Genomic DNA, 72,089 nt, shown 5'->3' on the forward strand with positions numbered 1-72,089 from the left:
TCTGAGGCAATTAGATAGGTTATATGGAGCTTCTGGTAAGTCTTGATAAAGATTCATGGCACAGACCCAATAGCCATGCTTACTTCTGCAGATAATCTCTTTTTGAGAAAGAGCCACTGGCTTGGCTCCTGATAGAAACCGATCATCTTATAAGACATGTATTGTTGAAACTGCCAAGTTGTGAAGTTGAAGATATATAACAACACCTAATTATCAAGTGGAAGCAGGCCATACAAGATTGGGCTCAGGTAAGTCCTGAAAGCAAAAGTCAAGTTACAAGAGCAGGAGCTTCATACTTTTGAGGCATCTACTCCAACAGTATTTCATCTCCTCCTGAACCTCAACAAAGACCTACTTTGGGAATTCCCTACAACTGGTTATTGAGAGAAAAAAAAAACAAAAACTATTAAAAGATTAATGAATGCTTCTCCGAGGAGATAAAACAATGATCTCATTTAAAAATTGAGGCTTTGACCTGGGTGTTTTCAGCTTCCTTTACTACTACTAGAGTAATTTATCTTAATTAAGAAGCAACTGGATTGTGTCTATACATACAATAGGGACAGGAGGAGTTTATCTGGAACATATAGTATGTATTATATAACATAATATGTGACAGAATATGTAATATAAAACTGAAAGATATGTCACATATAAATATATATTCACAGCTCCATCATTGACTCTAGCATTAGGATAAATGTGTTACATATTATCTTTATTAATCTTCTCAACAGCAAAGATAAGTATTCCCATTTTTTTTTTCTGTTTTGCAGAGGAGGACACTGTAGAAAGGTTGAGTAATTTACTGAAAGTCACAAAGCTAGTACGTGGAAGAGCTAGGATTTTAACACAGAGTTCTCATCCTAATGCCCAAATTTAATTGACAAATTAAAATAGACAAAATGCCACTATGCAAGATACATGAACACAGTGCAAAATTGCAAAATCTATTTTCGACATTTACACTGAAATTGGAGATGTAAAGAAAGGCAAACACATGAAACAAATGTTTAACTAAAAAAATTATAAAAAGAAAAAACAAAGAATACAGAAGATTTAAATTTAATAAGCAAATAGAAGAAATTAATGAATAAGGACACAAAAATGGTACATAACTCTAAGAGCTGCTCATATAAATGAGTAAAATTTGATAGGTTTATATCTAGTTTCAATAGGCATCGAGAAAATATATGAGACCTGCCAACTGATTTACAGCAAAGGGTTGATAAACAGAGCCAGAGGTGCAAGTGTGGTATGTACATTATTCCTATTAATTAATCAAGAGTCGGGGATCCCTGGGTGGCGCAGCGGTTTAGCGCCTGCCTTTGGCCCAGGGTGCGATCCTGGAGACCCAGAATCGAATCTCACGTCAGGCTCCTGGTGCATGGAGCCTGCTTCTCCCTCTGCCTGTGTCTCTGCCTCTCTCTCTCTCTGTGACTATCATAAATAAATAAAAATTTAAAAAAAATAATCAAGAGTCTTGCCCCACTGAATTGACTTCCAACCTTGCCTATTCCTTTGTTTCTGATCTTTTCCTTTCTAAAATATATTTTGATTTATTTATTCAAAATTTATTTTTCTCTATCTTCCATTTATACACGTTCAACAACAAGAATATTCTAAACTTAAAGGGAACATCAACAATTAGTGACATCTCTGAATCATAAACATCTAATTTAATTTTGTAAAATATCTTGGGCCAATAAGAAAAAGCCAGAATAGAAGAAGATAAGCAGAGGTGAGTTCACAGACTTATTCCTACACACATGCATGCAACTGTAGAAACAGGGTCTTCTGTGCTGTTTTTGAATATCACCTTTGCATGGACTTTTAATATATTACAAAATTGTCCAAGTTTGCACTCTTGGAGGAGCATACTAAGAAAAGTTATAAAATACTCTTTGCTGAAAGAGATACGGAATAAGAATTACTGAAAGAAGTTATAGTAGCTGATTCAAGAAACAATCTGTTCTTCAGGACAAAAACATAGCACCATTACTATCATTACCAGAATCTAAAAGTAGCTGAATTCTCTTATATTCATTCCACTGCCCTTGGACAAGACTCTTTTTAAAAATATTTTATTTATTTATTCATGAGAGACACACAGAGAGAGAAGCAGAGACACAGACAGAGGGAGAAGCAGGCTCCTTGCAGGCCGCCGATGTGGGACTCGATTCCAGGACTCCAGGATCAAGCCCTGGGCTGAAGGCAGGTGCTAAACCGCTGAGTCACCCAGGCATCTCCGAAAAGACTATTAAACAAATTTCATCCCTTTCCACTAAAAAACGTAAAAACTGAAATAAATGCAACCATTATCTGAAGTAACACTTAACTAAAAAGCCATACAATTAATTATATAAGATTTACACCACATCCACACACACAGAGCACACAATAACCCTAACTTTCCATCCATGGAAATTATATATAAGAATTCTTTTACTTTATTCTATAAATGCCCACATATAATAGAGATTAAATGATGGAATCTCTCTATTTTAAGATCTGGACGGTAGAGAGTAATTATCACATTGTATTTGGTTAATAATGAAAGTTTTTGCGGTGGCAGTAAATGTGGGAAAGAGTTTTGAATGATGGTAGGTGGGAGGATTGGAAGAAATGACTTTTCTATTTAAAAGATGCTTCCAAAACACAGTGTGTGTGTGTGTGTGTGTGTGTGTGTGTGTGTGCGTGTGTGTGTGTGTGTGTAATATAAAACGTAGGTTTGTCTGAACAGAGTGGGGCGGTGGGCTTGGGAGCAGGTGTGCAGTCCTGGAATTCTATATTTCTCTGACTCTTGTTCACATGTTTTGATGCTATTAATTGTATCAACTGCTGCAAGATAGGTTACTCAGTGTGCTTAGTCCATTTCCAATTGTAAAGCTGTCTTACAAGTTGGAGTTGTCTTCCAGTAGTGGTAGACAAACTAAATATTATGGTTTTAGGGAAACTGGTTTTCTGGTTGTGTGAGAATAGGAAATTCTTATCTTTCTCTTCCCATTCTCTTTCCTAAAAGAGCAGACTATATTCAACATTTCAGGGACTGTCAAGATTTTTGCCATAGATAGTGATAAAAAATATATTTTATCCTGCCACTTCACCATAAGTGTATATATAATATAAATGTGCATTTCTATATCCTAAATATCTGTATATTGTGTAATATATTATAAATATTTGTTCTATATTTTCCATATATAGCATAATCATTATATATGGGGGAGTATCGGTTTTCTGAAATAGCCCATACTTTTCCCATTTGTAATATCTGTGCATTTTTGTACTATTCCAGTTCAGTTTATGCCAGGAATTTCCTTTGAATCTTGATTACAATCAAATTAACGTGATGACTCACTAGTGGGTCACACTCACAGTTTGGAAAATGCAGCCCCTCCTCACACACAGTCACGGATGTTGTTGAAAGCAGTTTCTAGTCCCTCCTCTATCCCTGTACTTCTTTTCTCCATCTTCTGTGTAGCACTCCCTGGTTTTCATACTCTTCCCTCTATGTATATTCCTATCCCTTCCATTTTAGAAATGGACAGACATATCTAATTTCCAACTGGTTTGCTGAACAGGTGAGGCAATTACCCATTCCTGTTTCTTGTTTCCTGTGCATGATCTCACCACTCTGCTGATTCTACTAGTTCTCTCTGAACTTCTGGAGAGCAGAAGCAGCAACCACCCTGTGATCCTCCTTGCATGCCCACCAACTCTATTCACACTACAAGTGGTAAAAAAAAAAAAAAAAAACAAAAACCAAAAAAACTTTTTTTTAAGGATTCCTATATTCCCCCCTTTTAAAATCTAGCCTTATATTGACATGGATATGGGAAATATGGCTGAGATTTTGTTAGGATCACTATGGCAAGAGAGTTGTGATAGAAATAGGGCAAAATCTAACTCCAAAAAAATAAAAGCAATACCCAAAGTGACAAAAGCTCTTTATTCAACAGTAGTTTGAATCCTATTCAAAAGCTATGAAAGTCTGTGTGTGTGTTTTTATGTGTTTGCACAAAAGTCTAACCATAAAATCAAACAGAAATAAATATTCTCATCCATAACCAAATGTCTAAAGTTAAAAAATACAATAAATGGAAGCATGTCTATTGGTATTTCCTATATTAGAAATGTAGCTTATCCTAGGATTTTTGGATAATTCATATGTAATATTCAAAAAAAAAGAAATTGTTATATTTTAAAAATTTACTTAGCCTAGTCTATCAATGTCTCCTAATTAACCTTAGAGCTATTAGTACTATTTCTGTTTTCATGCTGACACTGTTTAAAATCTCTATTTGCCAAAATAAAAGAAAATTATTAAAATCTCTTTTAATAGTTCAATAACTGACATGTCTGATAATAGTAATTTTTGTAGTATAATTCAGTCATCCCCAAATCGTCTTAAAGTAAGCATAATTTAATTATGTATAACTAAATTAGTTATATTAATTATTAAATATATTTAATGTAATAGTGTTGAGGAATTTTTGTCCTTCAGGTCTTTATTTAAATTGCAGTTAGTATACAGTATAATATTAGTTTTAGGAGTAGAATTTAGTGATACATCACTTATATAAAACACCCAGGGCTCATCACAACAAGTGCCCTCCTTAATAACCATCACACATTTAAACCATCCCTCCACCCATCTCCCCTCTAGTAATTATCAGCTTGTTCTCTATAGTTAAGAATCTCTTTTGTGGTCTGCCTTGCTCTGTTTCTTTTTTTTCCCTCCCTATGTTTGTCTATTTTTTTCTTAAATTCCACATATGAATGAAATCATATATATATATGATTATATATCATATATGTGTGTGTATATATATACATATTCTTTATCCATTCATCAATCAATGGACATTTGGGTTCTTGCCATAGTTTGACTATTGTTGATAATGCTGCTTTGAGCATTAGGGTGCACGCATCCTTTCAAACCAGTATTTTTGTATCTTTTTGGTAAATACCTAATAGTGCAATTGCTGGGTCATAGGGTCATTCTATTTTTAACTTTTTGAGGAACCTCTATAGTGTTTTCCACAGTGGCTGCACTACTTTGTATTACCACCAACAGTATAAAAGAGTTTCCCTTTCTCTGCATCCTCACCAAAATCTGTTGTTGCCTATATTATTAACTTTAGCCATTCTGCTGGTGTGAGGTGATATTTCATTGCAGTTGTGATTTGTATTTCCCTGATGATGAGTGATGCTGAGCATCTTTTCATATGTCTGTTGCCCATCTGGATGTCTTCTTTGGAAAAATGTCTATTCGTGTCTTCTGCCCATTTTTTAACTGGATTATTTGGGTTTTGGGTGTTGAGTTTGATCAGTTATTTCTTTTTTTAAGATTTTACTTGTTTATTTGATGGAGAGAGAGAGAGAGAGAGAAAGAGAAAATGAGCAAGGGGGAGGGGCAGAAGGAGAGGAGAAGCAGATTCCCGGCTGAACAGGGAGCCCAATGAGAGGCTCAATCCACGACCCTGAGATTATGACCTGCGCAGAAGGCAGAGGCTTAACCAACTGAGCCACCCAGGTGACCCTAGTTTGATAAGTTATTTACAGATTTTGGTACTAACCGTTTATCAGGTATGTCATTTGCAAGTAGCTTCTCCCCTTCCAAAGGCTGCCTTTTAGTTTTGTTGGTTGTTTCCTTCTCTGTGCTGAAGCCTCTTATCTTGATGAAACCCTAATAGTTTATTTTTGCTTCTGTTTTCCATGCCTCAGGAGACAGCAGGAAAGACTATCTAATGGAAAGAGGATAGTCTCTTCAACAAATGGTGTTGGGAAAACTGGAAAGCCACATGCAGAAGAATGAAACTGGACCACTCTCTAATACCATAAACAAAAATAAGTTCAAAATCGATGAAAGATCCAAACGTGAGACAGAAAACCATCAAACTCCTAGAGGAAAATGCAGGTAGCAACCTCTTTGACATCAGCCATAGCAACTTCCTACTAGATAACGTGGAGGAATTTTTAGAAAGGAGAAACAATTCCCAATAAATCACAGCAGAGAGAAATGACAAACGATAGATTATAGTAAATCTGTAGTATATTAATTTCTATTGAGGCTTCATTCCAATAAACATTTCTTGGACATTTATGATTTTCTATGGCATGTTTTAGGTTTCAATCATATTACATGACTACTGAACCCATTAACAGACTATCATATAAAGAAAAATTATGACTGCAATTGGCAATTGTTACCGAAGGAGGAGAGAACCAAATGAAGGGAGTGTTGATGTTACTATTGCTGCCTTAAGAAGGAGAAAGAAGATTATGTTTCAGAAGTAGATTCCATTTCTCCAGACTATTGCCAAAGGGGAGATAGCAAAATCAACTTGCATTAACTCTGGTTAGAAAGACATTCATGTATGTGGATAAATTAAATGTTCTAGTAACACTTTCAGTAAATATCCTTGCCACATGCCTGGCTTTGTTAAATTTAAAGATAACACAAAAGTGAAAAATTGTATGCTAGATGACAAAATAAGAACTCGAGTTTTCTATACATTGAAAGATTGAAAAGAGATGCCCCAAACCGGACAATGGTATTTAACACATTAAAATACACATCCTACACGGGACACCTGAGTGGCTCAATGGGTGAGCCTCTGCCTTTGGCTCAGGGTGTGATCCTAGGATCTGGGATCGAGTCCCACATCAGGCTCCTTGGGGGGAAACTGCTTCTCCCTCTGCCTCTCTCTCTCTGTATCTTTCATGAAGAAATAAAGTTTTTTTAAAAATAAAATACACATCCTACAATTAGATTCAAAGACTTTTGAATTATATGGCACCTAGAAAATCACAGCATTTGACTGAGTACAAGTCCACAACATGAACCAACAGTGGAACCCATCTCCTAGAAAGATGTTAACATAAGGGTGAGCAGTGTTCAGACCATAAAAAGGAATCATTTCTTTGCACAGATTAAACCACATTTAGGTTATTTTACTTATCTTTAGACTCAAATCTTGAAGAACAAAATCAAATTATACTGTCCAGAAAAGAATACTCAGGATGATAATGGGTTTTTGAAACTATGGAAGATAGCAATAAAGGAAAATGGTGAATAGGGAGAGGGATTATGCTAAATCTTTCCAAAATGAAAGTTTTGTCATATAAAAGAAGGATTAGATTTGTCATATAAAATGAAAATATTGTCATATAAAAGAAGAATTAGATTTATTCTTCAAAATTCTGCAGAATAGAACTAGAATCAATGTATATAAAGTGGGGTAGCACATTTTGATTAAGCATAAAGAATAAAATTGTGATAATTAAAACTGTCCAACAATGGAAAACATACATCGGATATTCCATCTATATCACTGGGAGCATTCCAACATTAATTACATAATATTTCCAACATAATATTTCCCTTAATATTGTCAAAGGCATTCATATACCAAGAATTATGTTATTATTTCTATGGCATTCTTAGATTTTAATTGTATTCTTTCAGGGTAGCACGGTTTCATTTAGACAGTAGAGTCCTCTAAGTGAGACATAATGTTCTTGAATTGCTTTGTCTAACAGAAAAGAATCTAAAACATACTCGAATATAAACTTTAAAACTGATATTTGTAAACCAGATGCCAAATTATGTCTCATTACTTCATTGTCTCACTCCATCAAAACAGTGAGATTTCCTTTTTAAAAAGGTGAGTCCAAACTTCCAAAAGACTTAGGTTTTGCAATATTAGCCCTCTCAAAAGAAGAAAGAAGAGAAAAAAAGAAGAAAAAAAATACAATGTCTGTGCTATCTGTAACTTTCAGATATCACTAATTTTGACCAACTCCTGATGCACACTTCCAAATGTAAAATAAAACAAAAGTAATAAAAACAGGGAAAAAAAAACAGATTCTCTGGCAGCTAATAGGGAAAATCTGTCTTATCTAACAGATATAATATTGACTGTTTTATTTTATTTTTTTTTATATTGGCTGTTTTAAAGTGAAAAATTTGCAGGCTTTAAGTATAGAAAGAAAAGAGATATTGTAATAGATTAATAAAAAGAAAGAAATGTCCATTGGATTTTTATAGAGTACATACTTTATTCTTTCTCCATAATAGAAAAAGTCAGTTGGCTATAGGCTGTATGGACATGCTGTTTATTTATTTTTCAAAATATTTTCTTTATTTATTCATGAGAGACACAGAGAGAGAGACGCAGAGACACAGGCAGAGAGAGAAGCAGGCTCCATGCAGGGAGCCTGATGCGGGACTCAATCCCCGGACTCCAGGATCACGCCCTGGGCCAAAGGCAGGCGCTAAACCGCTGAGCCACCCCGGCTGTTTAAACACCCATGCTGTTTAAAACAAAAAGTTGACATCTGGATCCATGCCAAAGAATAAAAGCATCACCTTACATATTTACTCAAGAATCACAAAAGTTCATTTTAAGGTTAAGAAACTTGCATAATAGAAGGTTTTTATGAAAGTTTATTCTAGGTTTGGCTATAGTATATGTATATAAAATGCCGAAAATTGAATCCTTGATTGGGCAAATATAGTGCCTTTGAAGTTACATAAACTATTCAATAATGCCTTAACATTCATCATTGCCTGTTTCAAGCATGAAGAGCTTTAATTTATGTTATTTTTAGTTCCTGCGACCTAATGGATCTCCTTAAGAGCACTATATTAAATAATGCCTTCCTAATGCTAGGAATAATACTTATAGAATTCAGGAAATTTGGAATGTTTTATTTTTACCCACAGAAGAATACTTTCCTGTTATATTTTTAAATAATTACTTAACTCATGTTTCCTTTTAAAAACTGAAGAAAATATTTTGTATTCATTTTTTATTTGGTATGTAGTTTTTCTTATTTTGTGTCAATATATGATTTTTTTTTAAGAGACAATTAACCCTGAAGTTACCCAGAATTAAAGGAGAAGAAAAGTTTAGCAAAAAAGTTGCAATTTAGTAGTGATCCAAGGGGCACCTGCACTCCAATGTTTATAGCAGCAATGTCCACAATAGCCAAACTATGGAAAGAGCCCAGATGTCCAGCAATAGATGAACGGATAAAGAAGATGTGGCGTGTATATATATACATATCTTCTACATATATGTATATATGTGTGTGTATATACATATACACACACATAGTAGTACATATATATAATGGAGTACTACTCAGTCATCAAAAAAAAGAAATCTTGCCCTTTGCAAAGACATGGATGGAACTAGAGAGTATTATGCCAAGTGAAATAAGTCAGTCATAGAAAGACAATTATCATATGATCTCACTCATATCTGGAGTTTAAGAAACAAAACAGAGGATCATAGGGGAAGAGAAGAAAAATAAAACAAGTTGAAATCAGAGAGGGAGACAAACCGTAACAAACTCTTCATAGGAAACAAACTGAGGGCTTGCTGGAGGGGAGGCCAGTGGGAGGATGGGGTAACTGGGTGATGGATATTAAGGAGGGCACATGATGTACTGAGCACTGGGTATTATATGGGACTGATGAATCACTGACCTCTACCTCTGAAACCAATGATACATGTTAATAATTGAATTTAAGTAACATTAAAAAATAAATTTAAAAAATTGCATTTTATAAGGGAGCAAAAAAGGTATCTAACTCATGAATAAATTTAGATGAAAACTATTCTTATGTTCTTATATTCACGTGCATATGTTGTAAAAACTTTCCTGGAAGTCATTTTGGCAAAAAATATAAAGCCAGTTAATGTATATATACTTTGAACCAGTGATTCCACCTCTAGGATTGTATTCAAATTAAATAAGTATGCTACAACATTTATTCACGGCTGTTCATAAAAATTGGAAACAGTCTAAAGAACCATCAATAACAACTTTAGAATACATTACATAACCATAAAGGAATGCGCAATTCATATTTTAATTGGCATGAAAAGATATTCAACTGAAAAGACCAGGTGATAGAAGAATACGTGTAAGCTGGACATTTTTATGTGAATAGAAAAAGTAATATAGAAAAGAATGCCAACTATTAACAATGACTTTGGCTGAGTTCAGGAGAGTAGAGAATACTTTGGGATATGAGCAGTTACATGAGTCTTTTTAAAAAATATGTATTAAAAAATATTTTCTTGTCATTAAATTCCTAACATTCTAATATAAGGAAAAAGTCGATCATTTACTATTAATGTTTTTGCACAAAAATTTTATGAGTTTTTGTGTAATTATGATGCAGCATTGAGCTTTATGAAATTATTCTAAAAATAGTTTATTTTTCAATATAATTTGTAACCACTCTAAGCATAGTAAAATATCCCCAAAATATTAATGATTATGTTCCTGTTATACTCCCAGGTGCTAAATCCTTTGCTGCCATCTTTTGGAAGTAGGTTACAAATGCATGCCACGGATTTCTATTCCCTTCTGGAAAAGCCTTCTAAAGTAGAAAAACAAGGAAAAATTCCATTCTCACAGAAGTGCAATGCTAAAGCAAAATCAGATTTGCCGCATAGTGTTGAAGAATTTGTTTTATTCATATTACCTACAGCTGGACTCTGGCCTCAGTTTCTTTGAAAATCCTGCAATGGCTGGGCTTTCCTTAATGCTGCATCATAATTCCACGAAAACTCATAAAATTTTTGTGCAAAAACATTAATAGTTTGTCTCTTCTAACCCCAAACCAGATTTGTCTTAAGGGGAAGGTTCACAAAGCAGGAATGTTCCGAGCAATTCCAAAAAAGTAGCTGAAAGAGGGAGCTACACTTGGAAGAAATGAAATGTAAAATTATCTCACACAGCGTGGGCTAAGAGATCACAAAAGAAAGAATACACTAGCCCAACTTCCTAAGTAAGAATAAGGTCACTGTGTATATGAAAACATTATTAAAATTGAAGATAGCACATCATAAAGTCGGTATAATAAACCAGTCTTGTCTGACTTTTCACCGGCCAAAATAGCCACCTGGTTACCACATTGAATAATATTTTTTTTCAAACTTCCCTGAGTCTCAAGATGTTACAGTATACATTCTGGTATAATTGACTGGAAGTGGCCAGCTTCCTTCACTTATCAGAAGCTGGTAAATACTTTTAATCAGTGTATTTGGTTGTTGCTGGCTTCCCTCCAGATTCTAAGACTTCCCTTCTATAAGCTCTCACCCCACAAGTTGGCACCGGTATTGAGAAACGCACTTGTATCTTGAGTGCTTACTCTCTCTCTCTATTCTGACATGTGCATTCAGTGTTCAGTGTGTATTTAGTTTTTATCAATTGGCACCTATGACGATTTGCTTTTTGTAGTGCACTTCTCAAGATGTTAGACAGGTGCTTTATTTATTCACCCCGGGCTGGCTGTGAGTACAAGATCCTTTGTCTCTCTCTAACTGCCAGTCCCAGGACAATAAACAATTTGTCTGATGAGGGGAGGGGGGGGGGGAATCTTTTGAAAAAGAGTCACTCCTTAGTTGCTTCTTGACTGGAAATAGATGTCCTCACTCCCCTTGTCACCCAAAAGGCAGCACACTCTCACTTTGTTGGAAGGCACAGTGAGATGGACTCCGTATGCACAGACCATTTCCTCTGCTTAAAATATACTTCTGATCCCTCCAATTTCCTAAACTCACTAATCAAGTCACATTTAGCTTTCTCTGTGAAAACCTTGTCGTGCCTCCAGGAAGACTTCTGTGCTGTCTCCTGAGACCTTCTCTCTCTGTACTTCTACAGAGAAATTAGCACAACGTATAATCATCGTGTGTTTACCCAACCTCCAGCTGTCTCTGTTCTATAAGATCCCTAGGCAGAGAACTAGTGTAGTGGATATTTGAACTCCCCAAATCTGATCCAGATGTTATTATTTTTAAAAATTTTTATTCATTTATGATAATCACACAGAGAGAGAGAGAGAGAGAGAGAGGCAGAGACACAGGCAGAGGGAGAAGCAGGCTCCATGCACCCGGAGCCCGACGTGGGATTCGATCCCGGGTCTCCAGGATCGCGCCCTGGGCCAAAGGCAGGCGCTAAACCGCTGCACCACCCAGGGATCCCTGATCCAGAATGTTATTGATATGGGTATATGAATGAATGAATGAGTGAAGGCAAGGTTGAGAAATTAAAGGGCATAAACTCAAAAAATATTTGCTAAGCAAGTAAGTCTGAGTTCAAATGTATATTTGAAAAAAGAAAAATAAATTTAAAAAAACCTAAGTTACTAAAATTTTGTGTGTTGTGGTTTTTTAAGATTTATTTTATTTATTTATTTATTTATTTATTTATTTATTTATTTATTTATTTAATTGAGAGAGAGAGAGCATGCACTAATAGGGGGCAGAGGGAGAGGGAGAAGGAAAGTGGGGCTCGATCTCAGGACATGGGATCACGGCCTGAGCAGAAGGCAGATATTTTAAAGACTGACCCACTCAGACACCCCATGTTTTTCTTTTTTAATTGAATATATGTGGATTTGTTCTGGAATATTCTAAAAATTATTTGTCAGGTTAAAATGCTATTACTTCATGATTTCTTTCATTCAACAATTATGTATTTATTACAAACTATGTGTTAGATAAAATCATAGCATTAAATCAGATATTATGTTATTATTAACATACTGACGCTATCTGAGGATCTTGATAAAGTGCATAATATTTTGCTGCTTATGGTAATAGTAGAAAAATACTGTGCTTTAGGTTTTGTGTAGAAATAGAGTTGAGTTCAGGTTGTCTCTGTTAACTGTAGCTTTGTAAGACATAGCTTGACATCGTTTATTAATTATTTTGTTCTAAATTGAAAGTAAAAATCTAGTAGGTTCTATAGAAAGGATCTTATAGGTTTTTTCATTAATGCTTTTTGTGAATTTTATTTTCTTAATATCTAGATGAATAGATGAATCTAAGTCATAGCTAGATGAAAACTACATATTAGGTGGATAAAAAATGAACAGTCTTTTGAATGAATATAAATATCCAACATGACCAAATTAGTATTTCACATATTAGGATGATGTGGATTCTATCCTCTCACTGTGGGCACAGGTACCACGATGGAATCACATTTGTTTATTAATAACTTACATGAATTAGAAAGTTAACAGTAACTGGTAGGAATGGGGAATCTTTGTCTTATGCTATGACTCACTCAAAAATATTTGAAAACATCAAAATCAAGCAAATGTTGGTAAACTGACCTTTCCAAACAAGTTGAATATGAACCAAACACAATTTTGAAAACATTGAATTGTAAATGTTGCAAATGTTGCTAAAGGCATAATCCTAACTAAATTTCATATTTATTATGCACATTTAGTTTTCAAGACGTTAATGTATTAAATCTGTATGTCAATGTGATTTGTGTATAAATAATTGCTGAATAAGTGAAAAATGAATGAACTTTCGAGATACGGGGAAAAAAAATACCAGGGACAACTTTAATCACTAGTCAGTGAATTCATTTGGACAATTTAGCTAGGATTAAATATCTTTTCGATTAAAAATAGTAGAAATCCATGTTATTTTGAAGTCTTTAGAGAAGTGTTCTTGTCTTTATTTCAGGATTCCCTTCGCTGATTCAGGACGTTGATTTGATTACTTGGGCAGCACGTGGCCCTCCAGGCTGAGACCATGTTGTTTATTGACTAGTTTGACTCCAACCACAGTGTCCTCTTCGTATGCAAAGGAGGAAACTGTGCATTCAAGAAACCCTTGGAATAGGTTTCCAGCCGTGTCGACGGGGACGACCTCTGCCCCGGTCTTTGTGACTGAGCTGCACAGACTCCGTAAAGTTGACCGGATGCGATCCCGGGCAGTCTTGCAGGTATCCGGCCTGCGTCATTTCGTACAGTTACAGCAACCCCGTAAGGTGACTTTGTTTTCCCCGCAGAAGAGGAAACTGCCGCATAATCTGCCTGCATGACGTCACACGGGCCCGGGGAAGGAGCGCCAGGATCCAGGCGGGCGGGCCCTCAGCCTGCAGATTCGCCCCCGGCCGTTCGGGCGCCTCGGTCACTTCGCCCTGCGCTCCGTACGCGGTTCCGAGCCGCAGGATCTGCCACCGTAGCGGCGGCAAGACGGGGGCCGTGCTCCGGGCTCAGGCAGCAGGTGGAGGTGAGCGCCCCCTCGCAGCGCGGGGCCGCGGGGCCCGTCTCCTGGGCAACAGCCGCCGCGCCGCGGGCCCGCCCGCAGCTCAGTCCCCCAGGCCCGGGGCTGACGTCACTTCCTCCGTCTGCGCGGTTGCCCCAGCGACGCGTCCTGCGTAAGAGCGCGCGGGGTCCGCGAGAGGCGCGGCGGTCGGAGTCACTTCCTCCCGGAGACGCTGTTGCCCGGCAACCGCCTCCCGAGTCCGCTCTTCGTCCCTCCCCTGCGCTCGGTCCCGGTCGGTCTCCGTCCTCGGGCAGCCCCGGGCCGCGGCGAGAGGCTCCTGCCCAGGCCGGCGCTCGGTCCTCAGGGGCGCGGGGCGCCCGCCCCAGGGCCGGCTGCGACTGCGGCTGCGGCTGCGGTGCGTACGGGCAGCGCGGGGCGGGGGCCGGGGAGACGCGGCGTGGACGGCGCTCGGGCCTGCGGGGCGGGGAGCCGGGCGGGCGGGACGGTCCCCGGGGCGGGGGGAGCCGGGCGGGGGCCTGGGCGCCACCGGGCGGAGGGAGGGTCCCCGGGGCGCGGGGGGCCGGGCAGGGCGGATGGGAGGGTCCCCGGGGCTGGAGGGTCCCCGGGAGCGGGGCGGCGGGGGCCCAGGCCTCGGCTCCCGGCAGGAGCAAGGTGCGGGCCGCCTGGCGCGGTGACCTGACGGCTGCCGCGGCCGCCCGCCCGGGCCCCTGCAGGTGGGCACCGCAGCTCGACGCCCTCCGCTCGGCCTCCCGCTCGGCCCGTGGGGCGGACCCCGGGGCAGGCCTCTCACGGTGCCTCCGTTCCGTGGACCAGGGTTTAGATTTTGAACGGAGGAGAGGTGAAGAATAAAGGGGTTGCATTTTAATTAGCAACATTTTATTAAGCTGTTGCGGGCATTTATTGGCTCATCTTTAAAATAATTGCAAAACTCCGAGGATGACTTAAATCTGACTTCTCTTGATGACAAACTCGTGAGAATTTTATGTTTCTTTAGGGGAACTCTGCATAGTGAGGTGAATATGTAGTGCGGTGTTCATAGATGTTTTTCTTTTTTTTTTTTTTTGTTTGCTCTTTTTTTTTCTCTTTTTTTTTTTGTGCTAAAGGGTAGTAATAGAAATTCTCCAATATGCAAAAAAAAAAAAAAAAAAAAAAAAAACAAAAAAAAAACCTCTCATTTGTTTTTTATATATTTCAGACCCGGTCAGAGTTTGAATCTCTTAGCTGTTTTATAAAGGTAAAAAGTAAAAAGCAAAACAAAACCCAAAAAGACACTATGTCTGATGAAGTTTTTAGCACAATTTTAGCTTATACAAAGAGTCCGAAAGTCACCAAAAGGACTACTTTCCAGGTAAAGTGTTTCAAGACATTTTTATTTTGAGTGATTCTACAAGATAAGCACTGTATTAGGAATGTTGGGCTTGAAATGATTCTAGGAAACGGCTCTCTATAATAGAGGAATAATAAATCTTATTTTGGAGGTTTTGCAGATGATCACGTTTGGGCTCAAGTATTACCAGCTCTTCTCTGTGGCTTTCAGACCACTAACCTAGCTTCAGTACTAGGTTTTTACTAAGTTAAAAGTTTAAATCACCTAGCAACTTTAGCAACTTTAAATTTACATATTTTTTAAGTTTTTTTTTTTTTTTCCTGTTGTAACATAATAACATTTCAGTTTTCTCAGTCCAGGTCACTACAATTTTAAACTCAGCCTCTAAGTTTGCAGTATTAATTACCTTTATTACTGCAATGTGCTAAAACAAAAAGATCTTAAAACTGGCAGTTTCTTCCAAAGTGCAGCTCGTAATAAATCTGTCTAAATGGAGTCCTGTTTATTTCTCTTCTGCCCTAAATACACCCTGTAATTAATTTCTTTGCTATTGCCTGTCTCCTTCAATTTAACTGTAAGTTCCATAAGGAGAAGGATCTTGTCTGTGATGTTACACATTGAATCTGAGGGCTTGGGTGCATGGCATAAGGTAGGCTTTCATTGAATATTTGTTATATGAATGAAACCTGAGTTTGAAAGCAATTATTAATCAAGCATTGTTTGTTTAAAGAATTCTAGATAGGAGTCTTCAGTGTTTGGGTGGAAATTGATCTTCATTATCTCCTTTCAGGATGAGCTAATAAAAGCAATTACAGCTCGCTCAGCCAGGCAAAGGAGTTCTGAATACTCAGATGACTTTGACAGTGATGAAATTGGTATGTGTGAATATGGAAAAGTAAAAACATTTTCTCTTTTTGCTTCCTTAGTTGCATTTAGCCCATCCCTTCAAAAACAATTGCTTATGTTAAAATAATACCTATAAATAAACTGGTTTTAAATTTCCAATTTTTTTTTAAATTTCCAATTTTTTAATGAGTAAAAAGCCACTCGTAATCTTCAAGAAGTTGTATAATTGTCTTTGTTTATTTCTGAACGTGTATACAGAAAATATAAATTAATTGATATCAGGTTTGCAGTAAAAGGATGCCTGTCAGTTGTAAACCATGTTGGACACAATATCAATGAGACCCTATAGTGAATTAGAAACTAGGGCCCATAGAACTAAACTTTGGTGCATGTCAGAATCACTTTTGTAGTGCTTTTTGTAAATCAATTTTTTTTTGGCTGTTGTAATACGGGCTCAGTTTTTAAAGCCTGGTATATCAGTGCTCGTATGACTTAATCTGGCCTCTCTTGATTATGTAAGAGTATTCACAAGTTTCAGATGTAAGTACACAGAATTCTAAACTTGAAATTCAATGTTTTATACTTTAATATTCAGTGAGTAACTTTTAATGTTCTCTGTAAAAATAATCAGAACAATAGTTAAAACATTGCTGTATTGTTAAGTTAGCATTCTTTATTCTTCTCGCAGTAAAATCGAATACTCTGGTATGGATGAAATTGTAGTCGTGAAATTTTTATGGAAAAAAGCATAATTAGCAAATAACTAGTAAAATTCCTCCACTTACCAGTGTTTCTTTTTATTTTATATGATGAAGTCATTTGAAAATAAAAGCTCTATAGTCCAAAACCTAATTTAAATATCCTATGTCATTGTTATTTTGAGGAACCTTTGGATGACTTCTCAGAGAAAGCAGAGGGTTTGGCACACTTTTCACACTCAATAAATACGTTTTGAAAAAACTTATGAAATTGAAATTTTTATTTCATAAATACCAATGAAAACTGCCTAAGTTAGCTGTGTTTTAGAGCAGCAGATCTATTTGTAAAACAGACTTGCATCCATTCATGGTTGTAAATTCATTTCTAGTCTCTTAAGGTAATCTTTTTGATTCATATAACTTTCACAACTTTAAAAGAGACTATTGAAAACATTTTTTCTCTTCCATTTTTCAGTTTCTTTAGGTGATTTTTCGGACACCTCAGTAGATGAAAATTCAAATAAGAAAAAAATGAATGATTTCCATATATCAGATGATGACGAAAATAATTCTCCAAAACTGTCTTTTTTGAAAACCAAGAAATCAAACAGTGACATAATGAAAGATGAGCCAGTATTCTCCACCAAAAACGATGAGGAAATGGCACCTGATGGTTGTGGAAACATGGTTGGAACTCCTTTATCTGAATCTCAAAATAATGACCAAGAAATTGAAAAAGACAAAATTAAGATGAAACCTAAGCCCAGAATTCTTCCTGTCAAAAGCATGTCTTCAGGTAATTCACGTTAGTATAATTGCATTTCTTGGAAACTTATTTATTTATTTTAAGATTTTAGTTATTTATTTGAGAGAGTGCAAGCATACGAGTGGGAGCAGGGGCAGACGCAGAGGGCAAAGCAGGCTCCCCGCTGAACAGGGAGCCTGATACAGGGCTGGATCCCAGCACCCTGAGATCATTATCTGAGCCAAAGGCAGACACCTACTCAACTGAGGCACCCAGATGCCTATTGAAAACTTATTTTAAGATAATCATAAAATATCTTTATATGATAGCTAGTAAATATTTTTAAAATAGACTTTTTAATTTTAGAGTTATAAGTCAAAATAATGGAACCATAGAGAAAACCCATAGTTCTGATGTCCAGTTGCATGTCAGTCTTGCATCTATACTGGTTCCTGATAGAAGGCCAGAGTGCCTTGTCCTCCACGGCTGTGTCTCCTGAAACTTCTGGGTTCAGTCTTGCAAGGCCTTTGGGCTTCAGTTTTGTTTTTAAGGATGGGACTGCAATGCAGTCCTTTCTAATCCATCTTACACTCCAGTAATTAGAGTAACAGCAGCATTGGAACATGTCCTTCAAACAATCATTTCCATGTCATCATTTGCCAGAAATTTTTTTTTTTTTTTTGAGTATGTGAAGGGAGAGAGTTTCATTGTTGGTGCTGTTATTTAAGCCTCCAACTTTTCTTAAGAAAAGAGAATCTCCATTTAGTTTCTCTCTTCTGTGGGAAAACCTACTAAAACCGTTTTCTCATGGAAGCTCCTGGTGTGATTGGGAGTACAGTGGTTTCTCCACAATTCTGAGCTCTAGGCACAATGGTGCAAAGATGGAGTGAAGCAGGAACCAGCCTCTCTGAGGTCCCATGGGCCACCACACAGAAACACAGCCATAGAGGTTTAAGGGTTTGGTGTCTTCTAGTCATTATTGCTGTATTATAGAAAAAAATATTATAAAAATAAAATCATAAAAATCTCTTTCCTTTATGTCATCATTAAATACTCTACTGGTAAATATTACATACTTCACATACTAGATATCACTGGTAACGTCAGATAGAACATTATTTCACACGTATATTAGGGAACCAGTCTTTCCCCAATAATCTCATTAATTTTCAAACACGAACAGAGCAGGGACCACTAGGAAAAAAGCCACCGTATGTTAATTATATGTGACCTTGGCAAACAGGGTAAGCTTTATTGTCATGAGGAGGAGGATAAAACCTGCTCTTCTTATTCTACAGAATTGTTTTCAGAATCTATTGAAGTGTATCTCAGAAACTATACAGTTCTACCAAAAATATAAGCATGAGACATAATGAAACAGAATTAAGTTGCTAAAGTGAACCTTCCCTGCATACTGAATAGGATCTGAGATGGAGAGAACGGGAACATAGTGTAACTTGCTGAATAATCCAGTAGTTCACCATTTCCCTAAGTACAGAGTTCGGGGTTCAGCAGTTGGTTCATTGGTATTATTGGAAAAATACAGAATCATAGACATTTTAAAGTAATTTCCTTATGAGAAAACTTCTTGGAGCCATTATTAAAGAAAAATGAATGAAGAGGGGCACCTGGATGGCCCAGTGGTTGACTCTTTGCCTTTGGCTCAGGTGGTGATCCCGGGATGGATCCCTGGATCGAGTCCCACATCAGGCTCCCTGCATGGAGCCTGCTTCTCCCTCTGCTTATGTCTCTGCCTCTCTCTTTGTGTCTCTCATGAATAAATATATAAGATCTTTAACAAAAAAAAAAAGGAAATATGAATGAGGAATCTTCAAGAAGGATAGAGCAGACAATGTTTCCTCATCCCCATGAATTCAGAAATCTATTTTTGTGTATTATATCTATCCTGTTTGTGTCGATTCTGAAAAGCTTTTTGTAAGAAAATCTTACATTAAGAAAATGTAAGCATACAGAAGCTAAAATTTGGTCTGATATGGGTGGAAGTATATAATCAGAATTAGAGCTTTATGGTAGATAATCATCAATAATCCACCTATTTAATACCTTTTTTAAAAAAGCTGTGACAGGGCAGCCCGGGTGGCTTAGCAGTTTAGCGCCGCCTTCAGCCCAGGGCCTGATCCTGGGGTCCCAGGATTGAGTCCCACGTCAGGCTCCCTGATTGGAGCCTGCTTCTCCCTCTGCCTGTGTCTCTGCCTCTCTCTCTCATGAATGAATAAAATCTTTAAAAATAAATAAAAATAAATAAAAATAAAAAGCTGTGACAAATTAAAATGAACAGAGAAATACTGTCCTTAAACCACAAGATGGCACCAGGATTCTAAATACTATACCCAAATGTGCAATACTATATTTCTAAAGTCATAAGCCATTTACCATTCACTATATGTTAAATAAAAATAATTACTAAACACAGGTAATCATTTACATTTAGTTATAAAAGAAAGCATTTTGAAAATGTATAGATTTTTATTCTTTTGGAAAACTTGACAATACTTCTGGAAGTGGAATTTTCACATAAAATATGTTAAAGGCATTATTCCTAGGCTCTTCAGATTGAAGAAAAAAATTGAGGCTGGTGATTAGTGCCTGGCATATACAATTTAACAGATATTTTAATGTATAAATGAATAAATGAATGATTCATTCATGAAAGAAAGAGTGTGATTCACAAGCTAAGCTTTATCCTACCCTACATTTTTAGACATTTTCTTTTTCCTACAAAGTTTGGAACTTAATGTTTTTAATGTGGTGAGACATTGCTGAGTAGCAATGAATCCTTTATGAAAATATTGGAACCTGGAAGTTTCCTTTGTTCTTGGCTGTCTTTTGTTAAAAGTGCAATAACTAGACTCTTTCACTTTTTTAAGCAACTTGTCACATGGGTAGTGATTGCAGAAAGTAATTTTTACAGGGTATGTTGCTTTTAACATTTAAATGACTAAAGTTATAAACTTTGGGTGCTCTTGCTTTAATCCTGCAAACTAAAGTTTATTACCATGGGCCCAGAACTTCTTTGTTCCTCATTTTCTTTGTTTGTAAAGTGGGCATAATAGTTGAACTTGCATTTGAGGTTTGAGGCAATTAAAGGAGTTTATACATTTGAAGATTTTGGAACAATCTGGTGTAAATCAAGCACTTTTCTAATTGCTTTTATTATTTATTTTATTATTTAGCATTTACTCACAAGCAGATCATTTTATTTTTCCACACGTATTTATTATGAATACAGTCTATTTCACTATGTTATGTTCATTGTGATGATAACTAAGAAGACGACATTAAAAAGACATAATACCAAAAAAAAAAAAAAAAGGCATAGTACCAATATTCTAAGACTGTCTTAGCCCATTTGGGCTACTGTATCAAAGTACCATAGACTGGATACGTTTTAAACCACAGAAACCTATTTCTCACAGTTCTAGAAGCTAGAAGTCTGAGATCACAGTGCCAGCATGGTCAGGTGAGAGCCCTCTTCCTGGTCTCAGACTGCTCATTGTGTCTCTACATTATGGAAGGGGCAAGAAGCTCTCTGGAGGCTCTTCTATAGGGGCACTAATCCCCTTCATGAAGGTTCCACCCTCCTGACCTGATCACCCCCCTACCTCCTAATACCATCACCTTTGTGGTTAGGATTTCAGCCTAAGAATGTGGGCGTACACAGACCATAGCAAAGATTGTACTATTTAATGGAAAGATAAATAAAAGGTAGAGTAAGAACACAGGGAAGTGAGCACCTAAGTTTACCTCAGGGCATCAGGGAAGGCTTCCCAGAGGAAATGGCAATAATAGTTTAACTGACAAATAATAGTACCGGTAGTCAAGAGTGTTGGCTGCAAATGACTCAACTCAGACTTCTGTGGAAGGAGGAATTTATCACCTTACTGAGCATAGATGTCAGAAGACCTCTCGGTAGGTGTGATTAAGTTTGGAAACAGTATTTATGTCTTCTGGATTCTCAACTTCTGTCTTCCCTCCCCGATTCCTAGACCTTCTCGCTGTCTCCTCCCACCCCTGTCACTAGCCCAGTTTCTCCATCCTTTGGTCCTATATTTTTGTCATTTGGTCTCTTTGTCTCCGACATCCCTTCCCTTGGCAGGAAGGAATGCCACCCGTTGTCCCCAAATCTTATCCTTCCAGCTTCATGACATTAAAGGCATGTCCTCCAACTCTAATTATAGAAAAAAATATACTGACCGACCACCTGCAGTGGGCCAGTGAAGTTTCTGTGATGAGCCAGGAGGGTGGTGCGCATTGTGTTCCCACTCTTCTCACTGAGCTAGGGAGGAGATATTTGTTAACCCACTAGAATTTACAAGGAAGAAGAGGAGAGACGACCCTGAAGAAAACAGGAGTGAGAAACCCAAAAAACAGAGGAGAAAGGAAAAGTTCATCACAGTTACTAATGCTCAGTGAGCACTTGCCATGAGTCAGGTACCCTACAGTGTACTTTACTCTGTCTCACTAGGCCCCACAGGTCCCTTGGGAATTCCTAACTCATCGTACCCATGGGTAAACTGAGGCATGTGGCGGTTACGATGCTGCTGAGTGTCAGAGCCCCGATCCAGATGGGAGCTCTCCGCCACAGACCCCCTAAGAGAGAGGGCCGAGTGGTGTTGGCTAGGGGTGTGCGGAGAGGAGGAGGGGGTCGCTGTCCCACAGGTGTGGTCTCCCTTCCGCGAGGCGAATGCAGTTCTAGATCCGCCGTACAGCCCTGGTCCTTCAGCTGTCCGTGCCGAGCGGTGTGCGTGAAGTTGGTTAAGAGGGTACGTGTGTGGGGAAGTGTCCTCACCACGATGAACAACAAAACCACACGCACCAAGTGACTTGACACCTTCTTTCAGGCGTCGTACAATATTCTGCTTCTACTGAGGCTCGAATGGCACGTGTTTGTCAGGAGAAGGAGCAGGGAGCGACGTTCTAGGCAGAGGGCCCAGCGTGGGCAAAGGTACGGCAGGAGGAGACGGTGGCCCCGTCGACAGCAGTGAGCCCGGCCTGTCGGGCACGCAGACGACCGAGGGTGTGTGCCGGGGACAGGGCCGCGCCAGGAGGGGGGACCAGGAGACCTCGTGTGGCTCGCAGAGGCGGAGCCCACGGTGGGGCTGTGGAATGTGGGCTGCAGGAGAGATTGAGCTAGAAGGATTCATAGGGTGTCCTGACACTTTGCATTTGGAGGGAACAGAGGGAGGAGTCGGGGTGGCTTGGGCGTTTGGCCAGAGCTTAGAACACAGCTGAAGCTGGCAAGGACACCTCTATAGCGGCGCCAGCTTGGTACGGTGGCGGAACCTTCTAGCAGCATTCATAAACCCATTTATAGATAAAGAGGAGGAAAGCGTTGATTATTTCAGCTTTGAAGTTTGGTCGGAAGCAAACGCTGGTAGAACAATGGAGAAACGAATATGTGTAGCAGGTACAACTTGGGCAAAAAGTATATGTAAAAAACTGTCTTCTGTTTTGAGGGCTGGAGTATACCAGCGGTCGATTGTTGTTTTAAACTTGGAAGTAATGGAGGTAGTAACTGGGAAATTTTAATAACTCTGGAGAAGTTTCATGGACTCAAAAGAACAGCTCATGACTGTGGTTCTTCATGCTTCTGCCCCATCAGAGTGAGCACTTGTGCCCCCTGTACCCACATCATCTTCGTACTTGTAGCAGAACTTACCTTTCTCTAGTAATTTCTTTTGTTTAGAATCCCCTCCCCTTCCAACCTGTAAAATCCTCAGACAGGGCCATTGTCGCCGTCTCGATTAGGAGGTCTAGGAGGTCCAGCGATATGAGTAATGTGTGGAGGGCCTGGTGGCAGACGCTCACCAAAGGCCCACAGATGAACCCCTTCGGGTCATTGAGGCAGAAACCAGGCCACATCTGGTGTTTTGTTTTTTATTATCTTTTTGAATGCTGAAGAGTTAATTTCTCACAAATTCAAATATACTAGGTGTTTCCAGGATGGCAGCTACTTAAAAAAAAAACAAACAAACAAACAAACAAAAAACATGATGATGAACTATTGCTTATCTGGGCCTACTGGTACACAGGCCTGTGTACTGGTGTAGAGAAGGGCTGTGGGCTTCTTCGGGACTCTGCGAGACAGGGGGCCAAGGTACACAGGCCCAAGAGGGAAGTATCAGGGCATCCTGGTAGTTGTTGAAGACGTGGGCGTTCTTTGGTATGCTCACCCTGAAACATGGTATTTTTCAACAGAAAACAACAGCAGCCCTGAAGCCAACAACCACATTAAGCCTTCACCTCGGCCACGGAGCATGTTGAAAAAACACAGCCACGGGGAGGAGAAAGATGGGCTAGGAGAAGGTGGAAGCCCTGCCCTCCGTGAGGAATTGGAAGCACGTTCCGCTCCTTCTCCCCTTCCAAAGCTAAACGACAGACACCTGGAAGCTGAGAAAAAATTGGCCTCCGAAAACCTAGATCCTAAGGTTAGCACTACTGCTGAACTGTGTTCTCGACCTGAGGTCTTTGCATCTGATTATGAGAAAGAGATTGTGTGCACGCGCATGTGTGTCTTTGTAAGTCTGTGCATTTTTACGTGTTTTCTACAGCAATTGATAGGAAATAACTTAAAGACATATTTTTTTAATGTACAGTATTCCATTGAGTCTAAAATCTCACCAACTGTGGGATACAGCAAAAATGTAGCATTATTTTATGTACTGCTGAGAAAGAAGAAAACTCTGCCACTTAATCCACAATATGCCAGTAATTATAAAATGCACCATCCGATTTCAGAGAAAGTAAAATGTGAAAAAAAAAATGTTGCCCTTTTGAATCTATGCAATGCTGTCTTTAATTCTAAGAATTTATAGTTTTATTCACTTTGAATTCTATAATTTATGGCCAAGGACAGTTCAGCCAGAGTCATTTTGTTCATTTGGTTTTATTCACTCAACACACATATATTGAATGATCACGGCACTGTCCTGTGTTTTGGGGACATCTGCCAGGATGGGAGTAAGTGTGGTTAGTGAACTTCCACTCACCTTTCAGGAGTCAGTATGGAAAGAACATTCCTTCCCTGTCCATAATCTGCTTGAGCAGATGAATGTGTACCTAGTTAAGCTTCTTTTTTTTTTTTTCTTCATCCCCTCACTCTTCCCAGGATCTGGTCCCTGGGAAGTGGCATGAAAGGGAACTGGGGGCAGCTTCTTCCTGTTATGAATAAATGAATAAACGCTTCCACTTCGAACGGGAAATATGAGCGCAGTAGGCTACAGATTCAGATCTGGTTTTGTAGTTACCTTTGCCAGTAAAGCTGAAAATTTTATATAAGTCTATCTGAGCACAATGTGCCATTTTCTGATTTGTTCTGGAAAATCAAGAGAAGGGGGTCTCATCAAACCTGGTTATCTTTTATTTAGTAAAATTATCTGGTCAGATGGATTTTGTGTTAGTTTTGCTGTAGCTGCTATAACAAACTGCCACAAACTGGATGACTTAAAACAGAAATTTATTCTCTGAGTTCTGGAGGCCAGAAGTCCAAAATCAAGTTATGGGCAGCACCATGTTCCCTCCAAAGGCTCTAGGGAAGAATCATTCCTTGCTTCTTCCAGCTGCTGGCTGTTGCCAGAAATCCTTGGCGGTCCTTGGCTTTAGCTGCGTCACTACCTTCCTTTGCCTCATCATGTGGCATTTTCTTCTTCCCTGCATCTCAATGTGTTCCTCTCTTTTCTATAAAAAAGACACCAGTCATTGCATTTAGGGCCTACCTATTCCAGTATGTTCTCATTTTAACTATTGCCATTTGCAAATACTTTATTTTCAAATAAGATCACATTCTGAGGTTCCGGATAGACATGAATTTTGAGGGAACACTATTGAATACAGTGCTGATACGAACTTTAAATGCTCTTTGCTAGCATTTCTGTATACTTTGATTTAAGGGGGAATAAAAGTATTCCTAAAGTTTTTAAAGTACCATCATATTATGACAAAATTTAATCAAATATGGTAACCCATAATCCTACCATCTAGTAATAACTATGTTTATCATTCTTTTTCCCTTTTAGGCTGTCTTTCTATACCTGATTTTATATTTATCATCTTAACATAATGTTTTTTGTTATTTGTTTTTTTGTTTTTTTTTTTTAACATAATGTTTATATCATGCTTTTTCCTCATCTCTTAGCATTAGGTCATGAAGTTTTTCCATATAGCTGGGTGATCTTGAGAGTACATTCCCCTTACTGATTATAACATAGCCCATAATATAAAACTTGGATACTTTTATTTTTAATAATCTAATAAGTGTTCCATATTTCTCATTATAAAAATCTTCCTGACTGTGCTCTGAATCTTTTTTAAACCCACCTTCTCAGGGATTTCCCATCTATTTTTTTGTTCAACTCTTCTCTCTCCTATATCTATTACCTTTGGCTCTTCACTGGAAAAGTCAAAGACTGGCAGGGTCTGTTTCCATGCAGATTCAGCTATGCTCAAGCCTCTTTAACTTTGTGTACACTCTCACTTGATACCACGCCTCTCCTACTGCCTTACCTTCCTGCAGATGTCACGGCCACATCTTGAAAGGGTGACATTTGCTTTCTCACCATCCTCAGCTCCCACTTTTCCTTTGTGTGTGTGTGTGTGTGTGAGAGAGAGAGAGAGAGAGAGAAGGAAGGAGATTATAGTAGAATATTTTATTGTTAATATTTTGTTAAGACTTCTACATCCGTATTATAGAGACTATTTGTATTTTCTTCCTTATAATGTTAGTATCAGGCTTGGGTATCATATGAGTAGGGGAGTGTCTCCTCCTTCATTACTTTCTAAAAGTTTGTTTCATATGAAACCAAAAGTTGGCTATCATTTTTTTTTCCCCCTTAATTGAGAGAATTCACTGGTGAAATCATCTGGGCCTGGAAGTTTCATCGTGGAGTGATATTTGACAGTAAACTGTATTCTTTGACAGATATGCTGGTATTCAGATTTTCTATTTTTTGCAATCTGGTAATTTATGTCTATTAAGAAATTTGTCCATTTCAGCTGAGATTTTGAATTTATAAACATGAGGTTGTGGTATTCCTTCATCCTTTTGATGATGGTGGAGTTATAACATTCCATCTTTTATTTCTAATACATAGTTTATGTTTTCTGTCTTTCTTGTTAAATCTTGATAGGCATTATGCAGTTTTATTCAACTTTTCTAAGAACCAACTTGACTTTGTTAACTTTCTCTGTCGTTTCAAATTTGACTGATTTTTATTAATTATTATTATTACTATCTTTGGGTTTAATTTGCTTACTCAAGTGCCAACTAAGGGGTAAGGGGTATTAGAATCTCCAGTAATGTTTGTGAATGTGTCTCTACTTTCCTTTAGTTCTGTCAGTAGTTTATGACTGTTTCAGACACATACACATTTATTATTACTGTGTCTCACCCCTATTTACGTTATGAAATGTATCTATTGTTGGTAATTCTCCTTATCTGGTAGTTTGCTTTGTCTGATATCTCAGCTTTCTTATCACTGATGTTTGCATAGTTTATCTTTTCCTATCATTCTCTTCCAACTATTTGTGACTTTTTCTTTTTTGTATAATTTTTTAATAACTTTTAAAACTAGTGTCACCTTTTTTTTTAAAAGATTTTATTTATTCTCGAGAGACACTGAGAGGGAGAGAGAGAGAGAGAGAGAGGCAGAGACATAGACATAGAGGAAGGAGCAGGCTCCATGCAGGGAGCCTGACATGGGACTCGATCCCCTGTCTCCAGGATCATGCATCACACCCTGGGCCGAAGGCAGGTGCTAAAACGCTGAGCTACCTGGGCTGCCCCCTTTTTTTTTTTAATCAAGTCTGAGAGTTTGCTTTTTAGCTGTAGTCTGTGAGTGTTTAGTCCGATTATTTTTAACTTAGGACCAGTTTGTTGCTGTGTTTTCTATTTATTTTTTTTTTAAGCAGATTTGTTATTTTTCCTCTATAATGCTTTCCCTGCCTTTTTTTTTCTTTTGTGAGAATTAACAACATAGGTTTTAGTTTCCAATTTTGATTTCCTCTGTTGCCTTTTTAGGTGTACTTATTTGTGTTATATTTTTAGTAGTTGCTCTGTGGATTATGAGATGAAGCTATAAATGATCAGTCTACTTAGGACCAATACTGCACTATTTCATATTTAATATAGAAACCTTGTAACAGTGTAGTTCCATGTATTCCCTCGTCCTTCCTATTGTTATCATACACACTACATTTACAAATGATATAATTCCCACAATTCAGTATTAAAATTTTTCTTTAAAGAAAATTTTTTATCTTCAACTTTTAAAGAAATAAAGAAGAAAAGATTAAATATTTACATATTTATTCTTACTTGCTCTTTACTTTAATATATATTCCATTTCTGAGGATCTTTATTCCTTCTGATAGGTCCAGATTACCTTCTGGTATTATTTCCCTTCAATGTAAGGAACTTATTTTTGCATTTTTTGTAATGCAAGTTTACCAGTGATGGGTTCTGTAGTCTTACTTATCTAAAAAATATTTATTTCATCTTCACTTTTGAAGGATGTCTTAGCTGAATGTATACTTCTGGGCTGACATGTCCTTTCTCACCCCCTCCCGGCCCTTTATGAATTGCCATTGTTCCCGACCTATATTATTTCTAGTGACAAATCAGCAAGAATTCATTTTGTTGTCTTTCTATATATGTCTTGTTTTTTTTTGTTTTTTTTTTTTTTTTCTGGCTGCTTTCAGGAATATCTTCAAGACTTTTAAAAAAAATTGTATTCTAACAATTTGACTACAGAGTAACTAGGTGTGAGGTTTTTAAAAAAAATATTCTGCTTGGGTTTCATTGAGCTTTCAGGATCTATAAACAGGCACTTTCTATGAAAATGGGAAGCCTTACAATATTTTTTCCTGCCCTAGTTTTCTTTTCTCTCCTTTTAGTGATGAAATCCTTAATATGTGTCATCCGATCTCTAAAATTCTGTTTGTGTCCCTTTAGTCTTTATTGCCTTTGTTTTTCAAACTGAATAATTTGTATTGCTCTGTCATTAAGTTCACTGTTCCCTTTTCTGCCATCTCTGATCTGCTGTTGCCCATCCAGCAAATTTCTTATTTTCAATATCGTATTTTCCAACTCCATAATGTCCATTGGTATTTTTTGTGTTTTTCGTATCTCTAAGATCCCCATCTATATCAACCTCCATGCATGCATTTTCTCTAACTTCCTGAACATATTTACAATACCTACTTTAAAATCCTTGTTTGCTAATTACAACATCTGGGTCATATCTGGGTTGGGTCCTAAGGACCATTTTTATGGGGTTTTTGTTTGTTTGTTTTCAAGAGTATGCATCACCACTTTCTAGTTCTTCATCTATTTAGTAACCTTTTGATTGAATACAGGATATTATGAACGACATTTTATAGAGATTCTAGATTCTCTTATATTCCTGTGAATACATGCTTTAGCATATAGATATTGTGGCTGGACTCCAATTCTCAACTCTGTCTCCCTTGCCATGGATGTCAGTGGAAATCTTTGTTTAGTTTTTTCAATTTCTAACTACTATGGTTTTACAGGATCTTCTCTGAAGTCTTCTCCATGCCATGCACAGATGAGCAAAGGGTTTGGGGTAAATTTTATATGCAAATTTTGGGAGTTCTTCCTCAAATTTACTGGCTGATCTTTTAGTCCTAAGTTCTGTCCTCCGTTCCCTTAAACTAGTCTAGTAAGGCTGCAACTCTCTACCACTTGAGCTGCACAGATGAGTGAATGCACTGGGATAAAAAGCTACTAACTTACCAGTCTCATCTGCAAAGCTTTCCCTCTCAAGGTACATTCCTGTGTTCCCTCCCTTCTACCCGCTTCCTAGACGGTTTCTATTTATTGCTTTGGACAAATAACTGTCTTTGTGCCATAAAGTATTGTGTAAACAAAAAATAGAATTTATTATTTATACAACAAAATCAAACTTCTTACATTGTGATGCCATCAACTTTATGCTAGATTACTATTCTCTAAAAAGATGGATAGTTCAGACACACACATACCATTATTTCGTTTCTGATATAATTTTCAGAATTCGAGGGGAAATCAAGTACATGACATTTATCCTTTTTCTATCTAAATATTTGGTAGTAGCTGTCTACTTGGTTTTTATAAATTGCTTTTTTTTTTGGACAATTAGTAATACTTGACACCAAGGGTTTTTGCCTATTGTCTCCTTTATGCTTTCTTAGAAATAAGAATTAGAGAAAAATATGCCAAATCTTTGTATCAGATATTTATGAGATTTGATTTGAGAGCAAGAGTTTGGAAAATGACTGAAAACAAATATTGAGATGCCGGTGAAAGTACTAGAATAGCTCTTTAGTGACCCTTTTAATTATCCAAGACATCAAGGCTTGAAAATAAAGCATGTTAGCTTCCATAGGCTTAATGCTTTGGTGTTTCACTAGCAAACTTGTAATAATGATGATTTCAGAGTTTTAAAACAGTCTTAATAATGCTATCTCCCTGCCACAAATCTTGAGAATTAAACTTATATAGTAAATACTTTTTTTTTTTTTTTAAACAGGATCCATGGTTAACAAGTCTATCATCATCATCCCTTAAAGAAAATCTTGGAGATTCCTTTTCACCAGGATCTGGGGAAAAAGCATCCGTAGAAGGTGGTTCTATCAAATTATTACATCTTAGTTTATGTGTGAACTCTGTATTACTTAGAATCTTATTTGTAAAAGAAAGACTACATAGTTATAGGAATGGCACATGTTTGCATTTGCCTCAGTTTTAGTCCCAGCTTTGCTATTTACTAACCATGTGGTTTTTAGATGCAGAACTAGACACAGTTCTAAGAGCAAAGTAGCTAATCTCTCTGGCCCTGTATACTCTTTAAAATGGGGATCCTAAGAGCAACCTACCCCAAGCAGTGGCTGTGAGAATTAAATGAATTAATAATACATGTAAAGCACTGAGAACAGTGTCACAGTAAGCATGGTATAAGTGTGAGGTGTGAGTTGTCAACTTCTTTCTTTCCTTAGCCCTGTGACTTATAGCTTAATGAGATCTAAAAGACATGGATGTTTTTAAGGACCAAGATATATGACATTTATTAAGTGCTTACTGTGTAGGATAATTTTTGTCATTTTACAGATGAGAAAAACTGAAGTGCAAAGATAATTGGGAAACATACCCAAGGTCAGTGACAGAGCCATAATTTGAATCTTTGGCTCCAAAGTCCTTGTTCTTTTTACTGAATACATTGATTAGCAGCTCTAAAGAATCTATCAATGATACTTGGAGTCATGAGTGCTCTCCAAATGAAGATGAAACTCTTATTACAAAATTATTTTAAATCCTGCTTACTTCAAAATGGGTTTCAAAAATGGCTGTAATGAAATGAGCAGAATTAAAATCTTTGACAGTAAAGATACAAGATTAGCCAGTAGGTGGCTCCCAATGGAACTGAAGTTGGTGATCATTGATTTCTTTCTGCTGAAAATTCCAAAGTGGGGTAGACAGAATAATGGAAATAGTTCTGTAATAGCAAAACTAAATCGTCTCGTGCCAGAGCTTGAGACTGTCCCTTGGAGCACAGAAAGGATGAGTAACAGGCCTGCCTTTAGTGCGCCTATGGTATATCAGAGGCAACACTGCATCTTAGCAGGAATAGAACGGTCTATAGGATGGCTTTATTCTGTGTGATGAGTCTTCTGAAATTACATGAATTCTTGGTTCTCCTGCATCTATACAATTTTACAACTGTACCACTTGTACCTATAGTAACAGAGATGTATGACTCCTGCTTACACAGCCTCTTGTTTCAGCTAAGAAATACTGGCTTTGAATAGAATAGATATTGCTATCCTACTTACTTGGAGCTTCTGGTGTGTCTTTGGTTTAGGGTAGTTATTCCATTGCATTTACAATATGATGTTTTTTCCCCAAGTATTAGGTATGTCAAATGTTTTAGTAGATTGAGTAGCCATTTTCTCTTTCATAGATCACTTTGGAGAAAAGTTTATTCAAGATGAATATAATTGCTCTCCTTGTATGTTATTCTGCAAGACAAAGAGATTATAAACAATCCTCATTCAGTAGAAAGCAAATGAATCTGTTATCCACCTTACTAGTTCAGAAGGGAGTTTTAGGGTACCTAGGTGGCTCAGTGTTTGAGCGTCTGCCTTTGGCTCAGGTCATGATCCCGAGGTCCGGGGAACGAGTCCTGCATCAGGCTCCCTGCATGGAGTCTGCTTCTCCCTCTGCCTATGTCTCTGCCTCTCTTTCTGTGTCTTTCGTGAATAAATAAATAAAATTAAAAAAAAAAAAAGAAGGGAGTTTTAGTTTTGTGATTCTGTCTCAAAATAGATCAGAATGAAGAATTCACTGAAAACCACAATTCCTTCAAATCAAATGAAAATGAAGAGAATTCATTTTTGATAGACTTTGTTACTACGCCAGTCGAGAAATCCCAGGAAAGTCAAGTGATTACTGATGACCTTGAAGAAGAAAAGGAGAAAGCTGAACTGATTATGAATGACTTAACAGTTGACCCACTATTTAAATCTCAGAGTATCTTAATATCTACTGACACAACGGAGTCCTCAAAGGTATTTTAAATTATACATTTTGTACTACAGCCTAAAACTCAAAGTAGACCTTTTAAGTATTTGATCTGCCACATTATGTACTTCTGAACTGTCTGTGGAAAACTCCTCTTTTGGTAATGGTATATTGTCAGGTAGACATCGAATCAGTAGAATTTTACTTTGGCAAAGGTTTGCAGTGAATATAATAAAAGTCAGTATTTCATTAAAATTTATCAAAGGTATATGATCATAATATACTCTTAAACATCTCAGAAATTAAAACGTATAAGTAGGTAGGTTTCTATAGGTCTTCATATTATAAAAATGCAGCTATCTGGAACAATTTCTGAGGTTTTGAATTAGTGAAAATTACTCCTTTAGATATCATTTTTAAACAGTTTACAAATTTTAAGGAGGAGCTTTAAGCAATGTTTATCAACATCTTGCTTGTTTAAATGGATGGACAAGATCATTTTCAGAAACATCATCATTATTACCTTGAGAACCAGATTTATGATGTATAGGATTCCTTGTCACTATGCTCTGTTGTACCAGAATACTATATTTTTTAAATGTATGCTATAGCATTTTTAGTCTTTATGTCTCCTGAATGTAGTTTTTATTCCTAATAGCTGTAGTTAGCTGATGGCCATGTATACTTACTGTCAGGGAAGATAACAGTGCTGCTTGAAAACTTGTGGTTGAATAGGACATTTATAATACAGAGTATTTGCACTTGGTATTACAATTTATGGAGAAGGTTCATGAAAACACGTTCCAGGTATATATTGTTCGTAACCACTTTCCTTAGGAAAAGTCACTCATGATAAGTTAGCAAAGTGCTTACATCTGTGCTGTCACTTCAACACAAACTAACACCTGTCTTTGTAAAATAGAGAAGTTACTCCTTAAAAAGAAGGGTATTCTGGAATGTATAGACAGGATCCTAGAAATGTCTGACAGAGTCTAATAGATGCAGTTCTAACAACAACAGGCAATCTCTATATAGCAGGTGAGATCATAACATCTGTTTTGAGTCCTTGGCTTTGTCTTTATTCCCTCCGGAGGGATCTTCTTCAAGTCGGAATTACATCATTCCCCTGCTAAGGTCTCTTGGTTGGATTGTCATCAGAAGAATAAAATGCAGACTCCACCCCAGTTCCTCATGACCTCACATGATTGCTTCTCTGACCATTTATTTGTCCATTCTCACTGCTATTCACTGTGCTTCAGCATCGTTCACCTTTTTCTGTTTCTCAAAACTATCAGGCTCTTAGCATTCGCTGCTTCTTTCTTTCCATAGACCTTCCTTCCCGGGGCTCCTTTCTTCCCATCATTTGTCTTAGCGCCGCTGGCAAGACCTCAGGGAAGCCTTCCCTGATCACTGTCATTATCGTAACCCCTCACCCTAGTTTATCTCCTTCATGACTCACATCTGTTGGGTGTTTCATGTCCCTCAACCCTCGAAAATGTAGTTTCCTTATTTGCTTTCAGCGACCACTGTACTCGATGCACAGTAGATGCTTTAGAAACATTGATTTCCTGGCAGTTTGGCCCTAAACCTAACTGTTATGGTGAATAATCCATCTATGATATATTCTATTTTACAGAAAACAATTGAAGATAGAAATATGAAGAATAAAAAGTCAACAAATAATAGAGCGTCCAGTGCCTCTGGCAGGTAATAAACTTTCGGTATCCCTCATTTATGAGTTTATGTTCAACAAAGCTAGTTTTAACTTCTGTAAAGTGAACTTCATTTGTATTATTTGATTTTCATTAAACTCCCATCTCATGAAATGAGTGAAGTAGTCACTTCATGATAAAACGCCTCAGCTGATCATATGCTTTTATGTAAAGGAGTTGATTAGGGGTTCCCCGTACTGTACATTCCTAATGGGATAGTGTTTCTTTGCTGTTTTTCTGAAGATGATATATAGTAATGAGCCAATGTCCAGCATTATTACACTTCTCTATTAGGTATCTTTGTCTAACACATGAAAATTGTACTTAAAACCTTGAGATTATATGGACTAAGTTGATTTATTAAAATGATAAGACACGGGACGCCTGGTGGCTCAATGGTTGGGCATCTGCCTTGGGCTCAGGGCATGATCTTGGGATCCTGGGATCAAGTCCTTCATTGGGCTCCCTGCATGGAGCCTGCTTCTCTCTCTGCCTGTGTCTCTGCACCTCTCTCTCTCTGAATAAATAAATAAAATCTTAAAAAAAAGATCGGACTCTAAATTGCTTCATTCACACTGATGATAATGTCTCCCTCATAAATGCTAATCAAACCTTCTCTTTCAAATTATCATTAATCAAATAAAACAAGAGCCAGCAAACTTTAACTGTAAATTGCCAGTTAGTACATGTGTTAGACTTTGTAGGCCAGACAGTCCCTGTTGTAACTACTCAGTTCTGCTGTTGTGGCAGGGAAATCTCTGTGGTGCAATAAACTCACGAAATAATCAAACTGCACAAAACTGAACCATGGGCAATATTTTCCTGCCAACTCCTGAAACTTTATAGTTAGAGTAATTTTTCTAATAAGATGATACAAGAGAATTAAAATCTACTTTATTAATATTTTTTGCCATATAACTTTTAGATATAGTCCATTTTTCTTAAAAATGTTCTAATTACAACTATCTAGAAATAGCAGTTTGAAACTCTAGTAGACTAAGAAGAGACTATCATCATTTTCCTTTTTTATCATCCCTTTCAAAGTACTTATTTATTAATTTACAATGTAATTTCAGATATAGCAGTTGTATATTCTAATGAATTTTCTGATGAATTTTTCTTCTACCAAGTGCAACTGTAATATTTTATTTTCATTTATTTGGATCTTTTCAGATTAATGACCTCTGAGGTTTTAAAGAAATCTAGTTCTATACGGAGACCTCCATCGACAACTACCTCTTCTCACTACTTAGGGACTTTGAAAGTCCTGGACCAAAAGCCCTCACAGAAACAGAACATAGAACCTGAAAGAGCAGATAGCATAAGGGCGGCTGTTTATCAGGTAAAAGGAAAACATGTAACAAAAAATGAACTGATTGCGTAACAAGGTTACCCCCGTTCACCAAGGAATAAATGACCCTATCAGACATCGTGGTTTAATATTTCCCCTCTTGGAAAAGATTTTCCTTTATAGGGATGCCTGGGTGGTTCAGCAGGTTGAGCATCTGCCTTTGGCTCAGGTCATGATCACGGGGTCCTGGGATCGAGTCCCACATCAGGCTCCCCAGAGGGAGCCCTGATTCTCCCTCTGCCTGTGTCTGTGCCTCTCTGTGTGTCTCTCATGAATAAATAAATAAAATCTTAAAAAAAAAAGAAAAGATTTTCCTTTATAATATCTGAGCAACCCAGAGTTATTTTTACTAAATTATTTCCTTCCAAGCTTTGCTTAACTGATCATAGTTGTTTAAGAGAATATGCCACAGCACTTTATAAAAATACAGTAGACACAAAAATGTGGTTAATGTCTATATATGTTTTTATACTTTTTCTTCTTAAAGTGTATATTGTTAAGACAAAAAGAGTTTGACTTTTGTCCTGGGCCTTGTAATTTCCTTAAGCTTACAGAAGAAAAGACTTTCTTGATTTGTCTTCACAATTCCAAAAGAGGTTCTTTTTTTGGTCTTGTTTGTTATACAAAACATTACACTTTAAAAAATTGTACTTACAAATTTTGGAGAAAAAAACGTTAACTTATGTAACCATTATATTCAATCTTTGAAGTCTGTTGTTAAAACTAAGAAAGATAACATATTTTTCTTAACTTATGCTCATCTTTACGTATTAGAATATTATCACAAAAAGGAAGCATGATACTGGCTTATATGGAATTTCTAAATTTTGTTTCCCTTTTAAAAATTTATAGTATTTCAGAAAGAATGGATAAGAATAATTCACTTGGGAAACTGATCATTATATACTTTTTTATTATTTTATCAGGAGTGGTTAGAAAAGAAAAATGTGTATTTATATGAAATGCACAGAAATAAAACAATTGAAAGTGAGAACTTAAGGATCCAAATTGAACAGGTAATCTGACATATAGAAGTGGAAGTTTTTCTGGATTTTTAAGTCAGTAAAATATCTCTCAGTAACATTTCTAAAGCCGATGGTTTTTAAATGGCAAAATAACATGTATATAAAAGAATGGATTTCTGATTTCCTTTCTCTGGTACTCCATACATTTCAGTTTGACATAAATATAATCATCTCGCAAGGAAACAGATACACAGAGATTTCTATTTTGTGTGTGTGGAATAGATCTGACACTACTGATTAGGAACATGTGACTGCCTCTGACCACCTAGTAACTCTTACTTCACTTTTCACTATTAAAAACTGACTTCAGTCTTATGACTTAGCCAAGAATGGGAAGGGTCATCAAACATCCACTTCCAGTTTTCCTCTTTTCCGTCTTGAATTTTATATGTGTCTTTAAGACCAGCTCTTGTGTGAGCTCTTGACCTGACTTCAGTCTCCATGTAGGCCTGGTGGCCTACACCCTGCTTAGTTCCCTCCCATCTTCTAACTAAAGTGCCTTTCCTGTGCTGTCCGACACTACAATGGACTTAGAAAGAAGCCTACTTCCCACATGCATGGTGCTCCGTGGAGCAGCCCTCCAGGAGGTTCTCCCCGTCAACACGTTGGCATTGTTAGGGGGCTGTGCTCAGTGCCACACACCTTCCCGTGTGATCTTCACACCACGTGGAGGTAGCTTGTACCTTTACTCCTAAATCGTGTCTTCTCTTTGTAAGGCTTTATGTCATGTAACATTACACAGTATTATTAGGCAAAGGATAGTATGGGATTGGATGGAGGTAAGTCAAGGAATAACATACCTACCGTATGCTCACCAACATACAGGTTCAGTATCTGGGCTCTGCTTATGTTGTAGCAATCTTATGATTTGATGTCCACCAAAACTCGGGTTCAAAGCAAAGATCTATTTTCGCTTCCTACAGTGCCTTGGCCGGGTTACCTCACTCTGACTTACTTTATAAACCTGTAACTTTCCTGATACTTTTCTTGTGATGGAATGTTTCCTTATGAGCATTTTGCAGGAGCACTCAGCCTTTATAGTTTATTTAGATAACATTTTAGTACGCTTCCAAAAAAGAGGTCTTTCTCATAGCAGATGAATATCTGATAAATGGTTTTAGAAAAGGGTATTTTAAAATGCAATGAATAGTTCTGGTAACATTTTTTTTTCCAAATCAGCTTGTCTAAACTATTCTAAATGAGTCACCTGCTCTGCGAAAACAATGTCTCGAAATGATGACTATGAAGGGAATTCAGCACAATCCATACGTGTGTGTCGTATCTACCTGTCTCCGTCTGTTTATACACACACGTCTCACTGTCTCTTATTTTCTTGAAACAGAAAAGAGCTGCTAAGAGAGAAGAAGCATTAGCATCCTTTGAGGCCTGGAAGGCTATGAAAGAAAAGGAAGCAAAGAAAATAGCTGCCCAAAAAAGGCTCGAGGAAAAAAACAAGAAGAAAACAGAGGAAGAAAATGCTGCCAGAAAGGGGGAGGCGCTGCAGGTACTCAGTGGCTTGGAGTCCCCGCAGTCATCATTTCACCATATCAGACACCTGCATTTGTGTCTAGCTGTTTCTCTCTTTACTTGATCCTTTTTCACAGTAAATAAGAGAATCGTTATGAACTTTTTCAGGCCTTTGAACGATGGAAAGAGAAAAAGATGGAATATCTTAGAGAGAAAAATAAAAAGGAGAGAGAATATGAAAGAGCAAAGAAGCAGAAAGAGGAGGAAACAATTGCTGAGAAAAGGAAAGATAACCTAACAGCCGTTGAGAAATGGTAAGAGGTCAAGTGAGAGCTATTTTGATAGCTTTCAAGTGAATAACACTGGAGGCTCCTAAAAAGATTATATGCTTCACACTTACCAATGCATTGCCATCTCATTACTGCAGAAAGTTCATTCTCCCCTTTAACTGTCCAGTGTTTTATATTATCCTACGCAGGAATGAAAGGAAGGATGCTTTTTTCAAAGAAAAGGAGAAAGAGAAAATAAATGAGAAGAGAAGAGAACTGAAAAGAGCAGAGAAAAAGGATAAAGATAAACAAGCTATTGATGAATATGAAAAATGGCTGGTAGGTGTTGTCTGGGAATGCACTTGTGCCTTGTGAATGCACTTTTTTCGTGACTTTTCTGTCCCTAATTCCGGTTCTCTGTGCCTCTTGCCTACTGGCCATTCCTACCTGAAGCTTCCTTGTGGAATCTGTTCTCTCCCCAAGTCTGTCATATTGTCTTTGATTTCCTCTTTTCTGTTGACGCCTCTACTCTACCCTCAAGCCCTCAGACTTAAAAATTCAGGCATCATACTCTTCCTTAACCGCATCCCCACATGCAGTCACTTACCAAACACTGACTCTTGCAATGACCGCAATGACTGTCATGTCAGAAATCATGGGACGCTGCCAAGTGACGCTGCCTGCCTGCCAGACTGTTTTAGGTGGGACTGGTCACGACACACAGTAATGCTGAATTGAATGGTGAGGAGGTTGTTCCATCCTTTAAGGTGTCTTTTGATCTTTCTGATGACCTCAAGGATAAGGTCTCATTTTGGTGTTTTTAAGTGAAAAAAAGTCAGTAGGAAGTTTGGGAGGATAATGAATAAGTATTTTACTGGAGTAGGTGGCGCATTCCTATGAGTGGTTAGCACATCACGTTCCACGGGAATCAAAACTTGTACAATTGCTCCATTGGGTTTAGAATCCAGTAGGATTTCTTTCCAGTAGGATTTCCTGTCAAATTGTTTTTGAATTCACATCAATCTGCTAGTTAAAAATACTGTCCAGCGTATTTTGTGGTTGTTTTTCTCTGGTGGGGACTGAGCTTGAGCAGCTTTTCATTTGTGTAAAGGTCGTTTGGAATTTTCTTTGTAAACTGTTAATCTTAGACTTTGCACATTTTTCTGTTGGTCCTTTTCTTCTTGATTTTTTGAAGCTTATTTATAAACTAGGGAAATTAGCCTACTGTTACTCGTACAAGTTACAAGGGTTTTCTCACGTTGCTTGTTGTCTCTCAACTTTGCACATATAGTATGTTAAGGCATGAAAAATTGTATTTATTTACTGGTGTCAAATCTTTCAGTCTTTTGGGTTCTGATTTTTAAGTGTAGTTGAAAAGAGTTTCTTTGTAACTTGAGGTTAAATGAAGCGCTCCCATTTTTCTTCTAATAACTTTATGACAATATCTTTTTTTTTAGATTTTTTATTTATTTATTATTCATCAGAGATACACAGAGAGAGAGAGAGGCAGAGAGACACAGGTAGAGGGAGAAGCAGGCTCCATGCACCAGGAGCCCGATGTGGGATTCGATCCCGGGTCTCCAGGATCGTGCCCTGGACCAAAGGCAGGCACCAAACCGCTGCGCCACCCAGGGATCCCTATGACAATATCTGGAACATTAACATTTGATCAGCTTGTAATTTACCTTGATAATGGTGGGATATATGATTCTGACTTTATTTTTTCCAAATGCATTTCCAAATAACCTTTCTTTTACTCGCTGGTTTGAGGTACTGCCTTTGTTATATGGTCCACTTCCAGATTTTAGGGTCAGTTTCTTGACGTTTCTCTTCCATTGGTCAATCTCAAATCTCATGGTACATATTCCGGTATCATACTATTTCATTATCAGGGCTTTATATGTTTTCATATCCGTTTTAAATAATCTTCCCTCACAGTACTTTTTTCAAAGTATTTCTGTTATTGTTTACTTTTTCACATAAACTTTAGAACCCAACAGTAGCTAGATAGGCATGCAGGATACAAAGCAGGCTATTTGAAGATAGGATAAAAAGATGAAGCACTTAGGAATAAACTTAAGAAATGTGCAAGACCACCATGAAGAAAATTTTAGAACACTCCTGCTGGACACAAATGAAGACTTGAGAACATGGATTAAAATTGCTCTTGGATAGGAACACTCAATCTTATAATGATGTTATAGACGTCAGTGCTCTCTGAAGTAATTTACAGATTTAATGCAATCATAATAAAAATACCAACAGAATTTCTTCTTGTTTACGTGTTGATTGTAGGCTGGCTTTATGCAAATTCCATGCAGAAAAACAGTAAGAAAATAAGTGATCGAAATCAGTTGGATGATTTGAATGAGGAAGGTAGTGTTTCATGATGCCTTCATTAAACTCTCAAATAGTGTTTGCTTCTAAGAAAAATTAAAACTCTTCTATCAAGGAGACACATACCAACTGTGCTAGATCACTTAGGGCAACTAAATGTACGTGTCTTTCAGTTTTATTTTCACATACTCTTTGAAATGGAATAGAATTTTCTAAATGACTAAGTCACTAAGTACATTATGTTTTTTTTTTTACAGTATTTAGTCACTTTCTCATTCTAATCAGTCCTTTGGAGAGCAAAAACTCATCAGTCAAAGGCTTAAGATGAAAATAACTTGTTTTGATATGTAGTAGAACTTTGACAAATATAATGCTACTTATAAAAAATCCATACACAATATGTGACAGATCTAGTCCTCCAACTTACCAATTTCTTATCGCAACTTGTTTGCAGAAAGAATGGAAAAATACCCCTAAAAATAAAAGAAAAAAAGAGAAATCCCCCTATATGGCAGTTTAAGAACTTCAATTTTAATGCACAGTTACATCTCAAAATTTCTTTATAAAATCCGGCTTGAGTTATTCTTTCAGGGAAAAGCTACAGCCAAAGATCAGTAAGACTCTCTTTATCATGCTGGTTCCCAGATTAATTAATAGTTACAGTCAATAAGAAAATGAATAAAAAATTCACTCCCCAACAGACAACAGTCAGAAGGACCATTTACCAAGATTATTTTTTTTTAATTTTTTTTTTATTTATTTATGATAGTCACACAGAGAGAGAGAGAGAGGCAGAGACACAGGCAGAGGGAGAAGCAGGCTCCATGCACCGGGAGCCTGACGTGGGATTCGATCCCGGGTCTCCAGGACCGCGCCCTGGGCCAAAGGCAGGCACCAAACCGCTGCGCCACCCAGGGATCCCCCAAGATTATTTTAATTATTATTTGAGATAACCTTATTGATCATCTTAATTAATGTTGATAATTACTTAGAACCTTCTAGTAAAAGCAGACTTGTTTCATGTTTTCCCTCTCTCTGAATGGAATGGACAAAAAGAGGCTTGTTCAGTCAGTTTCTGGGACACAGCCTAGTTGCTACTTTTCTGCTCCCTCCCTGGAGGGTCTGCCACTAAGATACTAAAATGAATGACAGTGGCCCAATTACAGTTTTGAGGGTTTGTTTCTCAGGATTCTAAAAGGAGATTCTGTCCTTGCTTTAGTAGGAGTAGCAAGTATGAAACAAAATGTTAAGACAGAAAAAATGAATTTCATACCTCTTTTCATTCCTTTTGTTCTATGTGAAAACTGTATGCTAATGGAAACATTGCATTATCGTATTCTGTTTGTGACACTGATTAATTCATACACGTGCTGGTAAAACAATCATAGACCCCTCACAATTTACCAAAATGCTGCCCCTCCCAAGTCATCCAGCCCCCACAGGTAACATTGTCTAAGGGTTTCTAGATCCTGCTGCTCTTTGAGAAAAATCACCAATATGAGGAAACCACCAAACTTTAGAGTGTTAGCAGAGACTTGGAGAAATGAAGAGACCATCTGAGCTGCAGGATGAGATGAGCAAGTGTTACTAACATCTCAAGCATTCCTAGATTAGTGTTTAAGTCTCTTAGTAATCTCACATAGTCATTTCTTGGAAGGGAGTGTGGGCAGGGAAGCACAATGGTTCCAAAATTTATCTGGTATAAAAATGTGAGAATATGGTAGATAATATTTTCAAAATGAGATAAAGTGTAGGACTGTTCCCATCAAGCAGTAAAATATCAGTTTACCATTCCACTGTCCCGGAAGCAGCATTTTTCTCTCTCGGATTATTCCCATCACTTTCCAGGAGGTATAATTCGTAATTCATTTGCCTCCAGGGATGGTTCCACATTTCATTGCTCTTTTTTTTTAAATAGCTGAACTTCTGAAAAAAGTTTTATTTATACTTCTTGGTTCTCCTTACCCTTTACACCCTCACACACTGTGGCCTAGTCTTTGAAAGTTAGTTTTGCCAAACCATCCAGCCATCCCGTGTGTTGCTTTGGGCTGCACCCCCAGACCTCTCAGCCATTCAGTCACTTTCACCCTCTGGCACTGTCCTCTCCCCTGGGGACCCCATGGCCCTGGTTTCTCTCACTTCTCAGCCTGCCTTCTCGGCGTCACTTGTTGACTTCTCTTCTCTTACCTGTGTTCCAGGTGTGGCCGAGGCCTGCAGCGCCCACAGCACCTCTCTCACCGCCTCTTTATTCTCCTCTGGTCCCCCCTCTTGTCTTCTGCCCACTTGGAGTCTCGGTGGCTCACGATGGCTCTGTCGTGGCCTCTCACACCCCACGTCTCTCCCACTTGTCCGAGTCCTCACACATGCTGTTTGCTTGACTGAACCATTCTCTCCTCGATGCCTACCACAAGGGGCTTGTCTTATCCATCTTTTCTCACTTTAAAGTGACTTTATCTGAATCCACTTCTTTTTTAGATTTTTTTTATTTATTCATGAGAGAGAGAGAGAGAGAGACAGAGAGGCAGAGACATAGGCAGAGGGAGAAGCAGGCTCCAAGCAGGGAGCCCGACGTGGGACTCGATCCCGGGACCCCAGGACTGCACCCCAGGCCAAAGGCAGGCGCCAAACCTTAAGCCACCCAGGGATTCCCCCCTGAATCCTCTCTTCTTTGAAAGTTTTTTTGTTCCTTAACAATCACAACAATTTTGTTATATGTTCCATAGAAATTCTCACAATTTGAAATGATCTGTTGTTTATTTCTTAACTGCCCATTTTGAAAATAACCTGAAGGACAAGGACCGAATCTATGTGTTTGCATTTTAGAATCACTATATGCGTGGCCCCCAGTATACTGCTTGACCCAGAGTAGGATCTCAGGGCTTAACAGTTGAGTGAATGAACACAAATCAAAGCAGTATAATACCCATAAAATAATAGGGCCCCCCCCCAGGACTTTTCAGAACCAGTTACAAGTAAGGATGAGCTATGTAATAAAGTAACACAAATTAATAGATGCAGGAAATTATAACTTGGGTTATCTGAGTGACATTTGGACATGAAATCACTTCAAAGAATTACCCTACAGCAATAGAAATGCCGAAAGCCCTAAAGCATTAAATAGAAAATGCCAAACAATAGAAGAACTGAAAGAAAATAAAACCCTATCAGGATGCCTGGCTGGCTCAGCAGTTGAGCGTCTGCCCTCAGCTCATGGCGTGATCCAGGGGTCCCAGGAACGACTCCCACATTGGGCTTCTTGCGAGGAGCTGCTGCTTCCTCTGCCTGTGTCTCTGCCTCTCTTTGTGTGGGTCTCGTGAATAAATAAATAAAATCTTAAAAAAGAATAAAACACTATCAAGTCTCATGGAGATAAGACACTACTTTTGTAACCTGGAAAGTGCTGTAGAAATAATAAAGGAAAACAGGAATAGAAACGGAATTTAAAATCATTAATGCATTAACATAAAAGTCAGTGCAGGGCTGCTTGGAGGGTGGATTCCTATAGCTGCTTTGAAAAATCAGTCATTTCCCAGGAAAGTTGAACATATTCATATATGCAGACCAGCAGTTTCACTCCTAGGCATATACATGGAGAGAAAATCTTGACTTGTAAGTACAAGGAATCAAACAGGAGTGTTTATAGTATTGTCTTTGTGTGAGGAAAAAACCCCATCATGTTTTCGACAGCAACAAAAATAGGTTAACAAATGGTGGTAAGTTGATCTGCTGGAATTCTATAACTATTCTATGGGATAGAACTGAATTCGAGCTATAATTCGCATAGGTGGATCTTAGAAATATTGAGATGAATAAAAAAGGAAGTTGAAAAAAATATGTAGCCTGTTACCTTTTACTCTTGTAAAAACATGCAAAGAAAAATGGTTTGTTTGGGGATTAATACATTTATAACACAAGTATTAAGAGATGCACTGGACTAATTAGCATCAAATTGAGAGTAATGGCTACCACAGTGGGGTGGAGAGGAAGGAGTGTGATGAAGGAATGAACACAGAGATCTTTGAAAGTATTGGTTGTGGTATTTTTTTTTTCATAAGGCAGATGGTGGGCACACAGGTTTTGACAAACAATTGGCTGAAATATTTCTTAATTTTTTTTTTCTAAAAAGGACTATAAGGAATGTAGATAAAATGTTTGCTGCAAGGATAATATTTATCACATGAAAATATACAAATTGCTGAACATTAACAGCATTGATACCCGTAGAGTTGGATGAGCCAGATAATTGAGCAAAAAAATCCACAAAAGAGCTAAAGAAGTAAAAATGTGCTCAAGCTTAATAATAAGAAACATGAGATTTAATTTTCGACTATTTGTAAAAATTTTGACGTATCCCTGTTATCATGACATAGACAACCTTTGCAGTAAATTGAGCTCTAAGAATCTGTTCTCAGAAAGTCATCAGTAACTTCTCATAATTATTCTCTTTGGGTTATGCAGTTATAGGTCTTTTTTCATTTTTTTATAATTTTGTTTAAATATCAATTTTAATATTAAAAAATAAGTGATTACGTGGTGCATTAATACCTGTTGGTGGTATACTTATAAGTGAGCAATGTTCTCTAGCCATTATTTCTTTCAATTAAATAGGAAATGACATTTAAATGTCTTATAATAGATTTCCTTGTTCTTCAGCAAGCAACCTGATTTGAGAATAATGTTCACATGTGTATATAAATTTTCAGTTTTCTATTTTTCTCTTTAGGAAAAGAAAGAAAGGCAGGAAAGAATTGAACGAAAACAAAAGAAGCCTCAATCCTTTCTTGAAAATGAGGCACTTCCTCCCTGGAGCCCTCCAAGCAGAACTGTGTTCTCAAGAGTGTTTTGATAATTCTCATTTTTACACTATTTAGTTATTTATCAATTCACCATTTTAGTCACTATTTATTCAATTAGTTATAGTTAAAAGAGTCTATTTTAATTAAATGCTGGCTGTTTCCACTGACAATGGAGAAGATGATTTGGGGTTTAATCGGTGAAATAATTGCAAGCATTTTTTGAACTGAAGGTAAAAACTGCCTCAAATGAGAAGCTAATAACCTGATTGCTCTTACCATTCAAATGACCCTTCATCATGTCCTCAGAGTCCTTACAATCAGATGATCCATGATCACTTTCACTAAGCTTTGCATGGTATTTAAGTGTATTTATTCCCCAGAATAAAAAGGAAGCCATCTGGGTACTACAGCCATAGAAAAAATTGAATATGTGAATGATTGTGCACCTAGATTCAAGTTTTAAAGGGAATCCTCACTGGGGGTATGCATATAAATATATAAATATATATATAGTCACACATATATTTTTTATTTCTAAAACTGATTTTTAGCTTTGCCTTGAGCAGTTGCACTTGCACTGTGCAAGTTAAGAGTTTTGGTCAGTTGAGGCAGTAGTTCAGTAGAACTCAAATCAAGGCATTTTATTTAAGAAGTTTGCCTTCTATTTTAAGATGAGTTTTATCTGTCCCAGACTTAACGTGACAATCACAGGCACTTTATAGTGAGTAGACCTCTGAAATTTGTCTTCTAAATTCTAGCTCACTTTATTATTTCAGTGGTACCAAAAATATCCATTTCTTGGTAGTGATAGACTTCCAGGAAAGTTATGCCAATTCCATAAGAGTTCAAAGTCATTATCACTGTTAATAATTTTCTCCAGACTAAAGCCATAAAGGTGATAAAGGCAATTTTTGATCTCTTAGCTTATTCCAGAGTCTTCTAGCTTATATTTAGAAGATAGCTGTATAGGAAGGCAATTTGTAGAAAATTCCCAAAGAATCTTTATTTATTTGATCACTGCTTAATTGGACTCCTACTTGAACTGGTCAGCTACTTTATCACAGGCCAAATGTATGCGCTCAGAGCTGAAAGACTACTTTAGCCAATGATGCGATGCAACGATGGATGAGAATAACTCTTATTATTAAGCACCTAATGTATGCTCTCTGCTGGATCTTTACAAATGTGAATTCTTATCATTCTAATACTTATTCACTGTCGTGTTATTTTGCAGATAAAAAATACTGAGACTCGGACAAATAACGTGCCATATATTTAGCATGTGACTGAGTTGGGATTAGAATTAAGTCTTTCTCCCTCCCAGAATCCATATGCTCATTTTTATGCTCTGTATTTCCAAACACATTTTACCTCTCAGATCTTGAAGTCATGTATTGTTATCTGGAGATCATCTTTCCTTTACCAAGTATTTGTTTATTATTAGAGATGGTCAAGTTTATTGGATCTGTAAAATGAAAGAAGAGTCCATAATATTTAAAGAATTCATCAAATGCCTTGTATCTAGTATTAGAATATCAGGAAAGCCAGCAGGTTGTAAAACGAAGGCTTTGAGATAGTCATTCAGGAGGTTCCACTGTGAGGATTAACTTCCTTGTGCTTTGTGTGCAGGATAAAGGTGTGGTGGGTGACTTTCTAAGATCACATCACTGCTACAGATAAGTTTGTTTTAGACTTATGAACAAAACTAAAAGCTGCTTTATACCTCCAGGAACCAGGAGAATACTTCATGAAATTGAAATTCTTAATACTCAGTGTGTATTATCACATGGGATTTAGCTCCTCTTTTTTTTCACCAAATATGTATATAGTGCCCACCCAAATGAATCGTTGTTTATGGTATCGAATTAGCTATTCACAGCTAAAAAGGTATTTGCAGATTCCAGGGAAGTAAGAGGAAAAAAGATTATGAGATCATAAATGTATGTGTCATAAATTTCACGTTAAATATTTACTTAAACTTCCCAATTATTTTCTGCTCTATTATCCTGTTTAGTGGCTTGCTGTTACCACTTCTCAATTCTTGTGAGCACTGGGTGAAATTACTAATTAATGTAAGCACATGGCATTGTTTTCATTTCCTTACTGTCAAGAGCCCTGCATTTCCCCACTTCACGATGTGAATAGGTTAACATGGGTGGGTTTTTGGACGTATATTTTTAGCATACAAGAAGAAATCTGTGATTTCCTGGCCAGCCCAGGACTCAAAAGAGAATGTGGAGATGACCGTATTAGGCAGTTCCTAAAAGGATATCTAAATTCTAATTTCTTAGCACTGCTTGTAGAGTAGGATGAAAAGGGAAACTGAGGTGTTTGCAAAGACCCGGCAAGTCATTTCCCTCAAATGGCGAACTTTGTCTCACTATGATAATCTTATTATTTCCTGTTTTCAGCAACCATGCTGGTCAGTTGTCTAGTTGAATGAAATCCTCTTTTCTGCCGCAGAAATAAAACTGGGCTTTGGGACCTGGGTGAAAGTAAAGTACTACTTACTTTCTGAGATCTAAAGGGACAAATCCAGCCTGGTAATATTCTCTCGATGTGCTTATCTGTTTAAGGGTTTATCTGTTAAGGGGTATCTGTTAAGGGGTCCCCATATATCCTTAAAAGTATCAAATATCTATATATATATATTTGCTCATCAAGTTCTCATTAATTCATAATATGGAGGAATTAAAATTCAAATTAAGGATATTAAAAGCCTATAGATTTACAGATTAAACTTCTAGTTTTATAAATTGTATTAATCACTTGAATGCTGACACTTCAGAGTAAAGAAAGTAGGAAGTGAATGAATATTTTAAAACAAAGCTGAAAAAAATTTGCCTAGAAATTTACCTTTCAAGACAAGAAATCAAATTTTATAAATAATGTATTTTCCATAACAACCAAGAAAGCAGTGTTACATAAATAAAGAGAAACTATATGGCATTTTAGATCAGAAGGAAGAGGCAGTTCTCTTAAGATAAGAGTTGTTCAGGGACCATAACATTCCAGGGGTTTGTATCACATCACATTTAAATCAGGTGTCCAGTTTTCTAGTTGTAACTTGCCCACCACTCCATGTAGTTCTGAGAACCTGGTGAAAGATGTCACGCTAACTTCCATAACCATGGTCATTATGGACTTAGTTCATTTTGATCCTCTCAGATGGTCCCTTATCCTTCAGTGCCTTCCCATAACCCCACCAGGTCAAGGGTTGGGGCACCTCTCTGGGCACCTTTGTTACTACTTCATGGGTGGGAGAGTACTGATGGTTCTCAAGCCCTGAGTCACAGGCGAAGACACAATGGGAAAAAGGAATTTCACAAAATGGGGGAAATTGCATGTTAGTCAAAGTAGTTCCCAATGAAAAACTAGTACAGAAAACAAATTTTCCCGATGTCATCTTGGCTCTAATTCCAATAGTGCTATATTAGCAGGTATTCCAACCTGTGAGCTTCCAGAATCTACATCAGTTGCCCGACTTCCTAGGTACCTTGGCTGACCGAATAATGAATGCTATGTAAATGCTTCACTGGTGACTGCCCTGAATTCTTGTTGTCTCAAAATTTTATGTGATTTGATTATTTTGAAACATGTTACATGTAATTGTTTAATGTTAACTAAATTATTGTTATTAAGTTTAGGATGTTGTTTTAAGAATTACTTGAGATGTATTTAATGTCTGCTTTTTAGTAGCATACTTCATGTTACACTTAATTAAAGCTAGCCATTCAAGAGTTATTGGGTGATATTATTTATTGATTGCGCCAGATTTCATTTCATGATTTTGGAGAATGTGGTATGAGTTTTATTTGTGGGCTAACGATGAAATAATCATTGCCATTTGCAGCAACATGGATGGAGACTATAATGTTAAGCAAAATAACCCAGTCAGAGAAAGACAAATACCCTGTGATTTCATTCACATAGAACTTACTAAAACAAAGAGAAAAAAAGGATAAACCAGAACACCACACTCTTAACTATGAGAATAAACAGAGGGTTACCAGAGGGGAGGTGGGTGAGGGGACGGGTGAAATAGGTGAAGGGAATTAAGAGTACATCGATCACGATGAGCACGGAGTTATGTACAAAATTGTTGAATCACTGGGCACCTGGGTGGCTCAGTTGGTTGAGCATTGGCCTTCGGCTGAGGTCATGATCCCAGAGTCCCTAGATGGAGTCTGAGTCTGACTTCCTGCTCTGCTCCTCCTCCTGCCGCTCCCATCCTTGTGTACGCCCATACTCTCTCTCTCAAGTAAATAAAATCCTAAAAAAAAAAAATTATAGGACCACTATGCTGTACACCTGACATTAGCACTATGTTAACTATGCCAGAATTTTTTAAAGATGAAATAATCATTATGCTGATATACCTTCTATAGAAATAACTGAAAATCTTCAAAAAATGACTGAAATTTTGATTCAAACTTATTTTAGTTGAGATACTACACAAATTACAAAGGTAATATAATTATAAAATTATCAAATACTTAGTGCAAATAGCAAAAATAACTCATTCCCATCTCCCCAAAATAATCATAATGAACATATTTTGTCCTCTTCCAGCTTTTAATTCCTAGTGCACTTTTTCTTGTAGTTGGAATTGAGCAAAGAGTGAAGAAAGTAGAGTCTATTCCCTCTCTTTCTGTTTTTCTGCATCTTTCTCCCATGCTACCTATGTGTGTATACGTATGTGTTAGATTTCTATATATATATCTTCTCCATATATAGAAATACAATACATATGCATATATTCAATCTTTTTATTATTTTAAATAGAAAATGAGGTCAACTGCATTTTTGGTTACCAGAGTTTTCCACCCAACAATATATAATGAACATATTTCCATGCTATTATGCCTTTCTGATAATCTTTGATGCTGCAACTACAATTCAACCTATTCTGGGCAATTTGTTTCCTTATAAATGTTTACTATAATAAATAATAATACAGCCAACATTCATGTAGTCTATCCTTGTTATTAAGATTGTGGACCTCATTAAATCTTTAAAATGATAAAAGAATTCATATATTTAAGGAGTTAGTCAAATGCTTTGTATCTGATATTAGAATGTCAGGGAGGGCATCTGGGTGGCTCTTGTCAGTTTAGCATTGGACTCTTGATTGTGACTCAGGTCTTGATGTCAGCATCGTGAGGAGCCCTGCATTGGGTTCCCTACTGAACTTGGAGCCTGCTTAAGATTCTCTCTCTCCCTCTGGCCCTCCCACACTGCTGCTTGCTCAGTCTCTCTAAAAAAAAAAGTCAGGAAAGCCAGGAGGTTGTGGAATAAAGGTTTTGAGATAGTCATTCAGGAGGTTTCACTCTAAAGATTAAACTTGCTGCAGTGCATTTGCAATATAACTAAGGTGTCCTAGATCACTTTGTCAGATCCCATCAGCACTATAGATAAAAGATGTTTCATAAAAACAACTAGAAATCTTTTTATATCACCAAAACTATAAGACATGGAACAGGTGGGACGTTGTGATCCTGGGGTCTGGGGATTGAGACCTGCATGGGGATCCCTGCAGGGAGCCTGCTTCTCCCTCTGCCTGTGTGTCTCTCTCCCTGTCTCACTTGTGAATAAAAACAAAATCTTAAAAATATTCACTTGTATTTTTGTACATAGAGCAATTTAACTCCCAAAATTAACCTGTGGTGCTCATGGATTCCATTTGGGAAAAAATACACTGTGATCTCTACCCATCCTGCATACACCAGAGTAACTTACTTACTTTACTTTCTACACTGTTTCCTTGCTTTAAATAATTGTTCTTAAAGGTCTCATCTTTGTTAGTGAATGTATGTACTTCCCTAACTGAAATAAGAGCTTTATGAGGGCAGGCACAGTATCTTATACATCTCGGTATTTCTACTTTATTAGTGGGGTCTGGATGAATTATTTCCTGGTTGATAAAAGAGGAAAGCTTTCTTGGCTGATAAAGTTGAAAATAGAATATGAAAAAACTGCATATGTGTTTATAATGACTGTATAGTTCATTTATGAACAAAGATCCTATATTTGCTGAAATTATATAAATTATTTTATATGTAATTAAATGGCTTAAAATGAGTCTTATAATAAGTATTGCAAATAGTGTAAAATTTTATTTTAAATATTACATCATTTTCAACCAAAATGAAACAAAAAACTTTAAAAATGGAAAACTGTATGTGGGCACGTGACTTCATTAAGTTGGAAAAGCTCACATATATTCTAACATTTACAATTAAATGAGCCCTACCAAGAGAACTCTTTCTTTCTTGGTATCCTTCCTATGGTAATATTAAGCAGCAACAATAAAAAGGAAGAAATGAAGGAAGGGAGGGAGGGGGAAAGGTAGCAAGTTGGGCTCACTCGCTCATTCAGTCTAAAGCATGAATCTGGGTAGAATAATCCATTAGCTAAAGTTTAGATTCAGATATCCCAAGTGTGGAAGATGAAACTAGACTCAAAAGTTAACCCCCATTCCTGGTGAATGGAGGGCCTGCTCACTCTGTGGCTACTTTTATCTCATTACTAGATTTGGAACTCAGAATGAGACCTTTAAAGGTGTGATTGTGACCTCCACAATATTACCAGAGGCTGATTGTCCCATATCAAAACTGCTAGTTCAGGGGCAGCCCAGGTGGCTCAGTGGTTTAGTGCTGCCTTCAGGCCAGGGCCTGATCCTAGAGTCCTGGGATCGAGTCCCTGCTTTGGGCTCCCTGCATTGGGGCCTGCTTTTCCCTCTGCCTGTGTCTCTGCCTCTTTCTCTCTCTTTGTGTCTCTCATGAATAAATAAAAATCTTAAAAAAAAAAAAAAAAACAGTTCATCAAGCAGTGAACAAGCTGCCATGTGTGAGACTCTTGCATGAACATTAGGGCGTTGGCAATAACAGCCCCTGCATTCAAGGAACTTATGATAAAGTCAGGAGGAAGCAAACAAAAATCACCTGAGCAAATATACAAATAAAATAATTTCACTCACTGATAAACTGTGAAGATAAAATAGCTTAACGTGATAGAGCATGGCCAGGTCGTAGACGATTGCTTGTCAGCAGTAAGAGGAGGCATCTCTGAAGAAAAAACATGTGAGTGACAACCTGAAATGAGAAGGGAACCCTGGGAGGACCTGTTGGAAGAACAGTCCAAGCATCAGGAACATTGAGTGCAGAGGCTTCGAGGAGGGCAAATGCCAACCTGGTGGAAGGTAAACAAGAAACAGAGAGGGAGGAAACCACGACAGAGAGGAAGGAAGGCTCTGGGTTATGTAGAGAGTCCGAGTCATACTAAAAAGTCTGTATTTTATTGCAAGTGGAATGGAAAAGTTTTAGTTGAGGTGAAGTGATGTGACATATAATTTGAAAAGTTCTCTCAAGCTACTATGTGAGGGGAGACACTGGGATGGTCCTTTAGTAGGCCCAGGCAAGGACTGATGGAGACATGGTCAGGGGTTGAGGCAGCGGAGGTAATTAAAAGTGGTTGGAGTTGATAAACGTTTGGAAGGTAGAAAAATAGACCTTGCTAGTGGATAGAATATGAAATACGAGGGGGAAAATCAACAATGGCACCAGAGTTTCATCATAGCCTGAGTGAATGGATGGATGGCGAAGCCCTTTATCCAGATAGGCATGAGGGTGACAGATTTGAGGAAGCAGGATATGGAGGTGAATTATGGGTCTGCAGGGCTGGATGTCAGCACTCTCAGAGCCTAGTGAAGAGATTAGGAATGGAGAAGCCGACAGACCCAAATTTGTGTTTGCCCCTGCATGCCCTTTACTTAACACCTACCATGCAGAGCCCCATGGCACACTCATATTTCCAGAAGGTTTATTTAGTTCAAGGGGCACTTGAAGCATGGGCCATGATCTGTACCAGGAAGCAGTCCTATCCCGAAACAACCCATGCCTGCTGTTGAGCCCAGTCACAAGGCAAATCACCACTTCTCTTGCTGTTTGGAAAGACTTTTTCTGCCTTCTCTCACCACATTCAGCAGGAGCCTCTTCAGTACATCAGGACAAAGCATAATGAAAGAGAAATATCTCTGTGTATTTACTTCAGGAAGCCACTTGGGCCCTCTGCCACTTTCTTCACTCTTCTTCCAATAATTCTCCAATTCTGCATAATAATAAGCACGTTGAAGATCACTGTTTGTCAAGCAAATGACAAATGCAAACTTCATGTCCTATCCCAGAGCCAATCGCTGGATAGGTTCACAAAGTACTAGATTCACGTCGTGATATTGCTGTAATAAGAAACAAATATTTGATATTCGCTTCTGACACAGAGCTCCTAAAACTCTTGGAATTTCTTAAGTGATGAAAGCAATAGAAGTGTCTTTTGTTATGTTAATAAAGTGACTGTACGTTAGGAACTGGGAGACCCAACCAAGTAATTAAAGGATTGGAGCTTGCAGCCCTATTCCTAGGAGAGGAGGGGGCCTGGGAGTTGAACCAGTTGCCTGTGGCTGATGATTTCATCAATCCTGTCTTAGGTAATGAAGCCTCCATACAAACCCAAATGAGTGAGGTTTGGAGAGCTTCCAGGTTGGAGAACATGCAGAGATTTGGGGAGGATAGCACACCGGGAAAGATCATGGAACCCTTTTCCCATACCCTGCCGTAGGGATTTCTTTCCGAATCCTCAGGATGTTCCTGAACTACATCCTTTTATAATAAACCAGTAATCTAGTAAGTGTAATGTTTCTCTGAGCTCCATGAGCCAGGCTGGCAAATTAATTGAACCCAAGGAAGGAGCTGTGGGACCTTCCAATCAGAAGCACAAGTGATAAATAATCTGAGTTTGCAACTGGCATTTGAAGTGATGGTGGTGGGGGTTGGGGGCTGGGGGGGTGGGGATGAAGCTCTTCACCCATGGAATTGGAGGCTCTCAGGGTACCCAGTGTCAGAACGGAGTTGCACTGTAGGACACCCAGCTGGCGTTGCAGAATTTCTTGTTGATGGTGTGCAGGACCTTCCTCATGTTGGAATTAAGGTACAGACTCCCTTTAACAACATAGGAAGGAGTATACAGTGAAAAATGTCTCCCTTTGCTGTTTTGGGCCACCAAGGTCCTTTCCCAAAAGGCTACTGTTATTAACAGGTTTTTGTTTGTCCTTCCAGAGATATTATATATATTAAAAGCATGTAATTATTGGTTCTCCGTGTCACTCTCAAATAATAGTACATGGTGTGTACTATGCTGCCCAGGGCTCATACCTTGGAAAACCTTCAGACTAACGTATATAGAGATATTGTGTTCTTATTTATAGTTCTATGCCATCACATTACATGGCTATTTGATAATTTACTTAAATATAGTTGCCTTTGAAAAGACAAAGGATTTGTTTAAAAGACAAATCCAAAGGACTTGTTTCCAATCCTTTGGAGATATTACAGGGTCAAATGGTAAATCAGACACACAGTTAGTTACATTAACATGAGCACACTATTTTATTTGTATACAAGGGAAGCCAATCAATAAGTTAATTTCATCTTTAAAAAAAAACTAACAAGATTTATATGAGGAAAAATAATTTAAAAAAAGGAAAAAGGAAATAACACCAACCACGTGGAGATGTACCCTACGTTTTCCTGTCCTTGGATAAACTGCTGATTAGCTGGGGCCGGTTGGGGTACTCTGCGTTGGACAGCCGGATAGGTCATTGAAGAAAACAACCTCAGTTGTTATGGAATCTTTGAAAAACTTTGAGTTTTTAACCATAAAATACACCTGCCAAGTAATGTCTTTCAGTGTCTTTGGTGGGCACTTTGTCTTCATCAAGCCAGGTCTGTACGATTCCCTTCATCCACATTTCTTACACACAATATAGAGAAGACTCTTGTGCACATCATTTTACACAGGCATAAGTACCATCAAAGCAACAACACTGACAACTGGAATCGCTGGATCGAAGGATTCATGCATTTTAACTATGAAAGGTATTACCATAGTGCCCTGCACAGGGGTTGCACCTGCAGTGGGAAGGAGCAGGACACCCTTGCCTAGGCAGTGTGATATCAACCTTTTCTTCTTTAGGTCTAAATCACATTTAATTTCTAGTTTTCAATACACACTGACGTGGCTTTGAACACACAGGTGTATTTCACTTCTGCCAAGAAATGTGACTGCTTCTGTTTTTCTTAAAGCATAAAGCCATTTCTATCTCCAGACTTCCCATTTTAACAGATGTGATTCAAAGCAACATTTGGCTTTCTGTTGAACTCTACAGGTATGCTGATTAAGTGCCATTGTCACATCACCTCTGTACTGAACAGGCAAAAATGGAGGGATGTGTATAATTGGAAACTGATAGGGATACAGAACATAGCTCTCTCAGCAACAGAATTCATATTTTTACATATTTAATGTAATGCCCATAAGTTTTTAGTATAATAATATCTAAGTAGGTTAAGGAGATAGAATAATAGAAGCTCATAGAAGCTATGAAGGATTATCAGAGGTCTATCTAAAGAGAATACTTCTAAGCAAACACCTAAAAAGAGTGAATGAGAAACCATGTTAGTCCTGTAGAACAGCCTTTGGACCTGTCGGATGTCATGGGGCACGATGCAGACTTTGGTTTCATTCTGAGTATCATACTACAGAATTGGAGAATTAAGAGCAGTGACCTCATAGGATCTTATTATATAGGAAGTTTCCTTAGGTGGTTGGATGGACAATACACCTTAGGGGCAGGAGCACAGAAGTGGGAAGCTATTACAGCTGTTCAGGAGAAAGATGTAGATAGTGGTTGAAGCAGGTGCTGCATCATCAAATTCCAGATGTGTTTGGAGGGAGAAGCTGCACAATTTACTCACGGTCTGGAGGAGGGTGTGGGAAGAAATAGAAGAGTAAAAAGTGAGCTGAACAACAGCATCAATGCCATTTATCAAACTCGGTGTCCCTTATCAAATGGTGGTGCCATTTATCAAACTGAAAACACTCAGAAATCAAGGGTGGGAAGGAAGCAAGGAGTTTTTTCTGTAAATACTAATTCCAAAAGGAGGAATCATGCAGTTTGAATATTCAAATCAAAGGAGGGAAGCTCCAGAAATATACATTTGGGTGTTATCAGTATACAGATGGTATAGTATAACGTCATGGGATCAGATAAGATCATCTAGAGAGTGACCATGTAACAAAGAAGGAAGGGGATCTCAGACTGACAACACCTAGGGTGACCTAACATTTGGTCTGAAAGGCAAAGGACATGGCCCAGGAGACTGACAAACATGAGCCAGTGTAGTAAGAGAAAACCCAGGAGAAGTGGATTCCCAGGAAGTCAACAGAATAAAGTGTTTCCGGAGAGGAATGATGTGTCAAATCTTTCTGATCGATCAAGTGATCAGGAGACAAACTGTGGACCTGTTTGGTAAAACAGAAATCCGTCTAAACTGAAAATAAGATGTCAACAGGGTGAGGGGGTGAAGACCTGGTTAGGAGAAAAAAGGAAGCAAAGAAATAAAATTATAAGTATAAACCACTCTGTCTATAATATGCTTTGCTGTAACTAGAAACAGAGAAATGAGAGTGGGTATCATTGCTGAAGGGGACATGGGGTCAAGGCTGGGTTTATTTGTTTTTAAGACGGAGAATTTATAGCCTATTTGCAATAATTATTTAACAAAAAATGAAAAAGAATTATGCCTCGTGTGCTTTTTAGACAGTACAGGAATCAACTAATGTAGATGAGATCTATGCCATTCACACGATATTAGTATTTCCCTCCTCAGCAAGCACAATCTAATAAGGAAAAAATGTCCTGAGTAATAACATTAAAATTCAGTGCCTACATACCGTAAATATTTGGTACCCATCAAAGTTTTCAGGTATGTTACATATTTCTGCCCTGTTTTAAAAAAAGGAAAAAAAAGTATTAACCAGTCATAAAAGCTGGCAACGTGAATGTTTATTTGGAATACTTATGGACAAAAAAATATTTACGAAGCATGCCTTCGGATAAAATTCCCTAAGTAACAAATACATCTATTTGGAAATTCATTTAAATAATTATAATTCATATATTAACATGTTACAGAAAATATATTAAGTAAATATATGCTCACACAATTATTTTTTATGTTGAAGGAAACATTTGCAAGGAAAAGTAGCAGAATATATAAATACTGTGGATTCGTGTCTAGTACATCAAAATCTTTAGTTGCTGAATGTCTCAGCTGAAACTACCCCCACATCAAGAAAAGGGAGGAAATGTGAATCTTCAAATAAATGATTATTATCATCCATGAGTCATGACAGCAAGTGAAATCTGTCATAAATACATAAATGCGACTTCCAGATGTTCAGGACCGGTGAAAGGTTTACTTATGAGTCATATAGGAGACTTACTTAATTAGAAACTCTTGGCAAGATAAATAAAAAAAGAAGCTAATATACTCCTCACTGCCATCATGCACTCAAACTAAACAAGAAGTTTAGTTTGACTAAAAATTAAAACTAACTTAAATTGAAATGTAAAAATTTGATTTAATAAACCAGTATATGGGAGACTTTCAGGGTTTAACCCGGAGAACTTTTGTAAGTCCTTTCTCGTTTCTTTCCCCACATTATTTTAAAAATATTTTTACACATATGTTTTTATCTTTTTCTTATCATGTCATGAATAAGAGCCAATCACTTGAGCACATCTCAACTCTTAGCCTTTTACAGGAAAGAGGCCAGAATTCAATAGCAAGTTTCTACACCTCCGGGGGAGGTTGTACAGGTAAGCTTGCTGTAGACCCAGGAGGAAAGGGGGACATTTGGTCAGTCCTCAGCCAGCCTCTGCCACGAGGAATGAGTAAAGTTTGATGTGTGTCTGTCAAATCTGTACCTTCTTTTGCCAAATATTTATAATTACATGTGTCTCCGTATATATCTCTATTAGACTTTCGCACCCACTAGGTGCTCACTTTAAGCACATGGCTAAATATTTTTCATGCATTTTATAATTATTTTTCCATGGCCTGATAAGCATTGTTGCTTTTAGGGACAGCTCCATCCTTTAGTTCTATTTGAAATGGTACTTGGCCAAGAATTCTTATAATTCTACTAGCTTCCGGTAGATACCCACCTGTTGCCTGCTCAGTGAAGCGCTTTTCCCCCTTTCCCAACTACCTGACTCAATAAATTGGTCTCCTATTTATAATAACCAAGATACTATGATATTTACACAAATTCATCTCCAAGAAGGTTCTTTGATGACCAAATATCAATTAGGCATCAAGTAATGATGACCTGTTACCACCTTTACTGATCCCCTACATAATCTTACCCCTCTAAAGATAAAGTGAAAGACAAATTATGGTAACAAGAGTAGAAAATAATGATGGCTTTTCACTTTATATGTCAAATTAAATTACATATCACATAAAGAATAATTTGCCTTTACGGCTAAGTATTTTAGAGATCTTTAATTAGTTCATTCTCTAGCCATCCCAATGAGTTTGGCTAATATCAGTAGCTCAGCCTTGTACATGTGTGACCTGAATGAAACAGATATTAAACGGCCTGAATTCTTAAAAACTTATAAAATAATATCTTGATCCCTTTAATATTTTCAATTCTTGGATGGTTATAAACCACACATGTATTTTCAAAATCAACTGATAGATAAACAAGGTCAAGTAAAATTCACAGGGGTAATTTTATTGAGCTTAAAAAAAAACTATTTTCTTTTGAACTATAAGGTACATACAATAAAATGCTCATATCTTAAGACTATCATTCAGTCAGTTTGAGAAATTTAAACTCCCTTGACATGCACATCCCATAACCCCAGAGAGCTCTCTTGTGTCCTTTTTCAGCCAATACCCTCCCTCTACATTCCACACAATCACTGGTCTGATTTCTATCATTGTGGTTAATTTGTGCTGTTTCAGAATTACATATGAATGGAAATATATAGTATGCACTTTTTCATTTCTTGCTTCTTCCATTCAACATAACATTTTTGAGATTCATCTATGTTGCTATATGTATTGTCAGTTTGGCACTTTTTTTGTTGAATAGAATACTACTCAGTATTCTATTGTTGGATATATAACACTTGGTTATCCATTGGACTGTTGATTGGATGTTCATTGGACATCTGGTTGTTTCCAGTTTTTGGTGATTATCAAGAAAGTAGCCATCAACATTTTTGTTCAAGGTTTTTTGTGGACATATGTTTTTATTTCTTTTGTGCAAATATCTATGAGTGCAGGGAAGGATTCTGGAAAGATGGCAGAATGGGAAGTACCAACAATCTGTCTCCATCTAGACAACAATTGTACTAGTAGAATCTGTCTGATGTAACTACCTTGGAAATCCACAATCTGTTGAAGGCTTGTGACTTGCAGGGGAAGAGTTGGATAGTAAACTGTGATTAATTTTGGTCAGTTTGCTTCTTCCTTTTGACTGGAAATTTCTTTCCATGTCATCTCCATTTACCCACCTGACTCTTACTCATCCTTTATGGACCAGCTTAGAAGTTTCTTCCTCCAAGCAGTCTTCCGTGGCAATGCCAGTCTGGACTGACTTTGCATCTCCATCTCAGCTTGAAATATCCATATACCCCATATCCAATGCATATCTTGTTTAGCTTTTCCAAATCTTCTACTCTACCATAGGCTCATAGAAGACACGGAAATATTTTTTTTTTCTTGATTATAATCTTTGTTTTTTTTTTTGTTTTTTGTTTTTTAGATTTTATTTATTTATTCATGAGAGACAGAGAGAGAGAGAGACAGAGAGAGAGAGACAGAGAGAGAGAGAGGCAGAGACACAGGCAGAGGGAGAAGCAGGCTCCATGCAGGGAGCCCAAGGTGGGACTTGATTCCGGGTCTCCAAGATCTCGCCCTGGGTTGAAGGCGGCGCTAAACCACTGAGCCACCGGGGCTGCCCTTGATTATATTCTTTGTTCTCAGCACCATGCCCACCCCCTAGCACATGTTCAATACATATTTGTTGAATGGGAGACTTACTACAGAGAACCAATCATATGAAGATGCTGGGGTTTAGTGCTACATCATATAATTTGCCCCTGAATTCTAACCAGATAAAGGAGACTGTGGAGTGTTTTTCAGGAAGAGCCAAGCCCTGTTGAGAGGTAGGAGTGACTTTATAGTCCCGTCAGATCTGGGTGAGAGTTTGAGCCAAATAACCTTTTTATCATAACCAGAGCTTCAGATTTTCCCTACAACAGGAATTTGGAAACACTGATTACATGTGCCCTCACATTTTTTAAAGAAAACTAGACTTGAAGTCTCTAGGCTTACATCTGAATCCTGACTCTGACCCATCCTACATGTTAAGATCATGAGAACAAGAGTAATAAGTTCATTAAGCACTAGCTTCTTCAAAGTGTATGTAAAAAAACATTAAATACTAAAAATTGTTATAACATGTAAGATACTGTTAGACTAAATGAATGAGAGTTTTAAGTCATTGTTAACTTTGGGTGGACCAAGCAGTAATTCGATTGTCTAAATACAGTGGTCTCTCTCCAGCTATCTGTATATTTACATGGCGCCTATTACTGCAGAACTTGGATGCTAGAACAGACACATGAGACTAAATTAATTACCCAGGAGTTGGGAGAAAGCCATCCTTTTTCATTTCATCTATACCGGATTCATGAGGGAAACATTTCTTTCACTTTAAGATGCACTCTGTCATGAATTGGGAAGGACGAGACAGTAGTGGCTCTAGGAGCAGGTCTTTCATTGCCTCCTAAAGACTGACATCTGCCTCAAGTCAGAGTGATGAAGGTACCTTTCACAACAGAAGCTGTCCTCAGCAATGACCCCTGTTTCATGCTCTTTTGTCTCTCCCCGGGGACACAGACACAGAATGTCTGCAAGAGGCAAAATCAAATCAGGTTGCAACCCATCCATTTAGGAGAAAACAGAATAGGTTTTTAATCTGTAAAAGAGTTAGAGGCCGGCCAGGTTTTACCCAGACTATTATGATGAGAATTATCATTCAGGAGTTATTTGTTATCATTTTTTAATTCCATGGTTTTAGGGGTGCATCACATCATTTAACCACCTACTCATATCCTTTTCGAGTTTCAGAGCTAAGAAATACTTAGGAACCTTGTTAGCAACTCAGAGAACCTTAACGTTACTGGGATATGACACAGGAATCTAACAATCTAAAACAGTGTCTAACAATTATCCCTGTGTGATTCCTAAGTAATTCTAAGAATGACAATGAGTGTACTCAGTGGTCTTTCATGCCCCCTTCTTCCTGCAAGACTATGTAATTCTACAACCCACAGGACACCCTTTCAAATATACAGCATTAATACCTATGTTTGAATAGTTCCTAAGATAAGGAGTTTTCACACTTTTCCTCTAACTGGTGCGTGATGGAGAATAGTACCGTAGGGTGGCAGTGCCACAGGAAGGATGTCAGGTTCTCATGTCTCTGGCCTCCCATTTGAGTAGGAATGAGCCAGGGAAAAAGAGAAGGGCTCATGGCCTCAGGGACATGAGAGCATCATCAGAAACACAGCAGCCACAGTGCCATCTTCAAGAATGCATGTTGGCACCTGATTCTGGGATTTTCATCTTTCAAACCCACTTTTCTATAGTAGACGTAGTCTGAATTTTCTGAGATACTCAGAAGAAATCCTAGGCTGAGAAGTTGGAGGATGGAAAGGCATAGCTTAGTGTTTCAAAGGGACGCACCAACTATTATTCCCTAAGCCAAGGTTATAATAAGCTTTCTGATATTAAGTGATAGAGAAAAGAGATAAACTGTGAAAAAATGTGAATGAAAAATCTACCCCTGCACTTTAACTTACAGTTCTTTAATCAGGAAAAAAACCTCTTAAGCAAACAACCAACACAAGGAACTCCACAAATTCTACAAATTAACTGGAATTTTTCCCTGTGATACTCTCTGTTTTCTGCAATATTCCTACCTTCAAAAGGATGAAACTGATTGAGCTTATGAATCCACAAAGGGAAGTAATAAGCTAGTAAAACAGCTCCTCTTAATGTTGAAATAAATATGAATCATCCATACCATTTAGCCTTTTCCCTAATTATCTATTCCTGAGAAGAACACTTGAATAGAAAACTCAGTAATAATTATTGAATTTCATGAGAAACTCTACAACAGGCTAAAATAATATTTCTTACATGTTTCATTCCAATATCCCTATAGATACCTACATTTTCCATGGGGGAAAAATTTATAGGACTCAGTTTTTTCTCCCCTATCCCCAAGAAGAAAACTTAATTAGTAGTAGCTTGTAATAATGGAATTAAAAATACCAAAGAACACAGATTTTGGAGTTAGAATAACCTATGTTTATATCTCAGCTCTTCTGCTTAACATTCATGTGGCTTGAAGAAGAAACTCTAAGCCTCAGTCTTCTTATCTACAAAATGTCACTGTCACACTTTTTCAAGAACATAAAAATACTAGTGGACATATAATGGAGTAGAGGTGTCCTGCTGGAGATTAAATCTGTTTTTGTTTTTGTTTTTTTTTTAAGATTTTATTTATTTATTCATGAGAAATACAGACAGAGAGGAGAGAGAGAGAGGCAGAGACACAGGCAGAGGGAGACGCAGGCTCCACGCAGGGAGCCCGACGTGGGACTTGATCCCTGGTCTCCAGGATCACGCCCTGGGCTGAAGGCGGTGCTAAAGCGCTGAGCCACCCAGGCTGCCCTAAATCTGTTTTTTTAACCACTTGCTTTTCCTGTCTCAGGTAGTGAGCTGCTGAAAAGTCTCCTTGGCTCCTTGGTTATCCAAGGAGTCAGGGCAGGAGGCGGGGGTATGGGCTGGATGACTCCTGAGGTGCTGAGGTGACTTCTTTGTTCTTGAAGATTACATGTATAATGCTATTGACCAGGAAAAAAAAAAAAAACTTCATGTTTAGAATTATTAGGCATTGTGCCAGACTTAGAAGAGGTAAAAGGGAACAGACTTAAGTTACTAAGGAAGTGTTCCCTCAGGAAAAATTAGGATGGCCCCATTGCCCAGCACATGGTCATAGTCGGGCCTTTGGGTTAGAGGGTCTGGCAACTTGGAGTGGAAGAAGATAAATAGCCTATTTGCTGATGCCAAATTATATGCCTGGAATTAATGACGTACATTAGGAATAATGGCTAGAAAAGTCCTGAGATCAAGAGCTAGACCAGAAGAAGGACCCAGACTGGCGCCATGTTTTCCAGTAACTATCAAGTCAGTCAGTTGTGACATTTCCTGTCATTAGAAGATATTTCTCCCTAACGCCAACTAGTTCCTCTAATAAGTTAGGAACTGGGGGTTAAGACCTTTATTCTAGGAATAAACTGGGAAAAATATTATAAATTACGCAAAATAGCATTCCTACCTGAGCACTCTTATTTTGCTTGATATTACATTTACTGTGTATGTTACTTATCTCCTGATCAAGATGAACCTGATGTTCCTCTGAGCTTGACTTAACTTTAGAGTGGTTTCTCCCAAACTTTTGACCTCTTGTTTCTTAAAGCATTTACTTTAGAATACTTACTATTGGAAATTCTTTCTATCTCCCTTTGAGATAAGTTTTTTTTCCCCCAACCTCCTGCCAGTTTTACAACCCAGAAATGTCTTTCTCAAGGAGCTATAAACTATCTCTTTGAAATATAATTATCAAGAAAGATTACACCCTATTTCCTAGTCTGTGGGAGAGTAGGAGCCTAACTTTGACAACTATCAATTAAAAAATAAAATGACTTATGGGGTACCTGACTGGTTCAATCAGTAGAGCATGTCACCCTTGATCTTGAGGTCATGAAATTGAGCCCCGCATTAACCACAGAGTTTCCTTAAAAATGACTAATCACATTGACCCCCCTAACATCCTCCAGTACTTTCCCACTAGCTCATTCCTTGATCTTGAGGTCATGAAATTGAGCCCCGCATTAACCATAGAGTTTCCTTAAAAATGACTAATCACATTGACCCCCCTAACATCCTCCAGTACTTTCTCACTAGCTCATTCCAATGCTTAACACCTCTCCCACCATATATTTTAGAGTTGAGTTCAGTCTCTCTTCTCTATTGCAATAGTCTTTTTTTTATTGCAATAGTCTTTAATAAAGCCTCCCTTGCCTGTTTAATTTGTCCCGTGTAGTTTTTCTTTGATACTTCAAGAGAAGGTAAGCTCCACGAGATCAGAGACTGGTCTGTTTTGTCACTGTTCATCTCTAGCACCAAGGCACTCAATCACTACTTCTTGAATAAATGAATCATATTTCTAAAATCTATTAGAACAAGCTTTGAATCCTGTTATTAGTTATATGACTTTGAACAAGATGTTAGTACCTCTCATTTTCAGTTTACCTTGGTAAAATGGGGAAATTGAAGTACTCTCATATCATAGACTTGCTACAGAGATTATATTAGGGTATGGGAAGTCTCAGCAATATATGCAAAGTTTGTAATTGTTCTTCTATTTCTACCTCGTGGAATTAGAGTATATATGGACCCTTAAGAAGTCCATGCTTTCATAATGCAAAAAAAAAAAAAATGGATAATAGAAAACATCCAGAAAAAGAGAAAGGACTAGAAAAAAGAAAAAGAAGCTGAAAATAGAAATGAAAAAATGGAGACAGGCAGATCTTAAGAAACTAAAGAGTGTGTTATGGGGGGTCACTCGGTGGAATTCTATAGCTCTACCCCCACACATTGTGCAGGGGCAATGGAAGAGTGTGCCTCCCTGCAAACTGCTGCCAGGCATTAGAGCCTGGAGCTCATTAAGCAGTGTGGCAACATTCCCAGAAGCATGACTTCCTTAGGTTGTGCCTTCTGAGTGATTCAATCATGCCTTTTACAGGATCATCTGTCTGCCTGGACCCATCCCAGTTCCCAATAATGAGTAGCACCATCACCCTGCGACGCACCCCCCATAACACTTGGTTCCCTAACTATAAAGGGAATAGTCTCCCACAAGAAAGGGAGAAGATGAGTTTAAATGCATGTGTAAGTAGTGGAACACCATGCTGCAGCCACAGGCAACGTTTTATAGTATTATAAAGAAGAGTCTTTTTATCAGTGAAGTATGCAACCAGGAAGCCAATTATAGATCAGACTTACTCGGGAAATATTTCCCCATAAATAGAAGAAAGATAAAATACTCCTTCCCACTGTGGAAGCAGAGTAGGGAGTAGACTGTTGTAAAAAAAAAAAAAAAAAAAGACGGGGCAACTGGGCCACTCTACAGAGAAGTGGCGTGCTCTCCCTGGAGCACCAAATGGGCAGAAGAGGGCTAATGAAGGGCCAAACTCTTGCAGGACCAAATGCTGTAGACTTGCGGGGGCCAGAACCACGGTGCAAGGTTTCTAGAAAGATATGAGGAGAGCTACCTGAAATATGAACTTCGAATGGGAATACTGGAAATTTCTGCCAGTGATTCTATGATTCTGGCTGGTCTAAGAATTAAATTTACATGAGACAGATTAACAGGAGAAAATCAAATTTAATTACGTACCTATGGGGGCTCCATAAGAATATGAGGCTCACAGGCATGCAGGCAGTTAAGGCTCATAGCCGATTCTGAACTAAGGAGAGCAGTGTAAGGGTCTGGGACTTCAAAGGAAAAGAAGACAACTCACAGAAAGAGGAAAAGAGTAAACGTTTCGTAAACAATTATTTGCTGGGCCATATAGTAACCATGGGACAAAGAGAGGAAATTTAACAACAAGACTTTGCTAAGGGGCGCCTGGGTGGCTCAGTGGTTGAGCGATTGCCTTTGGCTCAGGTTGTGATCCCAGGATCCCGGGATCGAGTCCCACATTGGACTTCTTGCATGGAGCCTGCTTCTCCCTCTGCCTGTGTCTCTGCCTCTCTCTCTGTGTCTCTCATGAGTAAATGAAAAATCTTAAAGAAAAAAAAAAGATTTTACTAAGTTCCTCCCTGTCCATCACCCCTCACTCATGCTGTAGTTATCTATGGTGGTAGCTCACTTCCCAGAGCAAGTCCTCTACGTCAATTCTTTTAGGCAGTGAGGGGGAAGTCAAAGTTTCTTTCTGAGCCTCTGAATTCTTAAAAATAATCAGCCTAAATCAATCCACATACCAAAGAGGCATATTTTGGGATGGCACATTCTGATCCCCTATAATCTCAAGGTCCTCCTGTCTTACAGGATCAGCATTCCTTCGCTCCTTCCCTTCTTACCCCCCTCTCTCTTCAGCCCTGTGTTTCCTCACCTACCCTCACGAGACACACCCAGACTTCCTTCTCTTTCTGAATTACTCTCTCAGTGAATCTAGAGGCACAATAGCCTCTAGATCCTATAAGCCAGAGGCTTCAAATGCCTCACTCACTGCTCCCTCATCATACTCTATAGGTCTCCAACTCAAATTGATTCTACTACCTTTCTAGTCCTTAGCCAGTCTGCTTTCTCTCTTTCCATTTGCCATAATGTTTTTTTGAACCCTTATGATATATATTTCCAATTCTCTCTCCAATCTGGTTGCCTCACTGCGGAGAAAACATTTCTTAAATGTAAGCCTGCTCATGTCGTCCCATAATTAAAGCCGTTCTATGCCAATTTTTTAGGATAAATTCTAAATTCTGTGGCAGGGTACACAAGGTCAGGTATAATTTGAATACATAATTTGAATTATTCATCTCTCTTTACTTTCCTCCTTCTTACACTACAGCCATACTAAATATTTCTATGCCCTAATAATATCACGTTCTTTATTCTTCTGAACATTTTCTTGTGCTGGTTTTTTTGTTTGTTTGTTTGGTTGGTGTTTTTTTCGTTTCTTTGTTGGTGGTGTTTTTTGTTGCTATGTTTTGTGTTGTTTTGTTTTTCTGGTTGGAAGACTGTTCCCTCCATTTTTTATTGTATAATATCTCATGCTTATTAAGACCTAAGCAAGGTCTTAATGACAGGATAAGTCAGATACTCTGTTCTCAGATAGCATCAGGGGCTTAGATCTGTCAGAGTATTTATCATACTGTGTTATATTTGTTTCTTTGCTTATTTATTTCCTCCATTATATATTGAGTTATTTATAATCAGAGACTATATCTTTTCTTTTTTCTTAAATTCCCAGATTCAGTAGATTGTCAGCCACATTGCAGGTATTCGATAAATTTTAGTATTGTGTATTAGTGGTCAAGTAGTATAGATTACATTCTTTTTTTTTAATTTAATTTTAATTCCACTATACTTGACATATGGTGTTAAATTAGTTTCAGGTGTACAATATAGTGATTCAACATAGATTACATTCTTGACAAGCTTTTGAAAGTTTCAAGAAGGAGTCCCTGATCCCATAAATACTGGGTCTATTTATGCACAATTTGACTGGCATGTATATTACGCTCATACTCAGTGTATCACAGAATTTAAAAGGCAAACAATGTTTTGTTATAAAGCTATTATTTTTGATGCAGTTTCAATTAAACAAATAAATAATGAATGTCTACTATGTATAAAATATTCTAGAGGATGTACGGATACATAAAACAGGATCTCATAATCTAATTGTCTAAGAGAATTAACACAGTCATGGTGACCAGCACTGATGTCACACAAGGGAAATATGCACTGGGTCATGAGTCATCCAACTGACAGCACCAAGAGGACAACTTGAAAATTAGGGCCAACGCTGGGAATGATATTCAGGTAGGTGATAGGTAAGGACATACATCCTTAAAAGAAAGGACCAATGGAGGTGTGCATGCTTGAATAGGAGAATAGGATTGGAAGTCAAGAGATGCTTGGGGACAAGTTTGCAGCCAGTAATTTGGGGTCACAGCTAAGACTTGGTCCATGTAGTAAGGAAGTGATGCTAAGCAGAAAATCCAATTGGAACAAACAGACAAAAATAGGATCCTGGGCAAATGTTCAGGATTAGGGGCAGATTAACAGTGAGCACCGCAGTAAGACTGCTTACGTTTGTTAGATGTGGGCAGGTGGTACTAAAATGGGAAGGTCTTGAGCACTGCAGGGAGGTTGTTATTATATAAAGAGTAAGAGAACTAACAAAAATTATTTCACATCCCTTATCAACATATACACATGCACACATGCTTGCATTAACATTGATGTGAGAAAATTGAATGAACAGTCAGTTAACTTTAAGTGATGAAGAATAACCCTTGATAATGTGGCGTGTATCATCCCAATCAGTTGAAGGTCTAAAGAGAAAAAAATATCATCTATCTATCTATCTATCTATCTATCATCTATCTATCTATCTATCTATCTATCTATCTATCTATCTATCATCTATCTATCTATCATCTATCATCTATCTATCAGTCTATTTATCTATCTATCATCTATCTATTATCTATCACCTATCTACCTATCATCTATCTATCTATTTATCTATCTATCTATCATCTATCTATCATCTATCATCTATGTATCATCTATCTACCTATCTATCATGTATCTATCTATCATCTATCTCAATCTCCTATTGGCTGTATTTCTCTGGAGAACCCTGACTGATACAAATGTGATTTCTTTCCGTAATAGCCAAAGAAATGCCTGGATAGTTGGATAAAAATCTTTACATAAATGACTCCTCTAATGTCGCCAGAACCAGTTGCAAGTAAGCTGTGTTAAAAACAGGTAAAAAGTATAAGACAAAAGGAGAGAATGTTTTCCAAACCATTGAAAATGCACTTATAAATAAGTAGAAACTATATATGAGAACATATTTACCACATTTAACAAACATAAGCATATGCACATACCACCCCTCGAAAACACACAGTTCTTCCAAAACCACTACTACGTGGAACCCACCTGGATTGTACCAGTTTGGGAAGCTGGAGTTCTTGCTTTGGGCACCTCCTGGGCTAATGTGATTGTAGTCAGAATACCTGTGCTCAAATCCCAGCTCTGTGACTTAATAAGTATGACTTTGGGCAAGTTATTTAACTTTTTAAAAACCTCAAGTCCCTAATCTAACTAGTGAGTATTATAATAGTACCTAACTTACAGATTTACCGTAAAGATTAAATGATGTAATCTATGTAGAGTGTAAAGTGTTTAGCAGTATGCAAGTAGTTAATTAATGCTAGTTCTTATTATTGCTGCTATTATTACCATTGACTTTATTCTCTTTCACAGATCTAACAATAATATTCTTCATATCAATTAAAGGAATGCCATTGCCTTGTGTGAGTGTTGGTAGGCTAAAATCCAAATGTTGAAATGTAGTTTGTATAGAGACACAGTACAATATCTTCTTTTTGTCTGTAGTATGAAGGGTAGCAGTCAAAATGCAAATAGAATAGAGGTTATACATGGAAATGTTGAGAAATAATACTTAAATTGCATGACAGCTTTTTTTATTATTATTATTGTTCTGGTAAAGAAAAGAGAGCTCCACCAATAAGCCACAAATGTGTTATTAAAATTAAGTGAAAATGTATCTTTGAGAAATACTGTTCCAGGGGATCTACAATTTACACTACAGGGGAGAGGAGATTCATATCCTAAAGCCTCCCTAATTATTGCTCCCCTATAACATATTTCATAGTGCGATGAGGTTTTTTTAAAAATCCATCAGACAGGGACACCTGGGTGGCTCAGCAGTTGAGCATCTGCCTTCAGTTCAGGGCATGATCCCACTGTCCCGGGATCGAGTCCCACGTCGGGCTCCCTGAATGGAGCCTGCTTCTCCCTCTGCCCCTGTCTCTGCCTCTCTCTCTGTGTCTCTCATAAATAAATAAATAAATAAATAAATAAATAAATAAATAAATAAATATCTTAAAAAAAATCCATCAGACAGAATTTAAAAGGAATCAGAAGAAAATTTCTGTGAACTCCCTTTGCCACGTCCACCATCCATGCCAGGACTCTGTGCCCATATGTTTTGCCTTTCTTCCTATTATCGAGATGAAGTGCCTGCCTTTCCACCAGTTAGAGAGATGAAATGCTTCATCAACTGGCCAGTTCTCACCCAGTGCGCTAGACCCTCTATTCGCTTTCCTCTCATCTACTCAGGGCTATCACCACATGCCTAGTTCTCTCCCCTCTCTTTCTCCAATGTCATCAGTTAAACTCTCTCTCCTGTATCATTCCCACCAGTGTAATGGAGCTTTTATGTCTCATCCCTAACATGTAAACAAACAAAACCCAGAAAACCTGTTGACTTTATTTTTCCATCTATCTACTGACACATTCCTCTGTTCGATTTTACACCAAAACTCGTTACTAGATTCACTTTTTCCAAGTCCCTACCCCAACCTCCTTAACTTACTCCATTCGAGGTTTTATTCCCAGAATTCCATTTAAACGGTGATAGCCAAGGTCACCAATGGCGTCCAAGTTGCTGAATCCTGTGATCCATTCTCCACTCACATCTAACTTTCTCAACGGCATGTGGCAGAGACGATCATCCACTTCTTCTGGAAACTCTTTTTCCTCTTGGCTTCCTGGATTGGATTTCAACCTTTCTTGGATTTCAACCTGCTCTTGAGCCACACTTTCTTAGTCTGCATGGCAATTCTTCTTTCAACCACCCGCTGAAGTAGTGACTCGGAGTTCACTATTTAGTCTTCTTTTCTCTATCCACACTTTTCTACATCCAGTAATTGATTTGATATATGTTCTGTATTTTGAAGACCCCTTACAGTTATATCTTCAGCTCTGACTTCCCTTCTGAACTCCAGATTCACATTCAAAATCCAGTTGCCTACTGATTAGTCTAATAGACATCTCAAACTCAACATATCCCAAGCTCATCTTCTTGGCTACCGAACCCATAAGTCCTAACCAAAGTATTCATCTCAATGATAGTTTGATTCTTCTATTTGTGCATTGACTCTTTTGATATCACTCTTTATTAACCCTTGTCTCTTCCTTATATTCCACATCTAATTTCATCAGAAAATTCTATCTTTGAAATGTATCAAATGATGTATTTGTATCAAGGCAAAAATTGCACTGGATGAAGTTAGACAGGTAAGGACGATTTTACGCAAAGCTAATGCAGTAGCAAACAGGGGCTAGAACTCTGTCTAAGCCTAAAACTTTGACAGGGCTGGAGAGCATTTAAGAGCTGGGGTGGAAGTGATGGTACTGTAGGCCGCCTATGTTGGCTAATTAGCATTTATTACCTAAAGGAAAAGTAAAATTTCTCATATCTTCATAAGAAGGAGTAGTTTTACAACTTGGAAAAAGGCATCTCCAAAGTTAGGCTCCTATCCTCCCACAGAAACTTGAAGATAAGAACACTATCTTCCTTGATTCCATTTCAGAGGTGGTTCTCAGATCCCTGGGAAAGACATTCTTAGATTATAGAACTAACAAGAAGCTTTTAAAAGACATTCATCTCAAAAGGGCAGTGAAAGACTTTGCTATTATCAGTTTTCAAAGGTAAATATTCTAAGAAAGGGGAGATCTAGGGCTGGAGCCAGGCAGAAGCCTATCTACAGTCTAGTCAAGCTGAGGGACTCCTTGTGGCTGTCTTGCTCAACTGCTACAATACTAGTACAGTCTGCCATCACCTCTTACATGATTAATGCAATAACCACCCTACTCATCCCCCGCTTCTACCCTTGTACTCTTTACATCTATTCTCAACAGAAGCATTGAGAAGTATTTTTTCTAAATCATAAATCAGTATGTGTTGCTCAGTCTAATCCAGCCCTCCAATGGTTCCCCATTCTACTCCGTGTAAGAGCCAAAGCCCTGCACAATTGGGAAACCCTCCTGCTTACCCTCTCTCTGCTCACAATTTCTACTTGTCTTCTCTCCACTTATTCTGCTCCAGCCACATGTCTCTTTGACGTTCTTTGAATATGACAACCACACTCCCTCTCAATGTTTGGCAATTGTGCTCTGGACATCTAAATATATACATACTCCTAAAAAATTTAGATAATAACAATTAATATTTACATATTTGTATAACTTTGTGTTTTTATTATTAGGGTTAATAATTTCCTCAAAATATCATGTTGAACTTTAAAGCAAT

The 72,089-nt window shown here is 37.8% G+C and overlaps 1 protein-coding gene across 1 annotated transcript; it reads left to right on the top strand.

Annotated features, from left to right (window-relative positions):
* The first annotated feature begins 13,744 nt into the window (after positions 1–13,744).
* Positions 13,745–47,420, top strand: MAP9 (microtubule associated protein 9). Its single transcript, XM_041739139.1, has 14 exons — positions 13,745–14,066; positions 15,259–15,411; positions 16,181–16,265; positions 17,410–17,730; positions 23,899–24,128; positions 30,228–30,321; positions 32,021–32,262; positions 33,852–33,922; positions 35,101–35,269; positions 36,205–36,294; positions 37,646–37,807; positions 37,939–38,084; positions 38,249–38,378; positions 45,100–47,420. Exons 1-14 carry the CDS (start codon positions 13,872–13,874, stop codon positions 45,220–45,222), a joined length of 2,211 nt encoding a protein of 736 aa, XP_041595073.1. The 5' UTR covers positions 13,745–13,871; the 3' UTR covers positions 45,223–47,420.
* Positions 47,421–72,089: the final 24,669 nt, after the last annotated feature.

Source organism: Vulpes lagopus, chromosome 23 (assembly GCF_018345385.1).
Source record: "Vulpes lagopus strain Blue_001 chromosome 23, ASM1834538v1, whole genome shotgun sequence".
NCBI classification, from domain to species: Eukaryota; Metazoa; Chordata; class Mammalia; order Carnivora; family Canidae; genus Vulpes; species Vulpes lagopus.

Bases quoted from the DNA above. Each gene is read 5' to 3' on its own strand.
- MAP9 (XM_041739139.1), top strand. From the start codon at position 13,872: ATGACGTCACACGGGCCCGGGGAAGGAGCGCCAGGATCCAGGCGGGCG. The intron at 15,412-16,180 runs GTAAAGTGTTTC...ATCTCCTTTCAG, and splicing joins CCAAAAGGACTACTTTCCAG to GATGAGCTAATAAAAGCAAT. The intron at 37,808-37,938 runs GTACTCAGTGGC...GAACTTTTTCAG, and splicing joins GAAAGGGGGAGGCGCTGCAG to GCCTTTGAACGATGGAAAGA.